We start from the raw sequence: 72089 nt of genomic DNA on the forward strand, positions 1-72089 counted from the left end.
GAGAGGAGTAAGGAAGGATGGAAGCAGGAGAGAAGGAGAAATAGAAACATGTACAGGGAGAGAAAACATGGTGAAATAAGGAGCTTGGAAATGGGCAAAGGATCAAGGGTTGTAGGAATGGTATTTTTTGATCGAGGAAAAATGCAAACCCTAACGTCGCGTATGTTTGGGGTTTCGTAGGGGGAGATAGGTCAAACTGGAGGAGCTTGAGATAGGGAAGTACAATGTAATAATGAGAAGAACTTCCCTTTAAAGACTTTCAAGTAAATGTTAATTACCTAAACTCTACAGTAATATACTGTCCTTAAGAACATCATTTAACTCTGCAAATTAATTTAGAGCCTTTTTCTCTCCCCTCCCAGCAGAGAGAGCCACTGTTGTCAGTTTGTTAATTACCTCCATGCTTCCGCTGCTGCTGCTGCTGCTAAGTCGTTTCAGTCGTGTCCAACTCTGTGCGACCCCATAGACGGCAGCCCACCAGGCTCCCCCGTCCCTGGGATTCTCCACGCAAGAACACTGGAGTGGGTTGCCATTTCCTTCTCCAATGCAGGATAGTGAAAAGTGAAAGTGAAGTCACTCAGTCGTGTCCGATTCTTCGAGACCCCATGGACTGCAGCCTACCAGGCTCCTCCGCCCATAGCCCTTTGCAAATACCTTTGCATGCATATATTCACATAGAAAATGTATAGCTTATTTGTGTTTGCTTTTTTTAAATATGCATAGTACTCTGCAAACTGTATGAAACACTCAACAGCCAGTCTGTTGGTTCACAGTTGTGTTTCTGAGATTTATCCATAGAGATTTATTTAGACTGAGTGTACTCTTTTTCATGACTCTATAATGTTCCATCAAGGGACTATATAATACATTTTATGCATCCACTCGCCTACTGGGGGCCTTATACGTTGGTTCAAATATTTTGCTATCACAACGTAACTGTGGATACATGTGTACCTACTTCCTCGTTCATCTCTGGGTAGTAGAAAGAACATATTGGGTATTTCAACAGAGTCGGTTAATTTGCTTAGGTGACTGTGAGCTGCATGAGAACAGAAATAGGCCACTTTTTAGGAAGAAGTTCCCTATCTCTGCAAGTGTCTGAGTATTGGCCAGATAGCCTCTTGGCACGGCTATAGTGGAGGGGATGCTGTCCCTAAATGACCATCAAGTTCCCTTCCAACTTCACGATCCTATAATCTCTCATCTCCCTGCAGAGGGACCACCGCCCAATACATCTCATGCCAAGAGCCCCAGCTGCAGTGAGGGGAAAAAGTCATCTTTTCTGCAGATTTGGAGGAGCTGGGAGGGACATCTTTTTGCAAAACCCCATGTTTCTTGCTCCTATTGATGTGTTATATTTCATTCTAACTGAAGACATCGTACATAAACCCCTTACGTTTTGTAAGTCTTCATTGGAATGAATAGATCTAGGTTGAAATCCTGGGTCAGTCCCAAGTAGCCATATGATCTAGGGCATGTTTGAATTCTCTGTGCCTCAGTCTCCTTGTCTGTAAAGTGGGTGAATTCATAGGCTTGCTCACGACTGTTGAGATGATTCTCCCAGTTGATGGATGTAATGTGCTCTAATGGCTAGTGAGTTGCATCTCTCTCTAAGGGTGGTGGGTGGGTCGGGGGAGGAGGGCTCACTGTGCAAGCCGGCTGTCCTAGAGATGCAGAAATTGGGAGCAGTGTTTGCCCCAGACAGGAAGGAAGTCCAAGGTTTAACCAATCTGTTGCACTCACTGCCGTGGCCAGCACAACCTTTCGTTTGGTGTTTCATCTTTTTCAAAGCGTGTCCATTATCTCATCTGTTCATCAAAGGCCCCTACAAGGAAGTCAGGCAGAGGATGGGCCCAAGGAGAGATGACTCAGGAATCTGAAAGTCAAGGCCAGCAGCCTCCCTGACAAGCAGCCCACTGGACTGAGTTTCTCCACTGATCTTGGCCGAGGAGGAGGGGGTGAGGCTGTCCAGGTCAGGCCTGAAATACCCACAGGGAAACTTCCTTTCCCCTGACGGTGGACTGGCTCCTCAACCCAGCCAGATGGGCTGCAGATGTGAGCTCCGGGTTGCGGGGGAGGCCAGGGAAATAGACAGGACTCGGCCCCTTGCCTGGAATGTCAGCCCCTAAGCCCGGGTCCCATGATGCCCCTGGAGCATGATGCTGGAGTCGTCCTGAGCTCAAGTTTGTGGCATTTTGGATATAGGAAGGGGGTGACAGAGATACTGCCATGCTTCTGCGATGCTCATGGCTCTCAGTTGGAGAATATTTCAGGCAGCAACCATCCCATCTTGAAGCCTTCAGGTCAGCTTGGACACAAGTCAGTCTCATGTCATTCCTACAGCCCCAGTCAGCCCTGGAAAGCCTGCTAGGTTGCTGAATGGCTTCCTCTTCCAAAAGAACTGCTGGCCCTTCATGGCTTTCTCTTCCTTCAGCCTGTTCCAAAATTCAGAGTCCCTTCCCTCATGCCATACCCTCCGGGTGGCCAGTGTTGACTCTGGTCTCAGGGGACCAATTGCCACTGTCAGTCCATTCAGAGTGGAACTGTTTCTAGAGTTCTGTCGTGGAAATAATAGTTCCCTGACTCCAAGAGGGACCCTGGGGACCTGGCTTCTGGAGACTGGTTGAAGAAAGGGCTCTGGTTCAGCCAGACCTGAGTTCTGCCATCCGCAGCTGTGTGACTTTGGAAAAGTCACATCACCTCTCTGATCTTCTAGGCTTCTCATTTGTAGAAAGTGAGGGATCATCCCTACCTTGCAGTGTCCTTAGGAAGATTCAAGAAAACACGTGCAAATCCCCAGTGTTGTACCCGGCATGGAGTCCATGCTTCCTAATGAACTTTTGCTTTTGTTCTGGTAATTGTTATTATTCTTGTTGTTGCTGGGGCTAAGGGGCTGCCTCCCTTCTTTCCTAAGTTGCTCATTGTCTCTATAATCAGATAAACCTGTATTCTAATCCTAGCATCATCTTATGGCTCTGTGGCCTTGATCAAGTTACTTAGCTTCTCTGAGCCTGCCTCAGTTTCCCCATCAATAAAGAGAGGTTTAGAAAGCTTAAGTGACTTCACCAAAGTTATACCTACCCAGTAAGGAATTTCAGCTCAACCCTGCATATGTCCAACAGCCCTGATGCCAGTAAGCAGCTACATTTTCATCATATTTCTATTTTCCTTGAACAAGGCCCCTTAGTTTCTTCAACCTGGCCTGCAATAAGAACTAACTGACAATGATACCTTCTTCAAACTCTAAAGTTCTCTCCAGAAGTCTGTGTCCATATCCAGGGCTTCCCTGGAGGTCCAGTGGTTAAGAATCCATTTTCCAATGCAGGGGACACATGAGTTCAATCCCTCATCCCTCATGAGTTCAATCTCTCGGGGAACTAAGATCCCACCTCTCAAGGGGCAACTAAGCCTGCCCACCACAATTAGAGAAGCCCGCACTGCAATGAGGAGCCTCCTTGCCGCAACAAAGACTCACTGCAGCCAAAAAAGAGAGAGAGAGAGAGAAAGTCCATGTCCCGCCCACTGGACCAGCAGTTTAGCCAGCCCAAGAAGCCAAAACAAGAAAAGCTACAGAAACAGTGCGAGAGAGGTCTTTGAACTGTTCGGGGGGAATGTTCACGAAGGGAGGGATAACAGTAGGCAGCTGAGATTTGCCCAACTCCAGGAAGGACCTTGGTGGAATCTGCACATCAAAGGGAGCCCAGCGCTTCAAAGGCAGGCGCTCTTTCTGCCCTCCCGGCCACCGGTCACGGCTAACTGGCTCACATGGGGACAAAGCTAGAGGACGCAATGTGGGAAGACGGGGGTTTTGGGATGAGAACCTCGCTGTAGTTGGGTGTGTCTCTGGAGCCTGGCACAACTGGCTGCCCTTTCCCCAAACCTCCCCTCACCAGCTCGGGGGTCCTCACTCTGGGGCCCCAGACCCTCAAGGGCCCCATGCTGGAATTCAAAGCTTCTCTGAACTGGGTCAGCAGGAAAGTATATCACGTCTTTGTTGTTGTCGCTGACCTTGAACTGCAGTTGAGCATCCCTTTCCATCATGATTGCAGGTAACAGACACGTGGCAGGATCAGCAGCCCCTACCACATGGTCCCCAGTAGCAGTCACCCATATTGGCTTGTCACCTTACAGGAGTCACAGTGAATTCAGCATTCCTTAGTGTTACGACACTTCTGCCACAGGGGTTGTTATTAGAACTGCTGCTATGATTTATTTCCAGAATTGATAAAGAAATACAAGTATGACTATATCTCTTTTTCTGTTTGCAGTAAGTGTCCTTTGTAATCTTATGTTTTTCTTTCTTAATTTTTTTTTTTTTTTAGATTTTTATTTTTTGGCCAAGCTATGACATGAGAGATTTTAGTTCCTCAACCAGGGATCAAGCCTGTGCCCCTGCAGGAGAAGCACAGTGTCCTAACCACTGGACCACCAGGGAAGTTCCCTAGACATTTTATTTCAAGGATTTTAAAGCACGATTCTGAGAAGGCATTCCTAGACTTCACCATACCGCTGAAGAGTCATGTACACAAGTAATTTTAAGAACCTTGGTCATAGCCGTTCAACTCTCTCAGGCTCAGTTTTCCAGTCAATGAAATGGTCATTAAAATCCCTTTGTTTTAGTGCCTTCGCGAAGATCACATTTTGCAACGTGTGCGAAAGAAGTGAGCACGAAGGAGATGGTCAGTCAACACTCGCACCCTCTTTCTTCTCAACAGCCAGCTTCTTTTAACCTGGAGCCAAGAGCTGGTGTATTTATCACATGCCTTCCATGGTCTCCCGTGAAGGGCCTCTTGCCCACTGGGCACTGGCTCATGCTGGTCTTCAGGAGTAAAGCGCCCCTCCCGCTCCACCACGACACACGTCCAGTGAGATGGAGGTTGACAAGGCCACAAATATTTGAACTATCCCTGGGATAACACAGGGCATTGACCCCAGAGTATGTGCTACATCGGCCGAAAGTTTATCCTAGCATAACAAACGTGACAGCTAGCAAAGTGAGGGGAAAGGGCTCGATAAGATTAAAGGCACCCGTGGAGTCCAAAGGCACAGCCTGTTCAGGGAGGAAGAAATTCGGGACCAAGAGGGGCCTCAGGGAAGTAAGGCCATTGAGTCAAACGGTCCATTTTCTAGAAAGTTCTGAGCATCTGCACGGGACATGATGCAGATAGTATGTAGAAATCCAGCCTCGTTGTTGGGTGGCCCTGAGTAGCTACGACAGGAAGATGTTAACGTTATCATGTGGCTGAGAAAATTCAGAGAAATTAGCACTTAACAGATGCTTGGAACAGAGTTAGCCTTCTGCAAATGTGTCTATCACTACTCTTCCTATGAACATCATTATACTGATACATGGAGCCTAGCGGGGCTTCCCAGGTGGCTCAGTGGTAAAGAATCCGCCTGCCAATGCAGGAGATGCAGGTTACATCCCTGGATCGGGAATATCCCCTGGAGAAAGAAATGGCAACCCATTCCAGTATTCTTGCCTGGAGAACCCCATGGACAGAGGGGCCTGGTGGGCTACAGTCCATGGGGTCGCAAAGAGTCGGACACAAATTAGCAGCTGAGCATGAGCACCAGCACAAGTCTATCAATCTATTGAACTATCGATCTATCAATCTATCCATCTATCAATATATTGGCCTAATAATAGATTGACAGATGAATCTCCAAGTAAATACTATCTAAATACTTCTCTATATATGTGAAGTCTATCCATCTATCTCATCTATCCACTGGATTTTCATATACAATTATACATAGAGAGAGCATATAAAGAGAAACATAGATGATGTACAGATATAGATACAGATATCCTTGTGGCTCCGATGGTAAAGAATCTTCCTGCAATGCGAGAGACCCAGGTTCAATCCCTGGGTTGGGAAGATCCCCTGGAGAAGGGCATGGCAACCCATTCCAGTATTCTTGCCTGGAGAGTCCCAAGGACAGAGGAGCCTGGCGGGTTACAGCCAATGGGATTGCAGAGTCAGACACGACTGAGTGACTGACACTACTACTATCCTTCCAGCCATCTCACTTTAGGGAAGTCCATCTAGAAATCTCCTAACTGGTCTCCCAACTTCTGCCTCTGCCTCCTACATTCTATTCTCCAAAAAGCGGCCAGAGGGATTCTGTTGAAACCTACATCAGATCATGTCACTCCTCTGGCCAGAACCCTCCTATAACTCTCTGCATCCCTCAGAATGGAAGGTAAAGTCAGCTCCCTGGTCCACAAGGCCCTGCAGACCCTGGCCTACATTATTTCTCCAACTTCTTCTCCCACCGGCCCCTCCCTCATTTCACTCAACTGTTTCAATAGCCTCCTTGCAATTCATCAAATAGCCCACATGTACTCCCACCTCAGGCCCTTTGCACTGGCTGTTCCCTCTGCCTGGAAGGCTCTTCCCACTGATATCTGTGTACACTCTCACTCTTTCAACTCTTTCAGGACTTTTACTCAAATATCACCTTCTCATAGACGTCTTTTCTTATAACCCCATTTAAAACCACATACACTTCCCAACTCCATAACACCTCCTTTTTGTTTATGTCTCTTTATTGCACATTCTAAAATACAATACAGTTTAGTCATTGTTCTTTTAATATCTGTTTCCAGTGCTTTGAAAGCTCCACAAGAGCAAGGATTTGTTGGGGGGGGGGTGGATATTTTTTGTTTGTTTGTTTCCTATACTATCTCCAGCAACTTGAATAACCCATGGCACATAATAAATGCTCAATTAATACTTGGGAAATGAATGAATCCCCTCCTTTATTGCAGTCAGTATACCTTTATTAATGCATCCACCAGATCATTTTGATGCCTTTTTGGCCATGTCACCTCATTAGAGTACAGTGATTTTTCAGCTGTCTCAAACCTTATGGTAGTTGTTTCTCTGGGTGTGTTGCACACCCTAATAATTTGGTAAACGGGAAATTTCTGTGCTCCCACAGGCCAACCGTGCAGACAGGGTTAACCCCAGGTCCTGTCACCCACTGAGCGTCCCAAAGATCCTCCTCTTGTCCTGACCTGTTGACTTTCGGTCTTCCTCTGGCTTTGCTGTAGTTTAACTTGGACAGTGCCTTCTCTGTTTTCTCCCTGTTGTTTGTTGTGCTGGGCCTCTGGTTTGAAGTCAGCCGCCCAACGGCCTCGACACTGTCACCTCAGCTGTGCTCCACACGCCACCAACACTTTGGCTGGGGGAAGAGGACAGATGACTCAATGATCTCATTGCAGGTCAGCACCCAGCCTGGATCAGCCTGCTGGACAGCGGTATTGGCAGTCTGACAGACTCTTGTTCAACAGACACCCCCCATATTTCAGGACCAATGCTGGATGCGTATTAAAGAGACCGTCGGGTCACCAAACGGCTAATTAAGGCAGTAAAGAGACAGGAAAATGAAGCAGCCTCTTTCCCCATGAGGAGCCTGAGACTCCTTGTGGGAACCTGCATGCTTCCTCTTTCTCTCGGAGTAAGTTGAAGAAGGCTTTCCTGGTGGCGCGGTGGCAAAGAATCCACCTGCCAGTGCAGGAGACACAGCTTTTGTCCCTGGTTTGGGAAGATCCCCTGGAGGAGGAAATGACAAGTCGCTCCAGTATCCTTGCCTGGGGAATCCCATGGACAGAGGAGCCTGGTGGCAGTCCATGGGGGTTGCAAAATAGTCGGACACGACTTAGTGACTAAACCACAACAACAACAGTTGAAGATCTTGGAAAAGAGTATTGTTGGGATCAAAAAAAAGACAAGGATGAACTGCAGACCCTGAGTTCATCTCCTGCTTTTGATCCAGCCCACCTCCATCATTACTTCAGGGTTTAGGAGTCCAGCCTGGGTTGTGCAAGGTAGAGTCCCTGAAGCTCGTTCCTCTGGGCAGGAGTGTTTGGATAGAGTCCACCTGGACTCTGACGGCATTGATCCTTCCAGGTCTACGTGACTGGGAGTGAAATAGAAGGTGTCTGGAGGGTCAGCTCGCCCTGCCACCTCGGCAGTAGAAAGAGCGCCAGCTTTGGAGTTGGACACCCCCAGGCAAGCACGGATCCCAGTTCTGTTACATGCTAGCTGTGTGGCCCCGGCTTTGATTCTCAGCCATTCAGAACCTCGGTTCATCGTCTCTAAAATGCAGGTATAAATAGTGTCATCCTTGGAGGGTTGTTGCGAAGAATCAACCAGTTGATTCTTAACTCCAGTCTCATATTAATCATTTGACGTGCTTCTGAAATAGACCTTTGTCGAGGCATGGTCAAGGCCAGAGGATCCAGCATCTCTGCCGCTGGGTCTTGGGCAGGTCTTGGTCCTGAATCTTTTTTTTTTTTCCTTGGAATATAGTTGCTTTACAGTGTTGTGTTAGTTTCTACTGGACAACATTGTGAGTCAGCTATAAGTTTACTTATACCCCCTTCCTCGTGAGCCTCCCTCACACCCCACCCCATCCCATCCATCTAGGTCATCACAGGACTCAGCTCGGTGCTCTGTGATGTCCTGTATCCTTTATAAAACTTCCTTGGATGGTTCTTATGTGCGTGCGTGAGCTCTCAGTCATGTCCAACTCTTTGCAGCCCCATGGATCATAGCCCGCCAGGCTCCTCTGTCCATGGGACTCTCCAGGCAAGAATACTGGAGTGAGTTGCCATTTCCTTCTCCAGGGGATCTTCCTGACCCAGGGATCAAACCCATGTCTCTTGCGTCTCCTGCATTGGTAGATGGATTATTTATCACTGAGGCACCTGGGAAGCCCGTTCTCATGTGCAGGCAGAGCTTTAAAAAATTCACCAGAGTGAATGATGTTAAATGGTTGCTAAGCTCTCCACAGGACTGGCACACAGTAGGGGCTTCATGAAGACTGATCATCTTCCCTTCATCTCCCTGGCATCTGTTATCTCTAAACCTCTCTGGTACCTGCCTTAAGGGAAGTACCTGAGGTGTGACATTGAGCAGCTGTCTCCAAACCATCCAATAAAGAGAGTTCCCAATAATCTTAATCTTGAGGACTGCTATTGGTGAATTTTGCATGGGATCCAGTTTCTCTTTCCTCCACAAAGACCCTTCCTCCCCAGTCCTTTCCATTGTTCTTTGAGGTCCCTTTTCAGCATCATTTTTTGACATAGTCCAAAGAAGTGGCTGACTTCAAACGTCACTTGTGACATCAGGGGTCTCCAGTTTCTACTTACTCTGGGTGCCACATGCCACTGCAGCCCCGCCATAGGAAAGTACATTCCACCCACTAGGTGGGCACCTGGAGAAATGTGCTTAGTGGACCACACTGGGAAAACAGTAGTGGCATATAGCAAATAAGTGTACATGTGCTCCAGACAGCCCAGTACAGCGAAGGCGTGGCTTCCTAGTTTATTTATCTCATCTTGGAGATTCCCATCAGCTAGTCCAACCTGGGTATCAACCTTCCACGAAATGACTGAGCCATCTGTCCCTCCCACTGGCCTAATGTTGGGTACATATTTTTATGTCTGCATACGTTGTGTATGTATATGTGTGTTTGTATCTGTATATAATCTCCTCCAAAGGTGATTGCATGGGTATATATTCGCGTCGTATGCATATATGTAGTTGCACGCATGCTGTTTTTTAAAGAATAGATATTAGAACTTATGGAAGTGATCCCTGGGTTGGGAAGACTCCCCTGGAGAAGGAGCTAGCAACCCACTCCAGTATTCTTGCCTGGGAAATCCCATGAACAGAGGAGCCTGGTGGGCTACAGACCACGGGGTCGCAAAAGAGTCAGACGTGACTTAGTGACTAAACAACAGTGATAGACTTGGGCAGATGACTTTACCTCTCTGGACCTCAGTTTGTTCTTCTGTAAAATGGGTGTACTGATGATACGCTTCACAAAGAACTGTCGTCAAGATTAAATGGTGCACCACACAAAAAGTCCTTACAATGAGGTCTGATACTTAGAGCTCCATGAAGACAGCAACTGTTTCACACAGTTTAATTGGATGTCTCCTGCATGTCAAACATCAGGTACGATGAGAAAGAAGATGGAGGCCTGGCTTTGTTTTCCTTGTGTTAGAGTTAAGGAGACAGATGCATAAAGAACTAATAATGATAAAAGGCAGCTGATACATTTTAAGAGTCCAGTGAGTGCCAGCACATAAGCTCTTGAGATGCACCAGTGAGCACCACAGACCACCTTCTGTGTCTTCCAGGAGCTTATATTTTAGTAGGAAGTGATAGACATTCAATAAGAAAAATAAAGAGATAAAATATACACAGTATGTTGAAAGGTAATATGGGCAATGGGGAAAGGAAGATTGAAAAAGGAAAGAGAATTCTCTGAGAATCCAGTGGGTTGAATGGCAGGCTCTCCAACGATGTGTCTACCCACTTGTGAATGCAACCTTATTTAGAAACAAAGGTCTCTGCAGATGAAATTAAGTTAAGGGTCTTGAGATGAGATCATCGTGGGTCAGTCAGGTGGGCCCGAAATCCAATAGCGAGTATCCTGAGAAGGGGAGGGGGGAAGATGCAGAGGGAAGACACTCATGTGAAGACGGGAGCATGGAGTGGAATGATGCAGCCACAAGTCAAGGGACACCTGGGGCCACCAGAAACTGGAGGAGATGAGGAAGAATTCTCTCCCGGAGTCTTTGGAGGGAACGTGACCCTGCCGATGCCTTAATTTCAGACTTCTGCCCTGCAGAAATGTGGAAGAATAAATTTTGGGTTCTCTTAATTATATATTTTGAAAGATTTATCTATTTCTTTCTTTATTTTTGGCCATTGCTACATGCAGCCTTTCTCTAGATGTGGCAAGCAGGGGCTACTCTCCAGTTGAGGTGCACAGACTTCCCATTGCAGTGGCGTCCCTTGCTGCACAGCACGGGCTCTAGGGCCCAGGCTTCAGTAGTTGAGGCTCCTGGGGTCTACAGCGAGGGCTCAGCATTTGTAGCACATGGGCTTAGTTGCCCTGAAACACGTGAAATCTTCTCAGACCAGAGATCAAACTCATGTCCAATGCATTGTCAGAAAGATTCTTAACCACTGGACCACCAGGGAAGTCCAGTTTTTGTTGTTTTTTTTTAAAGCCACGTAGTTGGTGGCCATTTGTTATCAGACCCCTAGGAAATTAATACTTAGCAAAGGAAAAGGGGACAGCTCTTCGCTGGGGGAGAAATCAGGAGATCGTTCCTGAGTTCCACCTGCTTCCCCCTCAGCTTCCTGATTTAGAGACAAGCAGGAATCCTTCCTCCCATTGAACAGATGGGAAAGCTGAGAAAACAGGCACTTCATGATTTCCTCAAAGACCTCCTGAGACTTTGTAAACTGATTCAGAAATATAACAGATTAAGAACCAGAGTTAAGTCACTCAGTTGTAGCTTTGGGAAAATTCCCTTCCCCTGTGTGACTCTCGGTTTGCTCATCTGTAAAATGGAGCTAGTAATTCCTGCTTATTTAACTTATATGCAGAGTACATCATGAGAAATGCTGGACTGTAAGAAACACAAGCTGGAATCAAGATTGCCGGGAGAAATATCAATAACCTCAGATATGCAGATGACACCACCCTTATGGCAGAAAGTGAAGAGGAACTCAAAAGCCTCTTGATGAAAGTGAAAGTGGAGAGTGAAAAAGTTGGCTTAAAGCTCAACATTCAGAAAACGAAGATCATGGCATCTGGTCCCATCACTTCATGAGAAATAGATGGGGAAACAGTGTCAGACTTTATTTTTGGGGGCTCCAAAATCACTGCAGATGGTGACTGCAGCCATGAAATTAAAAGACGCTTACTCCTTGGAAGGAAAGTTATGACCAACCTAGATAGCATATTCAAAAGCAGAGACATTACTTTGCCAACAAAGGTCCGTTTAGTCAAGGCTATGGTTTTTCCTGTGGTCATGTATGGATGTGAGAGTTGGACTGTGAAGAAGGCTGAGCACCGAAGAATTGATGCTTTTGAACTGTGGTGTTGGAGAAGACTCTTGAGAGTCCCTTGGACCAGTCCATTCTGAAGGAGATCAGCCCTGGGATTTCTTTGGAAGGAATGATGCTAAAGCTGAAACTCCAGTACTTTGGCCACCTCATGTGAAGAGTTGACTCATTGGAAAAGACTCTGATGCTGGGAGGGATTGAGGGCAGGAGGAGAAGGGGACGACAGAGGATGAGATGGCTGGATGGCATCACTGACTCAATGGATGTCAGTCTGAGTGAACTCTGGGAATTGGTGATGGGCAGGGTGGCCTGGCGTGCTGCGATTCATGGGGTCGCAAAGAGTCGGACACGACTGAGCGACTGAACTGAACTGAACTGAACTGAATGCCTTCTATGTAACATACCTGACAAGTTAGTGTGAGGACCGACTGAGCTAAGGTTTGTGTAGCCCCTGACACAGCATCCAGTATGTGACAAGCACTCTGCACATGACACTTGAATTTCTTTTTCAGACTCTGACAGCGTTTACGCGAAGATGTGTGTGTATGTATTAGTCCTACCTGATGTTGCTTACGTTGTATATACACATACACATGTGTACATATTGTATATATGTGTGAGCATGTACATCGTCTCCTCCAAAGATTATTGTATACATGTGTACAGTAGCATGTACATACACGTGTGTATATTCACGTGTGTATGTCTATGTCTGTATGTATGTTTTATGCATAATGGCAACCCACTCCAGTGTTCTTGCCTGGGAAATCCCATGAACAGAGAAGCCTAGCAGGTTACAGTCCATGGGGTCACAGAGTCAGACATGACTGAGTGCAAATTACATGTGTATGTAAATGTGTATATATGTTGAATATGTATATATATGTATATATACACATCGTCTCATCCAAAGGTGATACATATATCTATATGTGTATAGGTATGTTCATGTGTATGTATCCATGTATTTATGTGCCTGTATATACTGTATACATTGAAGAAGGCAATGGCATCCCACTCCAGTACTCTTGCCTGGAAAGTCCCATGGATGGAGGAGCCTGGTAGGCCACAGTCCATGGGGTTGTTAAGAGTCGGACATGACTGAGCGACTTCACTTTCACTTTTCACTTTCATACATTGGAGGAGGAAATGGCAACCCACTCCAGTGTTCTTGCCTGGAGAATCCCAGGGACAGGGGAGCCTGGTGGGCTGCCGTCTATGGGGTCGCACAGAGTCGGACACGACTGAAGTGACTTAGCAGCAGCATACTGTATACATGCAAGTGTGTATGTATGTATACATGTATGCATACTGACCATGTGCCTGTGGGTATGCGTGCATATATATGTTTACCCATATATGTGTGCATGTACACACACACACACATACACACACACAAGTGTTTCTCAAGCTGCCTTTCTGTCCAGGAGCAATGAAGAGAAAAATTCCCAGGGCCACTCTGATTTCCAGCTTACCTGGCACAGCACAGTCCTTGGTGTGCCGGCCCAGCTGTGGCCCCCTGCCCAGCTGAACCCCAGAGCCCAGTCTCACCAAAGGGAAGGCTGACTTAGACGTGTCTGACTCCCACATGAGGCAGCAGAACAGTGAACAACTTTCATGGAGAAGCCTGAGATAAAAATGGGTTAAAATATTTGATTTTTGCAATTCCATAAGGTTACACTCGGCTTTCGGTCCTTTCCCTCCCTCACTCTCTCACCCTCTTTTCCTGCCTCTCGATGAAAAATCTGCTCAGACTTAATAGAATTACTCCCAGAGCCATCAATGCAAACGCTGTTTCAGGGCAATCTCATTCGAACAAATGTATTTTTATTTGAACAGTGTTACTTGAAAAATTAAATCGTGGTGTCTGTTCCCTTTCCCTTCCCCCCGACCATCCACACAGCCCTCACGATGGGAAGGAGAGGAGAGCAGAGCTGAACCTTTTTAAAATGAATTTGATCTGATTTAATGATTCCTCTGTGCATTAATTAACAGTGAAACCAGCCAATATGTTGTGTCAGTCACAGATGTATCCACGGGCGTCCTTTGTTATTTTGGGAACCGACTGAACGTATTGCTGTTCGAGCTTATTGTCTTTGAAAAGTTCAGAACGGGGCTAGACAGGGGGCTGGTGGGGACGTGGGGTCCGGACATGTTACATGTGTGTGCAGGTCTGTGCTCAAGTGAACAAGGGAGTTGCCCAGAGGTCAGAGCTGAAGAGACAAGGGTGCGAATTCTTGAACTCTCAGTTTGAACTCTCAGTCACGGCTTGTGTGGGGGCTCAGTCCTGTCACCTCCTTCTGCCTCCCTGTTCCCGCTCTGTAAATTGGACATAGTAATTGTAACTCACGAGGGGCTTGTGAGAGTTCAAATGACTGTAGGTGTTGGGTGCCAAGTTTTGCCAGAGACTGGAGATAAAGATGGCGTCAGCTCCTGCATCTCAGAAGTCACAGACTGGCTTCCAGGGAAGCAATAGCGCAGGAAAAGGCGTCCCTGCCATCTATTCCAGGGGTTTGTACCTCAGTTGTGTTACAGAGTCGGGGCTGGCTTCATGTGCTACTGTCAACACCTTAAAATCTTAATAACTTGGTGTGTTTCATTAAGGGCAGTCTTATATGACAACGAGCAGAAGAAACGGCGACGATATTCCCATCATTTCTTGTTCTACATTTGTAGCATTTGCAATACCTGGGCTGGGTTTTTTATTGGAGTATATTTGATACATAATATTATAGGTTACAAGTAAAGGATATGGTGATTCATAATCTTTAAAGGTTATACTCCATTTATAGTTATTATAAAATACTTGCTACATTTCTTATGTTGTACAATATGTCCTTGTCGTTTATTTTCTGCCTAATAGTTAGGACCTCTTAAGCTCTTATGCCTATCTTGCCCCTCCCCTTTCCCTCTCCCACCTGGTAACCACTAGTTTGCTCTCTGTCTGTGAGTCTGCTTCCTTTTTTTCTTTATATTCACTGGTTTGTTATATATTTTAGATTCTGCGTATGAGTGATGTCATACAGTATTCGTCTTTCTCTGACTTATTTCACTTAGCATAATTGGGCAGGGTTATTTTTTGAATAAGGGACCCCCCCACCACCATTTTCATTTTGCATGAGGCACGGCAAATTCTGCAGCCACTTCTGTACAGAGAAACCGCTCTTGGGTGCTATTCTATTTAAAGGAGCTGTGCTAATATTTCAAACTTGATTATAAAGAAGGTGGGGTCACTGCTGAGTGCCTGCTGTGTGTTGACCCTCACACTTGGTGTGACATGTAGCATCTCAGTTAAGCTCTGTTGGCAGTTTTCTAAAATAGATATTTTCTTCTCATTTTATACATAAGGGAACTGAGGTTTGGAAGAATTCAGTCAGGTGCTTAGGGTCACATAGCTGGGAAATGGTGGCTCCAGATGAAACCCCTTGTCCAGCCAGAAAACATGTGCCCATCTCTTCTCCTTTCTTCCTTCATCCCTACTCCCCACTTCCCTCCTCTTTCTCTCTCTTCCTTCCTCACACAGGAAGTCTTCAAAGACTTCCCTTGGTAGATCTCAAGGGAAGTAGAACGAAGTGACCATAGGTATAATGATGAGTCAGTTAACATTTGAAACTCCTTTTTGGCAGACATCTACACGTTGGGGGGAGTTGAGATCTGAGCCAAGTGTCGGGTACCATGCACCAACCAAGAATTACGAAAGAACCAGGTTGGTGGATGAGTAGGAAGCTGATGGGGTTAATGCCAAGAGATTCCCTAACTCTTCCAGCCATAAATGAGGGTAGATGATTGCATTAAACAAAATTTTTTATCCTTGTGATTTCAAGTTGAGGCATTGCTTTCACTGAGTGCCTTTTAAATACAGAAACTGAAACAATTTCCTTGAAAATGTACATGGAATTTAAACAGGTCTGTTGTTCGATCTTTTTGATCACTACAACAATGCCACCTCTGTCTGTCAAAGCTCAGAGAGGATAAGTTATCTGTCTGTTGTCACACAGCTAGAAAGGGGAGCCATGGAACTTCCCAGCCAGGTCTTTGATAGTCCGGAGTCAGTGTTCTTAACCACAACTCACTCTGAATTTCCTCTCTGAAGGAAACAAAGAGTAGCTGTTCTCGAGGAAGAAGCAGGTGATAGCATTACCATTCCTCTGGGGAATAGCCCTTCCTAACCAGCTAATTATTTTAATGGCAGAAACAACCGTTGTTCAACAGAATGTCTCCTCTGGTTGATGTATTTCTTTATCTGTTTCCTCTCCCTTCCATGACTCTGGGCAACCTCCCCTGCTGTCTCCTTTATTCAGTAAAGTGGGCAAGTACTCCTCCCCGAAGTTTGTCTTCTGGCGAGTTCTGAGCATAACAAGAACAAAACTGATTGGACATCCAACAGGTTTAGAGTTGAATCCTAGTGCTTCCCCTTACAAATTATGAGATCTTGAGCAGCTTCTGATGCCGCCCTGAGTTAGTAGCAATAGCAATGTCTGTGCTGGATGCCGATATGCGCTGTCCCAGGTCTCATTTCAGGAGGGAAGAACCTGCTCCCTCACTGTTAGAAGCACTGTCATCGGCTCAACCTCAGCTGTCAATCTTTCTAGCAGCTGCCTCAGCTCAGAGAAGAGCTACTTCACCCAAGGATGTCCCATCTTCCCAGGGCAGATGTGTCCTTCTCCCCAGTGGGAGAAGCTCTGGAGGGTTATCCTGGCTTTAGGCTCCCTGTGAGGGTGACTGACAACTTCATTCAGACTGTCAACCCAAGTTCTCCCTCTGCTGACTCCTGGATCCTTCCTGTCACTTCCCCAGGTGTTGATTCTGAGTGTGTGTGCTTAGTCGCTCAGTTGTGCCCTACTCTTTGCAACCCCATGGACTATAGCCCACTAGGATCCTCTGTCCATGGAATTTTCCAGGCAAGAATAGTGGAGTAGGTTGCCTTTTCCTACTCCAGGGGATCTTTCTGACCCAGGGTTCGAACCCACGTCTTCTGCATCTCCTGCATAGGCAGGTGGATTCTTTACCACTGTGCCACCTTGAAAGCCTCTTCTTAAGCTTCTTGTTTGCTTATCTGCATCTCAGAGTCTATTTCCTGAGCAATCTGAGCTGTGACGGAAGCCCCTTTAGAGTAAGTCTTAATGCCTTGTTAGCTTCTAATAGTTATTACTAATAATAATTACTAATAATTATTAGTTATTTTTGAAAATACACAGTCATTAGCCTCCTTCCATGTGCTGGGTACCACACTATGCACAAACGTGTAAAAGGTAAATGTGTGAATGCAAGGAAGTCAGTGTCTTAAAGAAGCAAGAATGTAGTCACAGTCTCTTCAGGGAAACGTGTGCTCACAGACATTATTTACAAGTTCACTGAATCTGAGTTCCCTTCCACCTTGTCTACCCTGTTCAGCTTAGGAAGAAGAAAGTACAGAGTCGGACGAGGGGGCAGAAGTTGATTTGTCCAGGGACATGCAAGAATCAGTGCTGGTTGTGCAAAAGGAGAACCAGGTCCTCTCATTTTCAGGCCTGTTCTCCTAGTGTGTGGTCCCCACGCCCTATCTAGGCTGAGACAACCAATCAAGTTATTCTCATGTCCTACCAGGGATGGCTGTGATGGAAATGATGTTTCAACATAGGTCTTGGTATTCTGGCAATCAATGACAGTGACTGAGGATTAATTTTGCCAAGGTATCACATCACCATCATCACCACCACCATCATCATCACCACCACCATCACTACCATCATCACCACCACCATCACCATCACCACCATCACCATCACTGCCACCATCATCAACACCATCACCATCACTACCACCACCATCACTACCATCATCACCACCATCACTACCATCATCATCACCATCACCATCATCACCACCACCATCATCACCACCACCATCACTACCGCCATCATCACCACCACCACTACCACCATCATCACCATCATCACCACCACCATCACCACCTTCATCACTACCACCATCATCACCACCACCACCACTACTGCCATCATCACCATCACCACCACCATCACCACCATCACCATCACCACCACCATCACCACCATCACCATCACCACCACCATCACCACCATCACCATCATCCCCTCCCTTCATCACTACTGCCATCATCACCACCACCATCACTACCACCATCATCACCATCACCACCACCACCATCACTACCTCCATCATCACCACCATCATCACCATCACTACCACCACCATCACTACCATCATCATCACCACCACCATCATCACCACCTTCATCACTACCACCATCATCACCACCACCACCACTACTGCCATCATCACCATCACCATCACTACCACCATCACCACCATCACCATCACCACCATCACCATCATCCCCCCCTTCATCACTACTGCCATTATCACCACCACCATCACTACCACCATCATCACCATCACCACCACCACCATCACTACCTCCATCATCACCACCATCATCACCATCACTACCACCACCATCACTACCATCATCATCACCACCATCATCACCACCTTCATCACTACCCCCATCATCACCACCACCACCACTACTGCCATCATCACCACCACCATCACTACCGCCACCATCACCACCACCATCACTACTGCCATCATCACCATCATCACCACCATCATCACCACCACCACCATCACTACCATCATCACCACCACCATCACTACTGCCATCATCACCATCATCACCACCACCATCACTACCGCCATCATCACCATTATCACCACCACCATCACTACCATCATCATCACTACCGCCATCATCACCATCATCACCACCACCATCACTACCGCCATCATCACCATTATCACCACCACCATCACTACCATCATCATCACTACCGCCATCATCACCATCGCCATCACTACCACCATCACTACCATCACCATCATCACCACCATCATCATCACCACCATCACCATCACTACCACCATCATCACCATCTTCATCACTACCGCCATCATCACCATCATCATCACCATCACCACCACCACCGTCATCACCATCATCACCACCACCACCATCATCACCACCATCACCATCATCATCACCACCACCACTATCACTACCATCATCACCATCACCATCACTACCACCATCACCACCACCACCATCACTACCATCATCACCACCTTCATCACTACCACCATCACTACCACCATCATCACCATCACTACCACCACCATTACCACCACCACCATCACTACCGCCATCATCACCACCACCACCATCACTACCGCCATCATCACCACCACCATCATCACCATCATCACCACCATCATCGCTACCATTATCATCACCATCACCATCCCTGCCACCATCTTCAGCACAATCATCACCACCACCATCACTACCATCATCACCATCACCACCACCATCATCACCATCACTACCATCACTACCGCCACCATCACCATCACCATCACTACTGCCATCATCACCATCATCACCACCATCATCGCTACCATTATCATCACCATCACTGCCACCATCTTCAGCACAATCATCACCACCACCATCACTACCATCATCACCATCATCACCACCATCATTAGCACCACCATCATCACCATCACCACCACCACCATCATCACCATCACCACCACCACCATCATCACGACCATCACCATCATCATCATCACCATCACCACCATCACTACCATCATCACCACCTTCATCACTACCACCATCACTACCACCACCATCATCACCACCACCATCACTACCGCCATCATCACCACCACCATCACTACCACCATCACTACCATCATCACCACCACCATCACTATCGCCATCATCACCATCACCACCATCACTACCGCCACCATCACCACCACCATCACTACCATCATCACCATCATCACCACCATCATCACCGCCACCATCACTATCGCCATCATCACCATCACCACCATCACTACCACCACCATCACCACCACCATCACTACCATCATCACCATCATCACCACCATCATCACCACCACCATCACTATCGCCATCATCACCATCACCACCATCACTACTGCCACCATCACCACCACCATCACTACTGCCATCATCACCATCATCACCACCATCATCGCTACCATTATCATTACCATCACCATCCCTGCCACCATCTTCAGCACAACAATCTACCACCATCATCACCACCACCATCACTACCGTCATCATCACCTTCATCACTACCGCCATCATCACCACCACATCATCACCACCACCATCACTACCGCCATCATCACTACCATCATCACCACCATCACTGCCACCATTATCACCACCATCACCACCACCATCATCATCACCACCGTCACTACCGCCATCATCACCATCACCATCCCTGCCACCATCTTTAGCACAACCATCACTATCACCATCATCATCATCACCAGAACACCATTATTAGCATCATCATCATCACCATCAACATAGTTATCACTAAGGTCACCATTATCATCTCTACCATTTAAACACTTTAAGACATTATCTGATATAATCCTCCCAGCAATCTGTGGTGTTGTTAATACTGTGGCCTACAGGCCAAACCCCAATGATGCTCTTGTGAGCAGTTTTATTGGAGCTCTGTTGGAGCACACCCATTCTTTTACTTATGGTCTGTGGCTGCTTTAGGTTCATTGGGTCCAAGTTTAGTGATCAATACAATGGCAAAGCATGGACTCATTCTTAAGACTATTGACCCCAGAACACATGCCTGTAAACCCTGGGGTTCATCAGTGTGCAAAGAAATCTTCGAGCAACTGCGCAATTACCTCTACAATGAGAGAGGGCCTGTCAGTCTGCAAGACTGGGTGTTATTAATACAAAATGAACCAAGCCTCTATGCCCCTCCTCGTCCCCCCACCCTGGGTCCAGTGGCCACTTAATATGTAACCCCCCTCCCCTCCCACAGCAGGGTCCCTGATCTCTCTCAGTTGGAGTGCTGTCAAGGAGTGGAAGACCATCCATCTTTATGGGAAGTTATCTCTCCCAGCAGGACACTGCCTCCCCAGCCGCTGAAGCAATAGGACCCTGACAGGCATGATGTATTGTCCACGGGTCACCGTCATGCTCCAGGGCCAGACTCCTGTGTAGGGAGTTCTGAAATCCAGAGGAACCAGGATGAGGGAACACCAGGACGGGGGCCAGTGATGGCTCGTGGACACGGCAGGAAGATGGAGACAGCTCAGGCTAGCAAAGGGCAGTCTTTCCTAATAATATATAGTAATAATAATATCAAACTCAGGGTCCTTACTCTGGGCTCAACTTAGTCCTCAGTGCTGTGCAACTATTAACACTTATGTTGGACTTTCCTGGTGGTCCAGTGGTTAAGAATCCACCTGCCAATGCAGGCAACATGGGTTCCCTGGTTCAGGAAGATTCCACATGCCACAGAGCAACTAAGCCCATGTGCCACAGCTAGACAGTAGCCGCTGCTCACTGCAACTAGAGAAAGCCTGTGTGCAGCACAAGGACCCAGTGCAGCCAAAAACAAACAAATTTTTAAAAATTTTTAAAAAGAAACACGACCATGTTATCAGTCCATTTTACAGATGAGAAATAAAGAGGTAAGTACTTTGTCCAAGGTCACGCAGATAATAAGGAGAAAAGTCAAAACACAAGCCCAGGACGTGTTGCCCTGAACTTCTCCTGAGGGCTGCAGGCTCCTATTGGGATGAAAGTGAGCAAAGGACAGCAGGGGAAAAGCCACATGCCTACTTTACAACTACGTTTTGTTCTGGTCTTTTCTGGAAGGGTTTTGATGCCAACAAAAATCCGAAAGGCAGATCACACACCAGAAAGGGTTATGACTGCTCGTGCATTCATTTATCCACAAATATGGAGTGAGTACTTCTGATTCACTGAGCACTCTGCTGTATTTACTGGGGAGATGAGGGGAAGCCTGAGTAAGTGTCCTGCTCCCAAAGGGCTAAAAACCTAACGGTGCAAACAGACATCAATGCAATGCTCAGTGTGTGACTGTGAACTTGACAAGACGGGAGGCCTGCAGTGCTCTGAGCACGTGCAAGGACAGAGCTGGGGGTGGGGGCGACCTGGGGCCTTCCCAACAGGAATGATACTTGCAGTGAGATCCAAAAGAAGTAGAAGAGTGAACTCATGGAGGGAAAAGCAACCAAAGAAGAAAGAAGGGTATGAACAAAGTGCTGGGTCTGGGGTCACGTGGTATTCAAGGACCTGAAAGGCTGTCAGGATGCCTGGAATCCTTATAGCATGGAGGCTCAAGGCACGAGGTGAGGGCCGGGGGGTTGGTGGGTCCCCCAAGACCTTGTAGGCTCTGAGAGGGTTCCTGAGAGGAATGAGGAGCCCTCAAAGGGTTTTAAGCTGGCTGGTCCCAGGGTCAGAGCAACAGAGTCCATTGGTTCAAAAGTGAAGCATTTGGTTTGGGTTTCACAGTCCTGCACTGAGCAGCCACCATCCTCGGTCACTCTCACCAAGGAAATTCTGGACCAGAATCTGGGGAAGGATCAGAATCAGAGACAGGCAGGGAGAACTGGGTAGGCTGGCTGGACACATGGCGGCAGATGACAAGGAAGAGAGCCAGGCATGGCAGAGAGGGGACACCAGGGATGCTGGTCTCGTCACTCCAGGCAGATAGAAACCTCAAGACCCCCAAGCAGAGGCATGCAAACTCTTCTTGCCCACCTGCCCCAGTCCTCTGCCCCCTGTCCCTGGGGGCTGAGCTGAAGCCAGGGGAGCCTTAAGGGCAAAAGCAAGGCTGGCCATGTTTCTTTGGGTGCTAGCTCAAGCATGGAGGACAAAGGTCCAGTAAAGGAGGCAAACAGAGTTCAGACAAGCCCAGGGAGGAGGAACAGATGAGCTCTCATTCCCCCAAACAAGCAGGCTGGTGGGGACGAAGGGAGGGGGCAAGGTTAGCAGCTGCATCCCCACCCTGACCCCATCATAGAATGTTCCTATGTAAGCTGGGACAGCTGTTGAGTTTCAGCACAGGAGCTAACTCTAGCCTCTTACTGCAACTTTGATTTGGGGGGACCATGGAAGGGAGAGGGCTGGGGCTTCTCCTTCATGAGCCGTCAGTACCAAAGGTCAAGAGAGCAAGTTTTACCCAGAGCATCCTCCTGCCTCTTGTCTCTGTGGTCCTTTCTTTCCTAAGATGGAGTATTGTTCTTCGTTCACATATTAGGATCCAGGGCACAGAGAGGTTGTGTGACATACCTAAGGTAACACAATGAACAAAATAAAATGGGGAAAAGGGGGAAAGATCTTTTAAAACAAAAATCAATGATAACCCTTTCTGCTTTCTTGGGGGGTGTTTTTGTCCCACCACTTCATGGGAAATAGATGGGAAAACAGTGGAAACAGTGTCAGACTTTATTTTTCTGGGCTCCAAAATCACTACAGATGGTGACTGTAGCCATGAAATTAAAAGACGCCTACTCCTTGGAAGGAAAGTTATGACCAACCTAGATAGCATATTCAAAAGCAGAGACATTACTTTGCCAACGAAGGTTCATCTAGTCAAGGCTATGATTTTTCCTGTGGTCATGTATGGATGTGAGAGTTGGACTGTGAAGAAGGCTGAGCACCGAAGAATTGATGCTTTTGAACTGTGGGTGTTGGAGAAGACTCTTGAGAGTCCCTTGGACTGCAAGGAGATCCAACCAGTCCATTCTGAAGGAGATCAGCCCTGGGATTTCTTTGGAAGGAATGATGCTAAAGCTGAAACTCCAGTACTTTGGCCACCTCATGCGAAGAGTTGACTCATTGGAAAAGACTCTGATGCTGGGAGGGATTGGGGGCAAGAGGAGAAGGGGACGACAGAGGATGAGATGGCTGGATGGCATCACTGACTCGATGGACGTGAGTCTGAGTGAACTCCGGGAGTTGGTGATGGACAGGGAGGCATGGCGTGCAGCGATTCATGGGGTCGCAAAGAGTCGGACATGACTGAGCGAGTGATCTGATCTGATCTGATCGTTTGGCAATTTGTCTCTTGGGATATGTAATATATAACAGCAATTAATAATTGTTCCGCTTGCTACTGAGGTGTCACAAACAACACCAAGACTTAAGGACATAAAATGCCATTTTATTTATGTTCACTCATTCTGTGGGTCAGGAATTTGGATAGGGCATCCCTGGATTGGGAAATCCCCTGGAGAAGGAAATGGCAACCCACTCCAGCATTCTTGCTTGGAGAATCCCATGGACAGAGGCGTCTGGCAGGCTACAGTCCATGGGGTCGCAAAGAGTCAGACACAACTGAGCGACTAAACAACAGCAACACAGTGGGACCAGCTTGTCTCTGCCCATCACATCTGGGGCCTCAGCTGGAAGGTTTGACAACTAGGGGGTGATCCAGTGGCTAGCGGCTGGAATCATGGGGTGCTTTTACTCACATGTCTGGCAATTGATACTGGCTGTTGGCTGGGACCACAACTGGGCTATAGGCCAGAACATCAACATGAGGCATCTCCTTGTGGGCTTTTGAGCTTCCTCACAATATGGCAGCTCATTCCAAGAATGAATCATTCAAGAGAATAAGGAGAAATTGCATGATACTCTTATGAGCTGACCTCAGAGGTTCCCAAGCATCACTTCTTCTACGCTATTGGTCAAAGAAGTCGCAAAGGTTCACCAGCTTCAAAAAGATGTAGTCCCCACACTCAGTGGGAGGTGTATCAAGGTAACATTATGAGACAAACACAGGAGATTGGAGGTATTGTTGTGGCCATCTTTGAGAAATACAAAATGCCAAAGCAATCACCGCTAACACCTAAATAATATCAGTCATGGCTCTAACCATTTAAATACATAAAATAAGCCTACCAATTAGATGCCATTATTTATCTGCATTTTATAGATCAATAAACTGAGGATATGCCATATATCTGTGATGGAGTGGATGATCCTTTGAAGAAGAGGAGGCCATACTATAAGGGATGAAGGGGCAGTAAAGAGACAAATTGCTCCGCATCAGTGGTACCCAAATTTGGTCCTGAGACCCACAACATCAGCATCCCCTGGGAACTCATCTGAAATACAAATCCTCAGACCCAACCCCAGACCTACTGATCAAGAGCCCTGGGGAGGATTCCCAGGGATCTGTGTCTTAGCAAGCCCTTCAAGTGATTCTGATTCTAGTCCATGTTCAAGTTTAAAAGCCTCTGCCCCACATAATAAAAGAAAGGGCTTTTGGTTCCTGCAGGTGGACCAGAGACAAGAGGTGAGGTATCAAGATTGAAAAGATGAGAAGAGAGAAGAGGTTGCAAAGAAGAGGCCCTGAGGACATGGTTGGATGTAAGAGATAATGGAGAGAGAGTTAGAAAGAAGTTTCCTGGGGCAGGCATGTTGGTTACTGAGCTTCAGGTGTTGCCTGTTTCAAGCTCTTAGGACTCTCAGTAAAGCCCTCCGACACTGAAAGCCCTCTCCCTTCCAGTCATACTCACCTTCTTTGTTTCTTCGACCCAACTTCTCTTCCTCCTGACTCCAGCCACTAGCATTTGTCACATCCTCTATCTGGAAAACACTCTTCTCAACCCATGACCCTACTCTTGGTCTAACTGAAGATGAATATCTTGCTCATTTCAGCCAAGATTCACTTTCTCAGGGGACCCTTCTTGATCCTTGTGGACATTATCAGTTTTCCCTCTTATGCCCTCTCATAACTCTCTATATATAATTTCCTGCTTGAGTTAGTTCTTACTTTGTGAGTAACAGAGACCCAAGTTAAGCCAGCTCAATCTAAAAAGATGCTATATTAGCTCATGTGACAGCTGAGTCCTAGAGATGGGGCTACCCACAGATCTTTGGGACTTGAAATCACTCTCATTCTCTCTCTGTGCCCAAATCTTGGTTTGGCTGATTTCTTACATGTTGACCCACATTTTTTTTCTCCTGAAAAAATTATTCTTCTCCATGTGGCATATAAACTGGAGAGATTATGTGTGCAGACAGACAGCTCCATCCATATTTACATACTTCCCATTTCCTTTTGGCTACAGCGTTTCCAAGAAAGAGCTCCAGTTGGCTCTGTTTGGGTCATGTGCCCATCCCTTAGCCAATCAGTGCATCCAGATAGGTAAACAACTGTGATTGGCCAGAATGGGTCACATGTCCACCCTTGGGACCAAGGATGTAAGTATGCCAGATATTACCATCAGGCCTAGCAGGAACCACATGGTATGGAGAAGGAGCAGCTCCCCAAAGAAAGTAGGGAGCTTTGGGTGGAAGGGGGAATAAGATATTAAACAACAAAAAAAGAGCAGATATCCATGTCAGCAGCTATCATGTCTGTAATTATCTGCTTGAGTGATTATTTATTTGACCATTTTCTTCCCTACCTATAATCCCACACAGAAGATCCATTTTCAGGAGGAGGAAATGAGGTCATTATACAAGAGAATAGGAGAACCAAGGTGTGATGGAGCAGGGAGAGGGAGAGATATGTCAAGTCTCAGAAGTCCAAAGGCAAGTGCCCCATGCAGGAGAACCAGGAGGAAGCTGCAGTGACTGCCCAGCTTACCTCAAAAGTCAAAGGGCATCACTTTGCCATATTCTGTTCATTAGGAGCAAGTCACCAGCCTGGCTCATATCCAAGTGAAAGGGAATTAGGCTCCATCCTTTGATGAGAGGTGTGCCAAGGAATTTTCGAACGTGTTTTAAAACCAGCACACTGCCTGTTGTCCTTTCCTCTGCCTGGGGCCATGTTCTTACATTCTTTCCAAGGCTGGTGGACTTTTAGAACCAGCCAACAACACAGAATCCAAAGGACCTGCAAGTCATTCTTGAGAAGCTTATGTATAGAAATAGTAGGCTTCCCTGGTGACTCTGCCTGCAATGCAGGAGATCTGGGTTTGATCCCTGGGTGAGGAAGATCCCCTGGAGAAGGCAATGGCCACCCACTCTAGTGTTCTTGCCTGGAGTATCCCATGGACCGAGCTCACTGGTGGGCTACAGTCCATGGGGTCGCAAAGAGTCGGGCACAACTGAGCAACTAACACTAACTATAGAAATACTGCCTCATTCTGACCAGGAGAGAGGGTGAACAGAAACAAGAGAAGAGGTCCCTGTAACTCTATCTGATTCTTTCTGAGAGAGAAAACAAAAGGAAGTGAGTGGCTACCGCTCCCATTTGTAGACGCCATGACAACTGTCATTATCTGTCACTTCCAAACAGTTCTGGGAGTTAGGCAAGGTAATTGTCCCCACCACTCAGAGGAGGGAGGTACTGAGGTAGAGGGGGAGAGAATGAATTTCTGTGATGGTGCGTAATCAATGAAGCCCGAATTCCCAATCCGCAGCATTTTAATTTGGGGGGTGAGGGCTCCATCCTCTTATTTCTAACCTTGTACTTCTCCATCCCCTGAACCGTTCATGTCTCTTAGTTCATAGGGAAGAAGCGGGTCCGACCAGTGAGGTTTACACCCATCTTAACTGCTCAATAAAACCTCATGAGACTTCCTCGAATCCAGAGAAGTTAAGTCCTGACACTTTAACAGCTCGTTGACGATACACAAACCAGATGGACCTGGGCCTTGAATCCATTTCGCACCATCAGGCAGCAATCATGCTATATAGGCTCTGCACGCTGGCCGGGCACAAAACCCTGCTCTTTGTTCTGTCTGCAGACACCCCGGGGCAGGGGTGGAGGGTACCTATTTCCTGTCTGGCATCTGTTCATAAATGTGCCACCAAAGAAGAGGGGCTGTTGATCTCACCCTCTGGACTTAAAGCACACTTTCAGCTCTTCATCAACTAAGACAGGTAAGATTTTAGGTAACTGACACTCTCTGAAGAAATTGACTAGGATGCAAGGTCTCTTCAGTGAAAAAATGTAGCCTTTGGTTTTCTGTTCTTTTTGGAGAGAAATGATCATGGACTCCAGATTCATGAAGACCTTGGTTTGAACCCAAACTCTGTCACTCACTGTCAATTTAACCAGGGACAAATGAATTAATCTCCAAGCCTCCCTTCTTTCATTGGTAAGATAGGGAGTGCACAAAGTTGTTACATCTAGGGTAATCACGAGCATAATGTGGCTGGCACATAATATGTGCACTGTGGTTGTATTTGAAGCTCCAAGGGCTCAGGAATACAGTGGAGGAAACAGCCAATGGCCTTCTTTGGAATTCCATTCAGGAAGTATACAACTCAACACTTCCCTAAATTTTATGCATGGCACCCTGGTTTCAGGAGATATTCTGTGAAGGAAAAATACATGGGAAAGAGGGTCTGTCTTCAGTTCAGTTAGGGAAATATTTGGTTAATGTAAAAGTAAACAGGCTTTGGTTAGTTATATTTTCACTGCACAGCCTGTAATATGCTACTGCACTCTGTGGCCAGGGTGAGGGATATGTGATGGTGTGTGTAGGCTGGGGAAGCAGGAAGGCTCCCGACATATTTGATCACAGAAGACTATAGAAAGATACATGAGAGAAAGTTAGTGAATGGCTGGATTGGTAAGGGTATGTAATACCTGGATGAGGGGCAGGTGGATGGATGGATGGGTAGATAGATTGGTGATAGATAAAGAGGCAGGTGGATGGATACATGGATGGATGGATAGATGGATGGTTGGATAGACAGATAGATGCATGCATGCTCAGTCCTGTCTGACTCTTTGTGACCCCATGGACAAAGCCCACCAGGCTTCTGTGACCATAGGATTTTCCCAGGCAAGAATACCGGAGTGGGTTGCCGTTTCCTTCTTCAGGGGATCTTTCCAACCCAGGGATCAAACCCGCATCACCTGCATCACAGGAATTTTTTTTTTTAACTGCTGAGCCACCAGGGATGCCTAGATAGATAGATAGATACCATTTCCCCCCTCAGAGCCTCCTTTGATACGTTCAGGCCACTAGTAGTTTCCAGAACACAATTTGAGAAAAATCTGGTGTAAATGATGCTGCAAGACTCATATAAAAAGTTAAAAGAGAGTGATACAGATGCTCAAGTAAAGGAAGTCTACTTTGTACCGAAGAAGGGACATCTCTTTTGTTTTGGCAGAAGGAAGAAATTTTAGAATTTTAGTTATGGTTAGTGGTAGGATCAAAGTGAAAAAGGAGGAAATTGACCCAGAAAGTCATGGCTTTCATTTTCTCCCTGAAGCATCATACAAGGTGGCCTCTGAGAGCAGGAGAGGAGGCGAGAGGGACCATGGAGCAGAGGAAGGGAAGGGGGATTGAGGCTCAGCAGAGCCGAGATGAGGGCAAACACGATCCCCTGAGTTTTGAAGGAAAATGATCATCAGTTTTTACAAGGGATAGCCCTGGTTTTTTAGTCCTCGAAGAGCTTATTCTGAAAGAACTTTATAGAATTAAGTGGTCTATGTTTTGCCCACACGCAACAATGAAGACCTAGCGCGACTGAAAGAAAGATCCTTACACACACAGAGGAGCACTAATGATTTACTGAGGACTGACAAAATTTGGGGAGAAAAAAAACCTGAAAGTAAACCAGTTGAGGATTGGTTAAATAAATGATGGCATGTCTATACTGTGAATATGAAGTTACTGTCTAAAAATAAAAATGAAATATACATACTGACATGGAAAGATGCCCATGATGTTAACAGGAAAACAATGCAAATATCAGAACAATGAGTGTAGCGTGTGCCTATTTTGAAAAATAATAGTCATTCAAGGACTGCTGTGGGTGTGTATATGTGTGAATGTACCCTCAAAAAAGACCATCAAGATTTACCCCAAATGTTGATAGAAGTTATCTACAAAAATGGGAGTGAGGCTTGCAGAGAGAAGACAGAAGTTTCCTTTACTACTTCATTCTCATCTCAATCATTTGGATTAAAAAAAAAAATTATAGTGAACATAGAGTCATTCTAGAATACAAAAAAAAAAAAAAGAGCAAAAACATGAAACCTGCTGTCAAAGGTGTGTTTTATCATTGCTGAGCATCTGGGAATGACCTCGGAGACAGACGAAGCTGGTCCCCGTCTCCCCAAAGGGGTCAAGGATCCACGCAGACGAGTTGGCAGGACCGAACTCTCACAGACCAATAACTATCCATCTTGCTCTCCGAGTCAGGAAGTCACTTCCACCACCTCTCTCAATAACTCATTCCAGGGTTTAATAACCTTTCCTTGCAGGAAGTTCTTCCTCTCATCACAGCTGAGTCCTTCCTGCTGCCCTGTCAGTCCTAATGGATGTGTCTCCTTTCCCTCCCCACTCTCTGGAGTCAGGGACAGGGACAGGATCCCGTGGAGCTTCTGCTGTGGCCCCTCTGCATCATGCCCCAACGATGCTCTTAGGACTTTGGCACGGCAGTGACCATAACTGTCTATGATGATGGCCGAGACGGCCAAAGCCTCTCTCTGCAGCCCAAAGGGTCCCCAGGGCCCTTCAGTCTGCCCATTCCCCGCCACTGGATGCTGCGTTCTGCATAAACTCTGCCTCCCTGGCCTCTTTCCTGCCGTATTTCATGCATCTCGATGGTCACTCAGGCCAAGATTTACGGAATTCATATCCTTTCGAGCTGGAGGAAAATGGGAAATGCAAGATTTACTATGCCCCTAGGAAAAGCTAGGAAGACATGGACCCAGGAGCCTGGGGGTGGGGCGGGGGAGTGGGTGCAGGGATACAGAGGTGAGCTAGAGAGACAGCCATTTGTTTGGTCACAGCCTCATCCAGATGGGGCCTGGGGATCTGCCATTGCTGACAGCAAGCATGTTTCTGCTCGAGTCTTCTCTCCTCTCACTGGCTTCTCTAGAGTGAGAGGCACAGGACTAAGCAACTGTAGGTGGCAAAACACCAATAAGACAGGGCTCCTGCGTTCCCCAAACTTGAGATTCCTGAAAAGGGGATACACAGTTACATCCAAAATTCCAATCCAAAGCAAAGATGTTTTAAACTTCTCTTGGGGTAGTAATGAAACATACGTATTTGGAAATTGGTAGAGTCCTCACTTTGTGGCTTATTAGCAGGAATGTTTAAGCAAGTTACTTGAACCTGGCTGATTCCTACTTTCCTTATCTGTAAACCGGGGTTGGCAACTGCACTGGACTAACTGTGTGGGCAGGTAAGGAAATGAAGCCCACAACGGGCTTTAGAACCAGACTGGCCAGGTGTCATTCACAGCACTGTGACTCCCCAGCTGTGTACCCTTAGGTAGGACAGTTGACCTCTCTGTGCCTCGGTGTTCACACGTGGACAGTGGGAATGATACCAACTTCACAGGACGAATGTGAGTTGGTGTAGGAAAGAGGCTTAGAACAGTATCTGGATCATAATAAATATCCTATGGCTTGCAGTCAGGATGAACACAGTGAAGATAAAACGGGTGGAAGATAAATCTGAAAGTGAGACTTTCCTGGTGGCCCAGTGGTTAAGAACCTACCTGCCAATGCAGGGGACACGAGTCCGACCCCTGGTCCCGGAAGATTCCACGTGCCACAGGGCACCTAAGCCTGTGCACCGCCACTACTGAGCTTGTGCTCTAGAGCCTGCGAGCCACGACTACTGAGCCCATGTGCCAAGAGCCCATGCTTTGCAACAAGAGAAGCCACCGCAATGAGAAGCCCACACCCCGCAAGGAAGACTAGCACCTGCTCATGGCAACTAAGACTCAGCACAGCCAAAAAGTAAAAAGAAAAATCTGAAAGTGTGAAACAGCATCAGATCATTCCAACAACATCAAACTGGGAGTTAGCTCGACATGGGTGAGTGGGTTAATAGCTCGAGCTCGTCTACACGTGGTGGTGCATATACAAATGGCATAAATATCCACTTCAGTTCATTAGCACGTGTGCACATTGCTGTGCATCATACATTATGTCTCCATGAAAAACAAAAACCTCTTTAATAAGATATTTTTAATAAAAATAAGAATGTGGTTATCAGGGGGTAAGCGGGGGGGGGGTATAAATTGGGAGATTGGGATTGACATATACACACTACTATAAATAAAATAGATAATTGATAAGGACCTACTGTATAGCACAGGGAACTCTACTCAGTACACTCTAGGGGCCTATATGGGAAAAGAATCTAGGGTGGGTACATGTATAATTTATTCACTTTGCTGTACACCTAAAACTAACACAACATTGTACATCAATGATTTACTGCAATGAAAGTTAAAACTTACAATCAAAAGAATAAAATGGATGGGAGAGGAAAACATAGGAAAAAAATTTTTTTAATTTAAATAAAAATAAGAACAGTGCAGGCTATGGAGTCAGATCATAGATACATGACCGATCAACAATCTGACCATGGCTGAGTTACATGTCACTCAGTCGTGTCCATCACTTTGTGACTCCATGGATTGTAGCCACCAGGCTCCTCTGTCCATGGAATTCTCCCACCAAGAATACTGGAGTGGGTAGCCATTCCCTTCTCCAGGGGATCTTCCTGACCCAGGGACTGAACCCGGGTCTCCAACATTGCAGGCAGATTCTTTACCATATGAGCCACTAAGCTTTGTACTTCTTCATCTGAGCCTGTAAAACAGAAAGGAAGTTAACATCTACCTCACAGGGTAGTGGGGGTTAAGTAAGAATATGTGTAAAGCTCTTCAAAGTGTGTCTGACAAATACTATGCACCCAATATTATAATTTTATCAGTAAACACAAAATATGTAAATAAGGAAGTTGGGTCTCAGAGAGGGCAAGCCACACACCCATGGTTTCACAGCAAGAGAGCAGCCGTGCCAGCCTTCAACCCAGGCTGAGGCTGATTTCCAAACTGGTGCTCTTCCAATTTGCCTCATTACCTCTCAAGTGACTCCTGCCTTGTAAATTCACGTGCTGTGTACCCGCCACCCCCGCCCAGCAACCCAGGACTCACCCAAGTGCCTTGACCTCACCAGACATACAGAGGACTTTCAATAACTGCCTACTGCATGAATGAACAAATGTCACAGACCATCTGCTGAAGTCTCCCTGGGCAAATACATCTTTTTCAACTTTCTAACGACTTGAAGCGTCTTTCCTCCCCGGCTCCCTTGGGCCTCCTAAAACTTCGGGAGGAGGCAGCAGACCTCGGAGCCTCATCTCTGTCTCAGGGCCAACAATCAATGGGAGATTAACATCCATAAGTTACAAGACGCTGTGATGACTTTTCCTATTCCACTTAAAGCCCCAGGATCCATGTTTTCTCGACGTGACCCCGAGACTGAGTCACTTCGTGGTCATGGGCTCCATCTTTGCACCTGGAAAGGAGCAGAGTAACACCTGCCTGGTCTCCCTCCCGGGGCATGGGAGGCCAAAAGGAGAAAGTTAGTGACAAGAGTAAGCCTGGTATCAGAGAGCCACGGTTAAATCCCACCTCTGTCCGTGACCTGCCTCTTGACCCTGAACTAGAGAACCTTCCAGAGGGTCCATTTCTGTATCTTAATAAGGTGAACATTAAGATGTTCATGTATATAATGTTTTTCTTATCGGAAGATAATTGCTTTGCAATGTTGTGTTGGTTTCTGCCGTACAACAATGCGAATCAGCCATAACTATATATACATATACATCTATCCCCTCGCTTTTCAGCCTGCCTCCCACCCACCGGCATCCCACCCGTCTAGGTCATCACATAGTGCAAGGCTGGGTTCCCTGTGGTATACAGCAGCTTCCCACTAGCTAGCTATTTTACCCGTGTGCTAAGCCGCTTCAGTCATGTCCGACTCTTTGCGACCCTCTGGACTGTAACTTGCCAGGCTCCTCTGTCCATAGGATTCTCCAGGCAAGAACACTGGAGTGCCACGCCTTCCTCCAGAGGATCTTCCTGACCCAGGGATGGAACCCGTGTCTCTTGTGTCCCCTGCTCTGGCAGGCGGACTCTTTACCACTAGTGCGTGGCGGTGTATATACGTCAGCACTGCTCTCTCAGTTCGTCCCACCCTCACCTTCCCCGCTGTATCTGCAGGTCTGCAGTCTCCACCTGAATTTCTATTCCTGCCCTGCAATACTGGCTTTATGGGCACTTGCCACAACTTAGGGCACTTGAGAATATATTATGTATTGAATAAATGGAAACTATTCCCAGCCTTTATTCCAAGGCTTCATGGCTTTGAAAACCTCTTTTATTCATTCAGGAAAATAGGAGACTTGTCCTTCTTACCTGTGCACAACTCTAAGGCCCATTTTGGTTTCAGAAACAATATGAGAAGTTGTGTGCCTTGGCATTCAGGAGAGGGAGTAGTGCTATTATCACGATCAACAGGAATGCACTTTGTCAACTACTAAAAAATACTAAGGAGGGCAAAGAAAGTACCCAAAATGGGAAGGTGCACCTCTTCTCACATCCTTTATGAGTCCTGAAATGAAGGCTCAGAGAAGTCAGTCATCTGCCTTATGTCCCACAGCAAGTGACTCTCAAATCAAGTTTTATTATTACTATTATTTATTTTTTGTTTCATTTTGCTTTTCTTTGCTGCACTTTACTTGGTTTGATTTAACTATATTTTAGCTCCAAAGTGTAGCCCCAAAGAACAAAAAAAGGCTGTTGGAGATCTCCTGGCCCATCCCCGTCACTCACATGTGGAGGGGGGCCACCCAGAGAAGGTGAGCCCTTAAAGAAATCCAGAGAGATTGTCCAGAGTCAGCTGAGCGTCCTTTCTGCTATAACGTGATAGATTCACAAAAAGGATTACCCGTCACAGATGCTGGTCTGTCTAGAGCAGCTCCATCAGCAACAGGCCACCCAAAGAGCGGGGGGCCCCATTACGGCCCCTGCTTTCCAATTTGGTCATCTCACCCCCACTAGCCATCATGGCCACACAGGGGTTCTTGCAGGGGTGGTGAAGACATCCCCCCCAAAGGCAGAGGCTCCTGAAAGGGAGTCACCTCTCTTCTCCCCTCTTCCAAGGTTTGGCTGTGTTTACTCTGTTCACAAAGTGGCTTCCTGTTTCGAAGAGGAATGAGCTTTTTAAAGGGTTATAAATGTGACTCAAAAGGCTTTTTGGACATCAAATGGCTCATAAAAAAAGGGAACTTTGAGACAATTTCAGCATAAATGAATGAAAAACATACGGTGTGTGTCTCTAACCCTTCTGTTGCACCAGAGTGTCCTGGCAAGAGAGGAAAGTAGAAGTGGCCATTGGTTTGGGTTTCACTGTATCTGGAACTTGAGTTTCTGAAGTCCAAAAAAGTACTTTGTAATCCCAGACCAGAACATATTTGAGGAGAGAGTTCACCTCGTATTAAACTCGTTAAAAATAAAATTGAAATGAGGGAAAGTATTTCCACAGACATTTTTAAAAGTCTGTTCTGTCTCAGTGATTTAATTTCTATCATAGGTTTCCTTTTCTTTTTTTTTTCTTTTTCTGGTGTTTGGCCATGCCTGTGGGCTTATGGATCTTTAGTTCCCCAACCAGGGATAGAACCCATGCCCCCTGCAGTGAAAGTGTGGAGTCTTAACCACTGGACTGCTTTGGAATTCCCTATCATACATTTCAACTCATTCTCCTAAACCTGGTTGCTCAGTGTCAGCATCATTGACATTTAGGCAGATGATTCTTGGCAGTAGAGGCCGAGGCATTGTAGCATCCTGAGCAGCAACTCTGGTCTCCACTCATTAGAGGCCCGGAGTGCCCTCCCCCAAGCTGTGATGATCAAAAATGCCAAATGTCCCCTGGCAGGCAACTTGTTCCCCATTCATTGAAAAGCCATTGTCTAAAGACATAATTTACTTATCTAGTGTGTTCCAGAGGCAATAATGTCGAAGTAAGGGTGGAAATCAGTGACTAGATGACCTTCAGGGAAAGAAAACAAAATTAAATTATAATGGGACAAGTAAAATAAAATCGTTTGGTTTCTGTATTTCCACGAAAGGCATGTGCAAATTATCATTGGCCATATAATATCTTTTGCAGTAGGGTAATCCTGAAGGGCCACTTAGCCAAGCTGCACAAATGTCTTCCTTCCTTCCCTCCCTCCCTCCTTTCTTTCTCTTTCTTTTCTTCTGAGGGAAGAGTCCAAGTGTGTAAGAAAATTTCTTTCAAAACACTAACTGAACAATCTGACATTAAATCTCTCCCTGCTTCTTTGATAATATCATTGTAGGCCAAAAAGTAACAAACAAACAAACAAAAAACTCACATCATTTGTCCTGGAGTTTTACTGTCTAATGTGGTAGCTGCTAGATACATCTGGCTGTTTAAAATAATTAAATTTTTTAAAAATATAGTTGCACTAGTCACATTTCAAGGGCCCAGGAGTCACACGTGACTAATGTCTACCATATTGGACAGCCCAGCCGTTGAACATTTTCATCATTACAGAGAGTTCTACCATTACCCAGAAATGTTATACTTCCAGGATTCTGATGTTAGATTGACAGTTGTAGAGCCCTTCTCTCCAGGTCACCCTCCCGTGTCTTAGTAAATGTGTGTGCGGCTGTAAGTGTGGTGCATATCATGTCTAAAAGATTTGGGTTAACAAACTTTAGAGCTTCTCCGTAGCAGTTCTGAACAGGCATGGCACCAGTACTCCGGGCCCTGAGTTGATTTATCTTGATGTTTGGTTGAATTCCTCACATTTTGGGTCTCTTTGGTAACCTTTTCACCCCGTTCTTTTTTAAGGTGGCTGGCTGGCTGTTATAATTCATCATGAACGCATTTCACTCTAGGCCTGGCTCCCCTGACAGAACGAACAGCCGGTCTCCAAGAGGTCAAAGACATTTTTCTCTCTTCGTCTTTCTCAGTTTCCAGCATAGATTTGTCACTCTGAGAAAGCATGAATTCTGGATTTGATGTACTTTAATTGATTTCACCCTCGACAAGTCAGACTGTCCATCAGCTTGCTCCTTGGGCTTCCCTGAACTTTGCTTAAGGCTAAGGCTTTCATCTGTCCCTGGACCCAAGCTGTCACCAAGCAATTTACTCCCCTTTCCAGCCCCCAGGAGCCATCTCATTTTCGTTCCTCTAACTCTCCTGGGGGAAGAGAAAGAGTTGAGGGAGAACACAGAGGAGAGATGGTAGATGAAAGAAAATTAGGGCAGGATAAAAGAAAAAAGGATGGATGGGAAAATCCTCATCAACTGTCCCCTCTTCTGGTGAACTGGTCTGATTGCTTTATCTGAATTGTTAACAGAGTCAAATCAGGGGGCGAGTGAGTATCTAGATGAATGGATAGATGAATAGAAAGATGTATGGATGGACAGACAAATGGATGGACAGATGGGTGGATGCATGGATGCACACTTTAACTGATGGGCAGACAGAAAGCCACAAGGATGAGTGTATGAATAAATGAAAAAAATGTCAGGCATAGTCACTAATAACTGGATATATCCAATAGATACATTAGAACTTAAAGTGTTTATGTATTATCTGGCACAAGCTTGAAACCGTGACATGTGTGTTTGAAGGATGAGAAAACATACATAGTCCCTGTCACTGAAGTGCTCTCACTCAAAAAAGGATGAAGAACATATAACCATAAGTCACAGGTTAGTTTGTATTAAGGGAGCTTCCAATACAATAAGAATAAAGGGAGAGGACTGAATTTTAGAGATAGCTCATTGAAGCTCAATAAATAATCAAATTAATAAATGTTGAAGTATTTTCTGGGAGCAGAAACCCAAAGAGCCTCTTCAGGGCTGTTCCTAGGTCTGATTATAAGTTGTGTGGGTTGCTCCTCCCTGAATTCCCTCTGTTTCTTCTTCGTACACCCTCTGTATGGGTGTATGCTGGCCTAGCTCTTCTTAATGAATAAACATTAAGTATAACGAATTGGCTTGTTATATTACTTCTCCCAGGCATTTGTGTATTTTGAAAGAGGACTTAGGTCATCAATGAAATAATTATTTGAGAGACCACAACTGTACACTTAGTTTAGCCTTCAGTGTGATTCTGCTGCTGCTGCTAAGTCACTTCAGTCGTGTCCGACTCTGTGCGACCCCATAGATGGCAGCCCACCAGGCTCCCCCATCCCTGGGATTCTCCTGGCAAGAACACTGGAGTGGGTTGCCATTTCCTTCTCCAATGCATGAAAGTGAAAAGTGAAAGGGAAGTCGCTCAGTCATGTCTGACTCTTCGCGACCCCATGGACTGCAGCCCACCAGGCTTCTCCGTCCATGGGGTTTTCCAGGCAAGAATACTGGAGTGGGTTGCCAGTGCTTTCTCCCAGTGTGGTTCTAGCAAACAAAAAATACGTGGTGACCTGAAAACAGCTGATAATTTGCTAGGTGATGTCTGGTGATGAGGCTGACAAACCAAATGACCATCTGGAACTCCATGGTTAGTAATGTAAAGCAGCTTGCTGCTGCTAAGTCGCTTCAGTCGTGTCCGACTCTGTGCGACCCGAGACGGCAGCCCACCAGGCTCCCCCGTCCCTGGGACTCTCCAGGCAAGAACACTGGAGTGGGTTGCCATTTCCTTCTCCAAAAATCTCCAGATGGACCAACTTGTTTTCTCACCCACAAAGCCTGGTATGTGATTGCTGGTTTGATTTCATGATAGAATGAATCACCACCACCTACTCCGGAAACCTGGGTGCTGTCCATGGTTCTAGATGATTTCAGGTGCGTTGTGGATTTCTACTCCGAAAACTACAAAGAGGGCCAAGCCTGACAGTGATCTCTTGCACAAAGTTCTATTAAAGGGACAATTTTAGATTGGCTGCCAAGAGTTCCATAAAGGATGATGACTTTGGGTATGAAGATAAACTTGTTAAAGAGAAATGTAAGATTTGATTTAGTCCTGAATTCAAATCCCATCTTTTTAATATATTTATCTTTGGCTATGCTGGGTCTTCATTGCTGCTTGCGGGCTATCTCTAGTTTCAGAGAGCAGAGGCTACTCTCTAGTTGCGGTGCACAGGCTTCTCATTTTGGCGGCTTCTCTCATTGCAGAACACAGGCTCTCTGGTTGCGTGGGTTTCAGTAGTTGAGGTACATGGGTTTAGTTGCCCCCGAGGCATGTAGGATCCCAGTTTCCAGACCAAGGATCAAACCCATGTCTGCTACACTGGCAGGCAGATTCTTAAATCCCCTCAAAGCCCATCTTTGTCACCTCCCTGTGCCTTAGCTTTCTGTAGTTATTATTATAATTAACTGAAATAAAGAGAGGGAGCAGAGGATAGTGGATAAGACCAGGGAGTGTGACAATAGTCGTCATGGTTTTAAGCACCAAAGGCCACATTTAACTTTGTGACTTTAAGAAATATACCCCAACCTCTTGTGTCATTTTCTTTAACGATAAAGCCGTAGTGGTGATAACATCCCATATTCATAGGTGTATCAGATGAGGATGGAATAAGTGTATTAGTTGCTCAGTCATGTCTGACTCTTTGTAACCCCACGGTCTGTAGCCTACCAGGGTCCTCTGTCCATGGGATTCTCCAGGCAAGAATACTAGAGTGGGTTGCTATTCCCTCATCCAGAGGATCTTCCTAACCCAGGATTGAACCTGCATCTCCTGTATTGCAGGTAGATTCTTTACTATCTGATGTACAGGGAAGTCCTAAGCACATACTAAGTACTCATTAAATGTTTCTTGTTGTTTGCTGTTATAGGATTATGTCCATATCATGGGTTACCATGTGTCTGGACCCTTTACTAAGAGACTTGGCTTTATCAAAAGTTTTTTCCTTTAGTTATTCCTTCATTTATCCACTCAAGTCAGAAAATATTCACCAAGGATACGGTCCTCCTCCTAAATTCTCCAAACAGCAGAGGCAAATATTGATCTGGTAGGACTCCTTGACAAATATCTACTAGATTAAAGAGTAGACTTTGTTAACTTTTAGGACTATTCCAACTTTATTTCCATAAATTGAATTAAACTGAGCTGAACTGAGTCAAATTGAATGTGCTGAAAACATCAGCACAGAGTCTTTAAACTACCTTTGGTTCTGGTAACTTTTGTTTTTTTCTGCTTTTATCTGTTCTTGAGTTTTTCTTGTGGATTCTACTTCTAATGAGAATCTTGAGAATTTTACAACTGAATACCACATGAAGCATAAATGGAGTTTCCTCCACCTGGGCCTGAAACACAGTAAGTGTGCAGCATAAACATTCAGTGTAGACATGAATGGAGGATTTTAAATGATGTTATAATTTCTATATCTATTTTTGTTTCTCATCAGTTTTCAGTTGCTGGGAGCAGGAGACCAGCAGTGGTGAGTAACTCAATAAAATTCCAAGTTGGCTTTTAGTAGGGGGTGGGGGAGCTAAATAACAATGCACCCCAAACCCTCCTTCGTTGACTTCATTATTTCTTGAGCCTTCAATTCAGCGGCTAATCCATCCAGTTTATTTGCTTTAGCCTCAAAAAGCAGCCCACTTTCCATAGGGACGAAGCTTTAGAATCACAAGAATGAATAGCTCTGACTAATTGATGTAACCAAGGTCTGTCTGTCCATCAGCAGCTCCATCTGTCTGCCTTTGCTTAAAAAAGTGCTTCCTTCAACTCAGGCTTTTTGTACCTTTTCCATGAAATGGTTCAACCTATTGGGAGATAAATTCTGGTTGAATATTTCCACCTTCATTCTTGTTTAAAGAATAGAAAATCATCTCACTCAGACAACTTGAATAGAGATGTACTTTAGCAAGATCCCATGAACCCACCTTCTGTACCACAGCAAGGCACGCACTGTGTAATTTCCTGCATTGCTGAGTCTGCAAGCTGCTGGCATGGAAGTCACAGCCCAGGAGGAACTGGTGGCACTTTTTAATGTGTCTTGATGTTGGGCTGCCTAGCTAGTTTTTTTAAGCAGATTTATGCTGCATTTTAAAAATCCATTATGCTACATTATGGGCTTATTGTCAATCCAGATAATGTTGATCAATTTCAGCCTTCCAAAATCTGCATTTATAATTATGTCATGTAATCAAAATTGTTTCTGTATGTCTCTGTTGAGACATTTATAAAATTATAAATAGGAATTATTGATATGTGTCACAAGATTCTTGATGATTTTGAATGTCTAATTTATACCAGCACACACTGTTTGTGTGTGTGTGTGTGTGTTTTGTCTCTTCATAGACTGTAAGTCCATAAAGGTAACTTTACCTTTCTTGATGGAAAATAATTTTTGGGTAACTATAAATTAATATGTTAATAACTGGTAGTGTTTATTATAAAATTTTGGCAATTGAAAGAACAAACTGAGAAAAAAATTAAAATAAACTTTAACCACATCCCTTAGAGATGGCCACTGTTATTTTGGTGTATTTTATTTTTGTCAGTATGAGGGTGTATGGTGTCTGTGTGTGTATGAGCCATTTGCAACAACTTCGATGGACTCTGAGGACACTATGCTAAGTGAAATAAGTCAGACAGAGAAAGACAAATATCTTTGTTATCTCACGTACATATGGAATCTTAAAAAGTCAGGCTCAGATAAACAGAATAGAATGGTGGTTACCAAGATGATGGGGGGAGTGGGGAGATATTGAACAATGGACTTGTTCATTCTTTATACAACTTCTAGTTGTAAAATTAACAAGTTCTGGGGATCTAATGTACAGCATGGTGATTATAGCTAATAATACTGCTTTATATACTTGAGATTTGCTAAGAGAATAGCTCTTAAAAATGTTCTCACCACAAAAAAATAAATGGTAATAATTCGACAGGATGGATGTGTTAGCTCATGCAATGGTGGCCATCATTCTGCAATATATAAATCCATCAAATTAACATACCATACACCTTCAACTTACACGATGTAATATGTCAATTATATCTCAATAAAGGTTGGGGGGGGGAATATCTTGGGTACAGGCAATGGAAAGCATCACACTGGAGTGGTTTTCAATATTTATTTACTTACTTTATTTTTTATTTGGCTGCATTGGGTCTTAGTTGCAGCCTGCAGGATCCTTCATTGCAGCACACAGATTCTCTAGTTGTGGTGTGCAGGCTCAGAAGTTAGGCAGGATCTCAGTTCTCCAAACAGGGATCGAACCCATATCCTCTGCATTGCAAGGAGGCTTCTAAACCACTGGACCACCAGGAAGTCCCCAACACTAGAATGTTTTAATTCCCATTGGTTACTCTGTAAATTTGTCCATCAGTTGCTTACTGAGTGTTTACAATGAACCAGATCCTGTTATGGATACTGAAGAAACATCAATAAACAGGATAGTCAATGCAGCTGACATACAATTCAGGGAAGCAGATAGAGAACAAGTAAGATGACAAGAAAATATCAGTTACTGGGACTTCCCCGGTGCTCCAGTGGCTAGGACTCTTGTGCTCCTAACACAGGGAGCCTGGGTTCCATTCCTGGTTAGGGAACTAGATCCCACATGCCACAGTGGAATGAAGATTGAAGATCCTACGTGCCGGAAATAAGATCCAGCACAGACAAATAAATATTTTTTAAAAGAAAATATCAGCTACTAGTATTTGTTAAGAAAATAAAAAGGGAGGTGGAATAAGCAGTGATAAGACAATGTGACTGAGCAGCAAGGAAAATGTCTATGTTTCCTTAGAGCTGTGGTTCTCAATGTTTATTGGGTCTCCATCACCTCCTTTGAAAATCCAGTGACCTCTCTATGCTGTCTCTCGCCCCCAAAATTGGTACACTCAAAGCTCACACACATTGCTTAGATTTTCATGCGTTTCAGTATTAAGTATTCATCTAAGCCCTGTCTTTGATGGTCACATTGTGGTAGCCAAAACAAAAATGAGAAATATTCAGTCTGTTGCTTTCATCGGGATCACCAAAGCACATTACCTCTCTGATCTAGAAAAGCAATCGTCTGAACTCCCCATAGTTGGTGCCAGCATCGTTAGACATAGGAGCAGTTTGTCCTGTTGTCTCTGGCAGAGGCTGCTGTGTTCTCCACTAGAATCTCCTTTAGCATAGTAGAAAGTTGTGGTTTCTAAGCCACCCCCTTAACAAACACTACAGTTCCCAGAAGACCTCTTCCCTGGGACCGTCACGTGACTCATTCTCACCAATGAAATATGAGCAGAAATAATGTATCTATATGCCGCTTCAAGACCAAGTCTTTTCAGAGGCGTTCTCCTTGCTGGGGTTTCATGTCTGCCAGCTGAACTTCTGGAGAGGCAACATTACAAGATGGAAGACACCAGAATTCCTGAGCCACTACTTGAAGGAAAACTACCCACCAACCAGGGAACTTCACATCAGTTTTTCGAGCAAAATATAAACTTACATCGTGTTAAGCCTCCGACATTTAGCAATGTTCTCAATCACTGGTGCCCAAAGGGTGGCGCCTGAACCAGCAGAATCAACATCACCTGGGAATTTATAAGATGGACTTATAAGATGGGATTTTATAAGAATTTATAATTTTTCAGATAGACTAAAGCAGAAACTCTAGGGGTGCCATACGGCAATCATTGTTCTAATCAGCCTTCCAACCGATTCTGGGGACTCCCAGCTTTAGAATCTGGTTTCCTGGTTTTAGATTATGGCCCTGGCATTTACAAGCTATGTGACCTTCTACGTCACAACTTCCTAGCATCTCAGTATGATGACAATGTGGATGCCAAGGGGCAGATAACAACAGCAGCTAAGTCCTGGGCTGTGACATGAGTGTAAAGGAGACCATCTACATGGAGAGCTTAGAACAGCCTCAGACACGTGGTGAGCACTCAGAAAACTTTAATTAATATTTATCAAATTGAGAACCCAATCTTGGCCTCAGTCTGCACAGTGAATTTTTTTATTTCTCTCTTCTGTTTAATGTGATTCCCTGACCTGCACAAGTCTCTGTACACAGCTGCCATGCCAAGCACACATTCCATCAGCAAATGATTCCTGGGGTCCACCCTTGAGCTACGTAATCATGAGATAGATCTGGACCTGCAAGATAAAACAAGATAGACCAGGACTTCCCTGGTGGTCCAGTGGCTAAGACTGCACTCCCAGTGCAGGGGACCCTGCGTTCGGTCCCTGGTCAGAGAACTAGATCCCACATGGCGCAACAAGGATTCCACATGCCATAACCAAGACGCTGCACAGCCAAATAAATTTAAACAAACAAACAAAAAAGACAGAACACCTGCCCAGTGACAGGCCACTGACCTACCTGGCAGACATCAGTGTGGCCAGACCATCAAGGACACTGAACAAGCAGGTGGCTGAGCTGAGCTCTGGGAAAGTGGGACCAACCAGTATTTCCACCTTAAGCAAACTTCTGGCTGATCTTTTTTTCCACCCTGGCAGAACGATGCCCTTGCTTTTCAAACAGCCGCCCTGTGTGCGAACTAATTCTTTGAATCTATGTCCTCTAAAATATGAAAGCTCATTCATTAATCCAAAAGCTGTGGAAAGAGCTCTGATGCCAGGTGGAAGCAAATTTTTTGAAAGGAGAGAGTACTTTGAAAACTAATCCGTCAGGGCAGTCAGTAAAATTTCCCAATGAACAATGCTTGGGCAAAAGGAAGGCTGGGTGCCTCTGCTTTGATTCTCGCTCAGTTCAGATTGGTCACAGGACCAGTTTTGTTTCCTTGACCAAGTGGTACCCATCACCCCATTACGAGGACTTGCACTTGCTCTTAAAGGGACCAAAGCAACCGGCTCCCCTCACCCCCTTTTGAAGGCTCTTGATCAGCTTTCATTCTTAAAGCCCCAGCCTTTGTCAGCTTAGATTCTCTACCATTTGGTGGGCAAGAGGGAGTGTGCTCCAAGCAGCTTGCCAGCTTCTCCATCACAGCTGCAGCACTCCACAGATACTTTGCTGAGGAAATGCAAGGAATTTCACAAGAGTCGCCCTAACCTCACAGAATCTGTGAACTCGTGGCCCTTCTCTTCTTTCACAGGAGATCAGATTTCTCTCTGACTATCTTTATCAGGGCACAAGGACAACCGACTGGCTTCTGAGACTCCTAGGCTCTCAGATGTACACAGTAGGCAAGGGAGGACACACACACACACACACAGACACAGAAATCTGTGCCCATGGCAGACATCAATAATCAATCACAGAACATGTGTTCCAAGTCAGAATCCATCCTCCCAGTTTGCCAGTGCGCTCAAGACAACCAGCACTAATAAATCTCAGGGGGCCCCTTAGACCTACTTGTCACTGAAATTTAAAGCAGCCCCTTGGGGGCTTCCCTGGTGACTCAGTGGTAAAGAATCTGCCTGCCAATGCAAGAGACACAGTTTCCATCCCTGATCCAGGCCAATCCCACATGCCATGGAGCAACTAAGCCCATGTGCCACCACCGCCGTGTAGTTGTGGCTCTGTACTCGAGAGCCTGGGAACTGCAACTACTGAAGCCTGAGTGCCCTAGAGCCTGTGCTGCACAACAAGAGAAATCCCTGCAATGAGAAGCCCAGGCATGAGCGCCAAAACTGAAGAGTAGCCCCCACTCACAGCGACTGCAGAAAGCCCACGTGCAGCAACAAAGACCCCAGCACAGCCAAAAATAGATAAAATTATTTCTTTAAAAGCAGCCCCTTTGCATAAAATAAAGCAAAAGCCAGGGGAATAGAAATGACCTACCAAACTTCAAATAGCATGCATGAGTCAGAGCTGAGATCAGAACTCAAGCATGCCCAATTCCTAGTCCTATGCCCTTTTGTGGCAAGAGTTCATCATGCTCCTTGACATCTCTATAGATCCACCCCCACCTCTCCAGATTAAATTGGACTAAATAAATGACCTCTGTAATGTTCCAGTGGCCAACTTTCATCTCTTACCAGTATGCAAGATAAATGGTGTATTGGTCAGCTATTGCTATAGTAATGCTGCCTAACAAATAACTCTACAATCCAGTGGCTTAGAGCAATAGCATTTTTCTTATACTAATGGATGTGCAATCAACTGGGGTTAAGCTGGCATAGGCTTGGCTTGGCTGCATGGTTCCTTGTCTGCTCCACATGTGTTTATACCAGAGTACTGGATACAAGGGCAATGACTACCTGAGTAAATGCTCTTCTCATGGTAGATTAAGAGAGCTCAAGAGTCAGGCCAATACACACAAGCATGTTGAAGGACTCAGCTTACATCATTACCCCCCACCAACACTGGTGACCAACATGTCATGTAACCAAGCCCAAACTCTACAGCATGGGGGAAATATTCTCCAACAATAGTGGGAGAAGGAGAAGAGTTAATTTGCTGCACAATAAGATAAACTACGAAAAATTACTTTCAAAATTATAAAGAAATCCTCCAGTGAAGGTTGGGATAAACAAAAGCCTTGTTTGACAGCAAGATTATACCAGGGTCTCACTAGAAAAAGTTGATAAGCTTCCACCTACCACCCTTAATCCCCACAAAAGCTAAATCATGTATTGTGTTAATATTGGCTCACTATTTTTTTTTTTTCTGATTCCCCTGCTTTAAGAAAAGCCTGATATGGAAATTTTCATCCAACAAAAGACAGATCATGAACATTTTAATGGCCAGACGCTGAATTCCCTAAGGAAAATCTTTGTCTTTCTTAATACTATTTTACTCTTGGAGTTTTAAAAATATATGGTGCTTCTGAAAGGAAGCGTTGAACATTTTTTAAGTGTGGTGAAGAGTGAAAACATTGGAGAGGGAGAGAGAGACAGCCAGCTTCAAAGTTAAATCCATCACTTCCTGGCCAGGTGACTGTGGGCATTTGTATAATCTTTCCAATCTTCAGTTTTCCACTTTGTAAAAACAAGCACAGTCATGTTTGTCTTCCAGAGTGCATATTAAGTAAGATAAAGTAAACAAAATGCCAAGCCAATGTTAGATAATCAACATATTCTGTTTTTTAAAAAAAGATTCTCTTACATTGTTGAATTCCCTTGATGCAACAGCCAATTGTTGTTATTGTTTAGTTGTTAAGTCATGTCCAACTCTTTTGCGATCCCATGGACTGTAGCCCACAAGGCTCCTCCTCCTCTGGAAAACCCATGGGATTTTCCAGGCAAGAATACTGGAGTGCATTGCCATTTCTTCCTCCAGGGATCTTCCCGACCCAGGGGCTGGACCTGTGTCTCCTGCGTTGGCAGCTGAATTCTTTACCACTAAGCCGCTAGGGAGGCTCAGTAGTCAGCTGTGCTCCTCATCAAATGTTTCTAATGCTCTACTTTCTAAGGCACTTGGAAGAATTGTACATCTCTGCCCTTTTTGACTTGCTTCAGCCCATGGTCGTGTGACTTGCTTCAGCCAATGAAATATGAGCAGAGGGATATGTGTCGCTTTGTCACTCAATATGTGTCACTCTGAAGCTCTGAAAGCTGTGATAAGTGAGTCTCCATGCTCATTTCCCACTGCTGTCGTGGCCATGGAAGCATGTGTCAAGGTAAACTCTCTATTAGTCTGGATCTCTGAAAGATTTCAAGGAGTAGAATGCCTGCCCCCACCCCCAGGCCAATATGCATCATTGTACATGAAGCATGAGAGAGAAATAAACTCTTGTACATTAAGCCACTGAGATTTGGAGTTTTGTGATTGCAGCATAGCCTACCCCACACTGTCTCCTACACTTGGGATTATTAAATATGATCTATTTACAGAAATATTATGGGCCATCTTTTCAGCAAGATTTACCCTGCATGTAATTCAGTTATGGGGCTTCCCAGGTGACTCAGTGGTAAAGAATATGCCTGCCAATGGAGGAGATGTAGGTTTAATCCCTAGGTTAGGAAGATCCCCTGGAGAAGAAAATAGCAACCCACTCCAGTATGCTTTCCTAGGTAAATCCCATGGACACAGGAGCCTGGTGGCTTACAAAGAGTCAGACGTGACTTAGTGACTGAACAACAACAACCCAGTTATACCTGCCCATTTACCAGTACATCCCCATATCTGCAGGGTAGTCCAATAACTCAAGAGAGAAAATTAAAAATGACCTGAGTGGCATAGAATGAGGGTTATGAATTTACTGTGGTTTAAAATGGCAACCATGTATTCATTTCTCGTGATTCCACGAGAAGGCTGGATGGTCTTGCTGTTGTGAGCTGAGTTTGAGTGATTTAGGTTGCGCTTGCTTCTGTGAATACAATCAGTTGGGGGTTGGCTGGGGACTGGCTGATCTAGAATGGCCTCAGTTCACCTCCCTGTGTTTCTCACATGCTTCCAGCAGACTGCGCCACGTTAGTTTGCAAGGTGATGGCAGAGCTCCAAGTGTGAGCAAAGCAAGGTGAAATTAGTTAGCGCTTTTCAAAACTTGGCTTGTATCACATCTGCTAAGGTCTCATTAGCCAAAGCAAATTACATGGCCAAGCCCAGGATCAAGGTGTAAAGCAAAAGGGCTTTATTCTAAATGGGAGAAGTGAAGGCACCCAGGCAATAGACCTCCTCTACATCCCCTGATGGGTAAATAAGTGCTGATGTCTATTATCTAGTCCTAAATAACTGCTGACCTTCCTTGGAGAAGCTGAACAATAGAGAAAAGTTATTCCTTAAGCAGCATATTAGACAGCATCACCAACTCAATGCACATGAATTTGAGCAAACTCCAGGAGATAGCAAAGGACAGGGTAGCCTGGCGTGCTGTAGTCTATGCGGTGACAAAGAATTGGACACAAGTTAGTGACTGAAAAGCAACAACAAGCAGCATGTTCGGGAGAAACAAGGGTTGCGACTTAGAGCTTTTTTAATTTTTTTGAGATTTTTTTTTTAAGTATTTATTTGGCTGCACCGAGTCTTAGCTGTGGCATGTGGGATCTTTTTTGTGGCAGCGTGCAAACTCTTAATCGCAGCATGTAGGGGTCTTAGTTCCCTGACCAGGGAGTCTAACCTGGGTCCCCTGCGTTGGGAGCTCGGAGTCTTAGCCACTGGTCCACTAAGCTTTTGAATCCTGATTCTTCATTTTATGTGATCTTGAAAGAATAGACTTCTCCTTTCTGGTTTGCAGGAAACTCCAGTTTTCTTTCCCAGGAAAATGGTTTGGAGACAAAACGCCGGATGTGCAGATCAGACCTGCACAGTGTTTGGCTTTCACAATATTCAAATGTAACATATCTTTACATGTTTTCACTTGGGACATTTCAGATAGAAATCTGGGTTTCTGATTTTGCTCAAAAGAGTTGGAAGACCCAGCAAAGTTGGGGCAACACTCCAATATGTCAACAATGGATGGGATGGCTGTGACCCCTCACTGGGGACAATCGTTCTTTACTATCTGATTTCTACAGTTTGTCTCCCAGACACCAAGACTTGTCTTCCACTTGGTTGGACTCATCATGTATTGACATTCACCGTGGGTGAATGTAGATACTTGGATTGGGGCCCCTGGATCAATTAATATGGTGCTCGGACTCTGTGAGTCCATGGGATTTTTCCCTGGGTCCTACATTGTCCCAAATCACTGTAGAACTTTCCCTTTCAACTCCCCGTGACAATAAGCCAGTGGACTCTGACCCTTAGGGAGACTCAAATCCTTTTGAAATTCTAAGGATATCTGCGAACCCTCTGGCCAGAAAAACGCCTACATGAGCACACGCAAACACAGGGGTAGGCACACACACCATGCACGCACACCCACAGAGAGACACAATATCACATACATCTTGTCTGCGAACTTCAATTACTTTATAGGCAGTGCAGTCCATCTGTCCTGCAGTCTATGGTGAACCCCAAGTTCTCCATCAAAATCCTCCCACACAGCCTTGCCTGAACAGCTTTGACACCTAGGTAGGACTCCAGAAAAGCCTCCTCTTCCATGAATTTCTTATAGTCAGAGGTCACCGTTTGGTCCCAGCTCCCTCCCTGACTCCCACTGACGCTTTCAAAGAACAGAGAGAAAAACAAGTGAGCCGCGGTCACGTGACCCACGCTGAGAAAAGCGCAGGGGCCAGCGGGGCCCTGACCTTCCTGTGTAGGTAACAAATTGGATGCCATGTTTGCACCGGGCCCTGGAGGGAGGGAAGGAAAGGGGGAAGCGGGGAGGAGGAGGGCACCATGGGATGGAATTGGGGTCACAGGGGTCAGCAGCCTTTGCTTTAGGCATCCACACAGCAACCCCAGCCACCCTTCTCAGGAAGCAGCCACCGCTGCGGGCACGGGGAGAGGAGCAGCTGGAGGTCAGCAGAGGCCAAAGCAGGCACACACACAAGCATGTGTTTGTGTCCTTGTGTGTGTGTGTGAGATACCCGGCCATGGGCAGGGGGAGTCACTGAATAGAATTCTTTAAAGAGATCTCCAAGGATCCTCTGATCCAATGCCCACTGCTTAAACACACAAGGTATAACATAGTTTTTTTTTTCCTCCAGCATCACTTGTAGGCAGTGTCATTGACCTTCAGATGCACAATTTCTGGAGTTAAGCTCCCTGGGCTCTAATGCTACCTCTGCTACTTAACACCTGTGAGATTTTGGAAGATAATACAACCTTTTGGTGCCTCGGTTTCTATTTAGAAAGAAAGGAAGATGGTAGTAACGACTTCCTCGTGTATTTTTGAGAACTATATAAATGAATGTATATAAAACAGTTAGAAACATAAGCACAAACTTAATTAATCATTCAACAGACACACATAGAGGACCATATACATGATGTATTAATTTTCTTGAACATCTACTTAAGGGCAAAGCAATGTTCATTCTGCATCAATTATATTATTTAATTCTCCCCCAAAGCCCTGGCAGGACAAACACATTTTATCGAAACTGTGGCATTGGAGCTTGGGTCTCTTGCCAAGGGTTACCCCAGTAACAAATGATGGAATCCACCATATCTGTTCATTCCAAAGCCCTAGCTCCTAATCAATTCATTATGATCTACAATTTGTCCTTGGATTTAAAACATCTAGGTCAATGCTTGATACCTGAATGGAAGAATGGATGAGTGTATGGATGGATGGATGGATGAATGAGTGAATGAATGAATGGGTGGATGAATGACTGAGTGAATGGATGGATGGATGAATGAATGACTCTGCCATTCTCCCTTCAACTTGTCTTTCCACTTTAACCTTCTATCCAGAGATACCCTGGAGTAGGAAATGGCAGCCCACTCCAGTATTCTTGCCTGGAAAATTCCATGGCCAGAGGAGCCTGGCAGGCTGTAGTCCAGGGGGTCACAAAGAGTCAGACATGACTGAGGACACACCAGAGACTCACCCCTTCTCTCCTTCCCGTTGTTGCCTGGTCCTATCCCATCAGCCTCCATCCTCACCACTCAATCACAGTCCATCTCTCCTCCTGGCTTCTCCTCCAAAGCAAGGCCCCAAATATTTCTCTGGTGCTGGAGGAAACTCATTCTTTCTGGTTTAATTCGCCCCGTCTGGCCTTAATTGCTTTGCCCTGTTGTAAGAAGAGACCTCCCATGGCGACAACCCTGAGGATGGGCTGGAGGGTTGGGGGGGCGGCTGGAGGACTGGGGAGGAAGTCGGGGCAAGCTGTTGAGTGGGGAGTGGATTAGTCAGAGGCCAATGGGGCAACGGAAGTCGGGGTTCTCTGAGCGGGCGGCTCCAGACCCGCCCCTGGTTGTGACGTTTACGATTGAATTTGGGCAGGAGCATGTGTCTGGGGGCTGTGTCGACCTCCCTCGCCTCTACCCTGAGTGTTTGGTCCTGCAGCTCATTAAGCAGTGACACTTAACACATCATCAAACTGCTTTACAGGCAAAGCCCACACAGCTCCTGGCCCCTGGAGTCCCCAGGTAGTGGGGACGATGACCTCCCAGCGACTGGAGCTGGGATGTGGCGGACACACAAGGTGATCAAAGCTCTCATGGGAAAACCAGAGCAAAAACTGGATTAGGGCGCCAGGACCCCTGACCTTCCACCCCCAGGACCGATTAAAAACTAAGGTGTGTAGAGAACAGGGGGTCTGGGGCTCGTGTCATGGGACAAACATGGCATCTGATGTCATGTGAACAAGGCTCAAATCCTGGATTTGTCACTTTGCAGCAGCTGTTGAACATCGGCCAGGCTTTTAACTCCTCTGACCCTCTGTTTCCTCTGTGAGGCTAATAAGGTCCACCTCAGGGGGTTGTTGCTAGAAATATTGGGATAAGGTATATAAAGTACTTAACAGAGGGCAGGCCATAAATAATGTTTATTTGAATTGTTTTGTTGTTATTTAGTCACAAAGTCGTCTCCAACTCTTTTGCAACCCCATGAACTGTAGCCCACAGGCTCCTCTGTCCATGGGATTTCCCAGGCAAGAATACTGGAGTGGGTTGCCATTTCCTTCTCCAGGGGATCTTCCCAACCCAAGGATCGAACCTGCATCTCCTGCTTTGGCAGACGTGTTCCTTAACACTGAGCCACCAAGGAGCAAATGGTCCCATTGGATCAGGCTGACAATTCTTGGTTTCCTCTACTCAAGTTGTCTTCCAACATTACCAAACATCACAATAAGAAATGCAACAAAGATCAGAGTAGTAATAGCAAGCGTCCACCGTGAAGCAAGGGCTTTGCCTATGAATGTTATCTTATTATAGTTTTACAACCCTCAGAGATATGTACAATAATGATTTTATGGACATGGAGACTGAAGCTCAGAATGGACAGGTCATTAGTCTCACATGTCCTGGTGGCAGAGTTGAGATGTAAATCCAGATCCATAGACTCTGAGTCCTTGTTCTTTCCAGCACTGGGTAAGTCTTATCAGGACTATAAGGGACAGCCACAAGTGAACGTATCTGGTGCCTCCAGGGCAGGGGCAGGGAGTGGGGGGTGGTGCGGACTGTGGTCCACATATCCTGCCCTGAGCTTTCAGAGAGGCCCATCTGAAGGATCCCTCATTTCCAGCCATTCTTCTGGAGTCTCAAACACTTCCTAAATCTCCTTGAAATAGTCCTGGCCAAGAAGGGGCTGCTTTTACGGGTGATGTGTAGTAATGAGGCAGGGTTAAAACCTCATTAGGTCACGGTCCCCTTTTGCATTTCATGGATATTCAGTAACACAAGCAATACCAAACACATGACTTCCTGGACCCTGCTTTCTGTGCGCGGTTGGACGGAGCACACCTCTAGTCAATTCATGGAAACACATCCCTAAAATTTTACATGGGGACATTGCTGGTGGTCCAGTGGCTAAGACTCTGTGCTCCCTCTATGCAGCGGGCCTGGATTCAATCCCTGGTCAGGGAACTAGATCCTCCATGCCATAACTAAGGACCCTGCATGCAGCAACTAAAAAAGAAAACAAAAACAAAAAACCCCATGTACTGCAACGAAGACTGAAGAGCCTGCATGCTGCAACTGAGACCAGGCATGGCCAAATAAATAAATAATTTTTTAAACAAGATACTCCACTAAAAAGCTAAAATAAAATTTTACATGATATCAGAGGGCTTGTTGGCCTCTGAAACAAAGTCTACATCCACCAGATCAAACCTCTGGCAGATGTCCTGAGGTCCAATGGAGTGAAGTAGGAAATGTGTAATGGTTCAGAAAACAAGACGGTGTGCTCTCTTTGGGAGCTGATGAGTTGACAGTACAGGTTACTATGTTGCATCTCACCAGGACAACATTCAGATCCAAACTACTAGCTTGGGAAGGAATTCGGGACTTCAAATTCAGAGTTCTGTTATTTCTTGCTGTGTTTCTCTTTTCTTTTTTGCCTCTCAAAGATTTCTTGCATGCTTGATAAATGCCAGCTTCTGTGCTGGATGCCAAGGATATCAAGAAGAATAAGAGAATAAGAACACATGTACCCACAGTGGGAAGGCTGGGGAAACCCTATCATGCAACATGTTAAGTAATGTATCAAAGGACACCTGGGCGGTGATAACAAGTCTAGTGATGTGACTATGTGCTAGACGCTGGGTTAGTCATGAACTCGTGTAGCACAAGAGAGAAAATAAACGAACGCTGCAAAAGAGACACGTGAATGACATTCACCTTCCTCTTTCCAGAAGCGGCTCTCCCCTACTTTCAGTCTGTGTGATTCTGATTAAGTCAGTGTTTAAATCAAGAGAGAATATGTGATCCAAGACGGGCCAGTCAGACACTCGGGTTCTTCCAAGGCCCGTGATTACTTCAGGAAGGGTCATGTGACTTGAGTCAGAGCAACCGGAGCAGGTGAGATGTCATTCTGGCACTTCTGTTTGAGCCTTTGTCAAAACAAACTCTTCTCTTTGAATGAGAGTGAGAGAGGTGGGACTGGAGCTACCGGAGGATCTTGTGTTCATGGGGCGAGATGGCGTCTGAGAACAAAGAGAGCCGAAGGAAGGCGAAGTGAATGACGGATGAGTCTACGTAAGACCAGGAATCCAGCCAAGACAGAAACCACAGCTAGCTCCTGTTTTGGTTATACGAACATAGAACTGTGTAAATATATATGTAAATATAAATACACAAACATACATATGGACATATTTATGTAGATATATATGTAAATATTGTTGTTTAACCCCTAAGTCATGTCCTGCTCTTTGTGACCCCATACATTGTAGCCCACCAGGCTGCTCTGTCCATGGGGTTTTTCAGGCAAGAATACTGGATTGGGTTGCCATTTCCTTCTCCAGGGGATCAAACCTGCATCTCCTGCATTCGCAGGTGGATTCTTTACCATGGAGCCACCAGGGAAGCTCATACAAGGAGTGCATGCTAAGTAACTTCAGTCGTGTCCAATTCTTTGAGACCCCATGGACTATAACCCACCAGGCTCCTCTGTCCGTGGGATTTTTCAGGCAAAAATACTGGAGTGGGTAAGGAGGTGCTGAAAACAGGAAAAGATGGGAAGAAATGTGCAGTTTTTTCCTTCCCAGAAACGGACAATAATAATAACTGATTAAATGAGCACAATCCCAAAATGCTCTTCTGCACTCTGTAGAGAGTCAGTAACATATGTATAGGTATATGAACACAAACACAGTTTTAATTAGATCTTCTGTTACTCGCTATCCCACCATCCTGGTATAATAGCTTCACAAGGTCAATTTGTTTGTTTGTTTTAATCTGACTGCACCAGGTCTTAGTTGGAGCATGTGAACTCAATTGCAGCATGTGGGATCTAGTTTCCTGACCAGGGATCGAACTCGGTGCCCCCTGCATTGGCAGGGAGGCGTCTCAGCCATTGGACCACCAGGGAAGTCCCCACAAAGTCAATTTGGAAGGCCATCTACTCAGAAGGAGACACTCAGCAAAGAAGAGGAAGAGTTATTCCAGAGGAACATAGAAGAGGGCTAACACTTGAAATCATGCTTGCACAAACATGCCGTGAGAATAAAAAGGATTCGTTGATGTGGCGGAATGGGGGTCACTTACAGCCAAATGATTCTAGCTGAAGACAGTATTGCAGCATCTTTGTGCAGGTGGAGACTCTGCTTGGGTGGAGGGGTGGGGTTCCAGGTAGATTAAATTAATTGTTAAAATACTTTATAACTAACTAACCAAGCTGAGCCAATATGCACACATTCTAGAGTTGTTTCTGAAATTGTCTGAGGGGAAAAAAATGTTTTGTTTTTCCACTGAGGTGGCTAAATTATATATATTAAAAAGGCATATAGCTACCGGCAGGCATCATACCATGACATGGGAAATCTCACCTAAGAATGGAGCTGATGTTGAGAAAACAAAAACCAGTAATGAAATGTTACCAAGTCCAAATGATGTTTCTTTGGCCCCTGGATCTAACTATGCCTGAAGCTAGTGCAAGCTTGAATTTTTCAATCAACAAAGTCAGTTTAGTATTTACCCCTCCTTGACTGATGCTGTGGCCAGTGCACCTACATCTCTTTGGCAGTCACCTTTACATGTTGACAATTCTTTACAGAAAACAGCCTGCAACCCTCTGCCCAAAGGTCCCTCCCCCAGCCCCTGGCCACAGGAGCACCCTTGGCATCACGCAGAAAAAGCCAAGAATGCCAGGGAGTTAAAACTCCAACAGCAGCTCTCAACTAAGGACTGCAAGGATTGAATAAATAATTTCCCCAGCCCCCTTGCCCCTCAGTTTGAAAGTATGTTGTATCATATCATCCAGAGTGTGGATCAAATGAGTTAAGCTCCACCTGCCCACATTACAACTAGCTTGATAATAAACACCTTTAATCAGTGGATGCATGGATTTATATGGCTGAGTCCCTTTGCTGTCCACCTGAAGTTGTTACATTGTTCATTGGCTATATTGCAATATAAAATAAAAAAGTGTAAAAAAAAAAAAACACCTTATCATCTTCCTTCTCATCCCTCATTTTCCCACTATCTAACCACAGTTCCCCGGAATCATTTCCTAAATAAACTATTTGTAATTATCTCAAGATCTGCTTCAAAATAAGACCAATATACTTTGGACCGAATCCAAAATAAGACCCATACTCCATTTTTTTTCAGTCTTAGGCCAGGGTGAACTCTGTGTCTTTATCTCACATCCAGCAAAGCCCTGGCTAATAGACCAGATTTTGAAAAGAATACCCTAAGCACTCGAATCATGCTCTGAGGATATTTACTTCAACATCCTTATCATAAACAGAAACTTCTCCATCCCTGGGAGAATCACAGCAGTCACCCTTGATCCACAGAACTCAGTTAGCAGAGATGCCACACTCTTCCTTGGGAAGAAGAGCAGAAGGGTTTGCAGGGAAAGGGGCGGAGCCTGCATCTGACCAATGGGTGTCGCCGGAGCCTATGGAGAGTGGAAATCTAGGATCTTGTGAAAGGTCCCATTTTCTTTCCTCATAAATGTTGCAGGCTCCCTGCTCCATATATTGCTGTTAATAAATTATACCCCACCCCTCTTTTAAGGCCCTTTTGTTATAACCCTGGCTCCCAGTTCCATTAACTCTCCATTACTCGAACACTTCATTATGACATTTTTTTGCAAGCTGAGAGCATGGCTCCTGACACCCTCAGCCAGGCAGGAGGCAGAGATCAAAATGGCCCATTAAGTTCCTGTGGCCAAGGCACATTTTTTTTTTCTTTTCCTAGAGTCTATTTTCTGCTGCTTTTAAAATAATGGACTCAAATGTTTCCCTTCTCTAGCAAATTCCCCAATAGCGTGCCAAGGACAGAGCCCAAGATGGAGAGGTTGGAGTGGCCTGAAATGCAAGTGTTTCTTCCTTCACATCCTTCCCCCACCCCTCAAACAGTGGAAGGTTTAATCCTTCTCAGAGTGAGACCATACTTTTGGGTCATTGACTGAAATGTGCAAACCAGGCAGTGATGATGAGTCATGCTTTAAAGCTCCAAGGAACTGTTTTAAATGTCTGATTACAAAATGTCCAGGAGAAGGCTGGAGGCATTGTAAGGTCAAAAGGTAATTCCTCCAGGATCTTCCAAAGCCCAGGCTGTCCGGGGCTATGCTCCCCAAACACCGCCTTCTACTTCTTGTTCCTGGTAGTTTACTGGGGGAACGCAAGCCAAACCACAGGGAACAAAACAGTCTGCAAGACATAGAAGGAAAGATGGCACATGGCATTTGCACATGCACACAAAATACACATGTGATAGACAGGCACATACCAGCTGGGGTATATAGCTGTGTTTCATGTGCCTTACCTCATTTAATCTTCCTATCAACCCTAGGAAGTGAAAATTATTGTACCCATTTTTCAGAAGGAGAAATCAAGTCACAGAAGTGAGTCAGCCAAGACCACAGAGACGTCAAACGTTACAGTCCGGTGGCAGCTTTGAGCAGCTTCTCAAGATCACATGTTTAGAAACATATTGCTCGATTGTTTCTTGAATTTCCACTTAGGCAGAAACTGAAACACACATGTACTACACTCGTCGTGCATTTTCACAAATATCATACACCCACGACCTTGTTGCCCACACATGATATCAGATGCACTCTGCCTTTAGCCCAGCTGTAATGCTCTCAACTTCAATAGCATAAAAGTAAGTCCTTTTATTGGGGCCTTGCCATTTACAAAGCACTTTCATATACATTAACTCATCGGCACTGAATTCGCTGACAGGGCCAAGACGAGAAATGGATGAGGGAAGTGTAATACATCATGGACCAAAATAATAATTTGACCCCTTAGATAGAGGTTTCCATCCCAGGATAAATTACATCTTTTAGCCACATACGGGCAAGATCAATAGTCATATAATCTCCATCCTGGAAGGGATCTTAGAGAGGACTGTCTTAGTCTGCTAAGGCTGCCATAACAAAACATCATCGATGAGTGCCTTAAACAACAGAAAAGTGTGTCTTACCGTTGTCCTGGAGGCCAGAGGGCTGGGATCACGGTGGCAACTTGGTAGGGTTCTGAAGAGAATTTCCTTTCCGGTTTGTCCACAGCCACCTTCTGGTTATGTCCTACCATGGCAGAGAGAGAGAGACAAAGAGAGGGCTCCAACCTCTTCCTCTTCTTATAAGGAAACTAATCCTATCACGGAGACTCCGCCCTCATGGCCTCCTTTGAACCTAACTACCTTCCAAGGCCCCATCTCCAAACACCATGACCTTGGAGGAGTTCTCAGTGTCCTTTATTTGGAGGAAGGGAGGATACAATTCATCCCTGTAATGTAGTTTTTTAATTGAGATGTTAATTGCTTTGCAAAGTTGTGTTAGTTTCTGCTGTGTAAGGAAATGAATCAATTATGTGTGTGGTGTGTGCTCAGTCACGTCCGACTTTGTGACCCCACGGACTGTAGCCCACGAGGCTCCTCTGTCCATGGAATTCTCCAGGCAAGAACACTGAAGTGGGTTGCCATTCCCTTCTCCATGGGATCTTCTCAACCCAGGGATCAAACCCGCTTCCCCTACATTGGCAGACGGATTCTTTCCCACTGCACCACCATCAGCTATATGTATCCGTATGTCCCCTCCCTCTTAAGCCTCCCTCCCCACATCCCAGCCCTCTTCTAGGTCATCACAGACTACCGAGCTGAGCTCCCTGTGCCATACGGCAGCTTCCCGCTAGCTCTCTTACATGTGGTAGTGTATGTGTGCCAACCCTAATCTTCCAATTCTCCCCACCCTCCCTCTGCACCACCGTCCCTGCATCGTATCCACACACCCATCCCCTGGAGTTGCCATGGAGGCTGAAGTCAAAAAGAGAAAGCTATCATATGTTAATGCATCTGTGTGGAACCTAGAAAAATGAGACAGATGAACCCATAACATATTTAACCCATATTCAACCCCTACCCCACCAGAGATATGAAGGGAGAGAGGCAGTTGATTTCCCAACTCCAAAGAAATGAGGGTTTGAAAAAAATACGTCGTAATACCAGAATCACTTTGCTGCACACCTGAAAAAAAAAAGACACTGTTGATCAACTATACATCAATCTAAAATAATTTTTAAATTAGTACATAATACAATAAAAGAAGAAACGGAAGGAAAAATCGTACAACTGATTGGACTGGCCACTGTGTAATCAATTGACTAACAAGTCACCGGATTCCTGCTTGCCCTACTTGACTGATAGTCAATGTCAACAGTCATAATTGTATTATACGACCAGCAATTCCCTCCTCCCAAGGTCCCCCTTTGCCTGCAGACGCATCCATGCCATTTTCTGCAAGCTTTCTTGAGAACTGGATTGGACAAGCTAAACTCCCAGACTGAATGATCAGGGCTCAGCTATTTAGATGGTCAGAAGTACAATTCATCTGGATACTTCTCTGTACCATCACTGAACTTCAAGGCAGGCCACATTTATATACAGACCAAACTGACATGTCTTTGTCTGGCTATTGTGGGGTGATTTATTTTTTTTTTCTTGATCAAATTAGCGGTTGCTTTTGGTGCCTTTGATCAGCTTGCTTCTGATCTCATTATTACCCAAGCAACTGACCAGTTTGGTTCATTCACACAAACACAGAGTTAAAAATAAGTCAACCACACCATCTGTGTGGTATTGTGTAGGCAAAAGAAAATAACAAAACCCTGAATTTTATATGTGGCTTCTTTTTTCTCTTCCCCTTCCCTGTCTCATCCAGTGGAGTAGATACACCACAGAAGAACTGCCATTCTAGGTGGGGGAAGAAAAAGAAGAAACATATACATGCCAAGTTCATCATGTGATTTTTTTAAATTGATATGTAGTTGCTGTACAATGTGGTGTTAGTTTCTGCTGTACAGCAAAGTGAATCAGCCATTCGTATACATGTAGCCCCTCGTTTTTGGATTTCCTTCCCATTTAGGTCACCACGGGGCACTGAGTAGAGTTCCCTGGGCTGTACAGTATGACCTCATAATTTATCTGTTTTACACCTAGTAGCGTAGCACATGTCAATCTCAATCTCTCAGTTCATCCCAACCTCACTTTCCCCCCACCCCATGTCCTCACTCTCTTTCTCTACGTCTGTGTCTGCATTTCTGCTTTGCAAATAGGTACATCTGTCCCATTTTTCTAGATTCCACATACATGTGCTGCTATACGGTATTTGTTTGTCTCTTTCTGACTTAACTTCACTCTGTACGACGGTCTCTAGGTCCATCCACATCTCTGTGAATGGCACGATTTCATTTCTTGTTTTTGCCCCCAGTAAGCAAAAGCCTGACACCTTAACAGCTCCCAACACAGTTCATGCCAGTGAGAACGTGCCCTGAACCGGTTGTTCTACAGCCTGGGTCTGGGTGGAGGTGGGGGGATTAGATGCTATTGAAATCAGTTTCTCTCCCAGGCTGGGCCCAGCTTCTGAATTCTAGGATCCCTCAAACCTCAGAAATGGAACCACTCTCCTCTCAAGTCCCAGGGTGGCTGGGTTCCAAGCCCCTTGCAGCCAAATCCTAAAACGTGGCTTCACTTTGGAGAATTCAGATGTGGCTTTGCTTTCAAGAGTCCAGCCCCCACGTAACGGGGATCTGGTGAATCACTTGGAAAATTGAAAAATGAAAGGTCTAAGAAGCCTGTGCATGGCAAACTGGCCCGAGCGGCTGGCCTGTCTATCCTGAGGGTGTCTGCCTGGCCTTCCAGATGCCTCATTTTAGGAAAAGAGGCAATTGACCATTTGGGGGAGCACTCAGAGGTCCTTTGTACTCCTTCCCTTTTGCGGCTGCAACCTTGAGACGAGGCCACAGCTGCTTATGTGCTTAACTTGACTTGGGATTTTTTTTTTTTCCCTGAGGCCCCAAGCCTTGCTTGGCCCAACAAGGTGTGGGAACCACTTCAAACATCCCAGTTTCTCTCTGCCCACATGCGAGGTACCCACTGTGATCGTCCAGAACACCCAGGAAATTAGAAGACTGGCTGAGAAACCAGGGGCACCAAGGTTTACTAAAGATAAAATTAAATTGAAAATTCCGGCGATGACTTTGAAAAACAGCTGCGGGCTTCCTGATCAAAATGTAGCCTTCTGCGGTTATTTGCAGGCCAGGCTGCCTGCCAAAGGCTGTGATGAATTCTAGGTTCCATATGGTGTGTCCCATATAACAGAGATCTGGCACCAATGAATCCCAAGGTCTAACCTGTAGTTCCAAGGCCCGCCCTCCCGGAAGTGTGGGTTTGTAAGGGTTGAATTCCAAGATCATCTTAGACTAAGGTTCTTTCCTCCATTTAGAAGGAAGACCCACATGCAGACCTGTCCCTTCTACTGGGGCCTATTGAAAGGACCTGGGCTTTGGAGACACGAGTTACTGAGTTCAAATTCTCACTCACTTACCAGCAAAACATATTCGAATATGAAATTGAACTTCTCTGGAACTTGTGGTCACCAGAGAGGACAGATGAGGCAAAGGGATAGTTAGGGAGTTTGGGGTGGACATGTACACACTGCTATATTTAAAATGGATAGCCAACAAGGACTTACTGTATAGCACAGGGAACTCTGCTCAGTGTCAAGTGGCAGCCTGGCTGAGAGGGGAGTTTGGGGGAGAATGGATACATGTATATACATGGCTGAGTCCCTTTAAAGTCCACCTGAAACCATCACACACATTGTTAATCAGCTATGCTGCTGCTGCTAAGTCGCTTCAGTCGTATCCAACTCTGTGCGACCCCACAGATGGCATCCCACCAGGCTCCCCCGTCCCTGGGATTCTCCAGGCAAGAACACCGGAGTGGGTTGCCATTTCCTTCTCCAATGGATGAAAGTGAAAAGTGAAAGTGAAGTTGCTCAGTCGTGTCCAACTCTTAGCGACCCCATGGACTGCAGCCCACCAGCTCTTCCATCCATGGGGTTTTCCAGGCGAGAGTACTGGAGTGGGGTGCCATTGCCTTCTCCGTAATCAGCTATACTCCAATATAAAATTAAAAGTTAAAAAGTGATCCATGTAAAAAAAAATCTTTAAAACAAACAAACCAAAAGGAACCTTTCCAGATGAAACCTAGTCATCACAGAACAGTGACAAAACAATCCTACTGTACTCTACCCATTTCCTGACCCACAGAATTCATGAGTATAAAAAAGCAGTTCTTATTTGGGGACTGTTACGTTCAGGGTGGTTTATTAAATGGAATACCAACCACCACTGTCATTATCATCATGGCTTTTTGTTCGGGGCACCATTCAGTACAGAGGTCCATTTGGTGTATTCTTGCATCTCAAGGGCTTCCCTGGTGGCTCAGCGGTAAAGAATCTGCCTGCAGTGCAGGAGACCTCAGTTCAATTCCTGGGTTGGAAAGACCCCCTGGAGGAGGGCATGGCAACCCACTCTGGTACTCTTGCCTGGAGGACCCCATGAACAGAGGAGCCTGGCGAGTAGTTGCACCACAATGCGGTATCCAGTCTGAAAATAAGAACTCTCAGGCAAACATCAAGTATTTCTTTACCCATACGCACACATCCACAGAGCCTGCAAACAATTGATAAAAATGGTAAGCAACGGCGTTGCAGCTGCCAACAAGTTCTTGCAGGATTTTGTAAAATAAACTATTAGTATAATAACAGATTTTATAGTTATCTGTGGCATATAATTACGACCCATATATGTGTCAGCAGCTTATTGCTGGAACTTACTTCTCCATTAACATGAATGCTGTGGATTTTGTACTCGTTTTAGTGGGGATGAATGGCTACTTCTAAGGACTTTCCATCTACAAAAGGGTATGTGAGACCCGATTTTGTTTGTATGTCAAAGAACAACAGTATCAAGTCATGAAGGTGATGCAGGTTCTCGTACAGTCCGAGTGCATAGCAGGTACTCAGTGGTGTGGTTGTCACCCGGACGTGATGCTCGGATCTCCCTTTGAGAAAGAATTTATCACTCGGCTTCAGGTGGTGCCATTAGCGAACAGATTCCAGCAGCAGGGCCCTTGGGTCCAGGTTACCGTTCAAGTCAAAGCCACGTTCTTACTTATGGTGCATCCTTGCATATCAAGTAGTTGTCAGCGAGGAGAGATGGGAGGAAGGGCTAGTTAAGAAGCTTGAGAAGGTCATGTACACTCTGTTAGATTTAAAATGGATAACCAACAAGGTCTTACTGTGCAACACAGGGAAATTTGCTCAATGTTATGTGGCAGCCCAGATGGGAGGGGAGCTTGGGGGAGAATGGATACATGTGTACGTATCGCTGAGTCCCTTCGCTGGTCACCTGAAACTATCACAACATTGTTAATCGGCTATACTCCAGTATAAAATAAGTTTAAAAAAATAAATCTACAGAAAATACCACACCCTTTCTGGAAAGCCCTCATCCAAACCAGGCAGGGCCTGGCCATTTCCACCCAGCACAGGACCCCCCTAATAGACGATCTTTGCTCTGGACCTCCCCATCCAGTGAGCTGAGGCTCGCTCTGACCTTCCCTGTGGTCTGAAGCCCTTCCTACCTAATCCTGCTTCTCTCCCCCTTCATCGTTCACAGGCATTACCCTCCAGTAAATCTCTCATGTTTCTCTCCCCATCTTAACATCTGCTTTCCATAACTCCGCTGACACAAGCAGGGTGCTCATCAAGTTGAAATTGATTACACAGGATAAATAGCTATTGCGGAAGACAAAGCTTTGGTGGAGAAAAGAATCAAATGACATGGTTTTGTCCAGATTTGTGGGGTATATACTGGGAGCTTCCCCGGTGCCCCACTCGTAAAGAACCCGCCTGCCAATGCATGAGACACAGGAGATGCAGGTTCGATCCCTGGGTCGGGAAGATCTCCTGGAGGAGGAACTGGCCACCACTCCAGTATTCTTGCCTGGAAAACCCCATGGACAGAGGAACCTGGTGGGCTACAGTCTGAAGGGTCACAAAGAGTTGGATATGACTGAGCAAAAGCATGCTATGTATGATACAGGTATATACTGATGGTGAGTAGAGTTAGATGTCCCATGTCTTCTAAAATAACCATCTGTGTTACATTTGGGATGTTGACATGCCCCTCAGCATCTATTAACATCTATAAAATGATACTGTAAGAGAAGACTCCTGGGAAAAGAGGGAGCAACACTCTGTAACAGTCACTGTTGGTGGCCCGCCCAGCATTCATTTCTCCCATCCTTCTTCCTAATAGGATCTCAGTTTGTCCATGTGTCCATCACTCCTCCACGCAGCTCATATTCCTCAAGGGATGTCAACACCATCCCCAGCTCCGGGACTCAGTCCTAAGGGTAACTTGGTTCTGCTCTGACTGATTGCATCAGGAATAGTTATTTGATCCATTCTAGACAATGAAATGCAAGAAGAGGTGGCCTTGGTGGCTTCTAGGGATGTTCACTTTTCTAGACTTTTCAGAAGAGCCCACTCTTACTCCTCTGAGTAAGGACCAGTGAGGACCGTGTGTAGACATGAGACATGGGGCAACCACCTTCCTGACAGCTGAGAATAATGCAGGTTCGTGGAGAAGAACAAAACTGAAGCCACTCGGAAAAGTAAAACCAGAGATGTTGCCCCAGAACTTTGGGAGTGGATGCCTTTCACTACATGTGCACAGAAGGAAAGCAAACCCTTTCCTCTCTCCCTAAAAAACTCGGTCCTCCATATCAGGCTCCATCATGAGAAGCCAGAATATAGGAAGAGGAGCAGGAAAAGGAAGACAGAGAGGAGGAAAAAGGAGGGGAAGAAGGGGGAAAGAGAGAAAAAAAAGAAGAGATGCTGGTATGTTTGTTTGTTTGTTCTCACAAAATAATCTTCATTGAAGAAATCAGAATCGAATTAGGGACACAGTACGATTATGACTGGGCTTCCCAGTTGTGACTCAGACGGTAAAGAATCTGCCTGCAATGCAGGAGACCTGGGTTCACGTGATAACTACATCTATGTATACACACAGAGACGGCTCAGAACATAGCGGGAGAAATGCCATTTCCTTTTTTAATTTTATTTTTTATTGAAGTATAATGTAAAAAAAAAAAACATGAGGTATCACCTCACTCCAATCAGAATGGCCATCATCAAAAAGTCTACAAGTATAAAGCCTTGCCATATGATCCAGCAATCCCATTCCTGGGCATACACCCAAGCAAAACTATAATTCAAAAAGATTCAAGCAGCCTTATGTTCAGAGCAGCACTACTCACAACAGCCAAGACACAAAAACAACCTAAATGCCCATCGCCAGGTGAATGGGTAAAGAAGGTGTGGTGCACACATACAATAGAACGCTCAGTTCAGCTCAGTCATGTCCAGCTCTTTGCGACCCCATGGACTGCAGCACGCCAGGCCTCCCTGTCCATCAACAACTCCCAGAGCTTACTCAAACTCACGGCCATTGAGTCGGTGATGCCATCCAGCCATCTCATCCTCCGTCGTCCCCTTCTCCTCCTGCCTTCAATCTTTCCCAGCATCAGGGTCTTTTCAAATGAGTCAGTTTTTCGCATTGGGGGTCAAAGTATTGGAGCTTCAGCTTCAGCATCAGTCCTTCCAATGAATATTCAGGACTGATTTCCTTTAGGATTGACTGCTTTGATCTCCTTGCAGTCCAAGGGACTCTCAAGAGTGTTCTCCAACACCCAGTTCAAAAGCATCAGTTCTTCGGTGCTCAGCTTTCTTTATGGTCCAACTCTCATACCTATACATGACTACTGGAAAAATACCATATGATAACACATATGTAAAAGTTGATGTGGTTTTGAGCCAGACAACAAATCAGAGATTCAGACTGGAGAACTGGACCCCTTTTGTGCTAAAAAAGTCCTGCTTTCATTCCTCTTGGACTAGTGTTTCTTTACTGAATGCCCCACGTTCCTTTTTTTTTTTTTTTTCCCTGAGAGTAATCATGCTGACCTCTCTGTTGGTGCAGCTCTGAGAATGCTGTGTAAATACCATCTACTTCTTAAGGCCTAGGAGGGTCTTGATGCCCATTTTCACTGCTGAAGTCTTTTTTTTTTTCTTAATATTTATTTATTTGGCTGCATCAGGCCTTAGTTGCTGTATGCAGGATATTTCATTCTGAGGTGCCGGCTTCTCTCTAATTATGGCACTCCGGCTTGGTTGCCCCAAGCATGTGGGATCTTAGTTCACCAACCAGGGACTGAACCCACATCCCCTGCATTGGAAGGTGGATTCTTAACCATTGGGCCACCAGGAAAGTTCCACTATCATGAAGTCTTAAAGTGGGTCTTTAGTAATCATTTGGTAAATGAATGAATGAATGAATGAGCATGTAAAGCTTTCTGCCAGCCATGAAAGAGTCTTTAGCTGTTCAACAGCAGCCTAGCAATTAGGGATCTTTGTAAGGCCTGCTTGTTGCAAAATCCACATCTTAGCCACAAAGAAAGAGGCCTGGGAGTTATTAGAGAGTGACTTGTTTGTTTGTTTTGTGAATGAAAATCGGAGTGTAGGAAGCTCTCTGCAGTCAGCTGCAGGGTTCAGAGTTAACCCCTTCAGCATCAGGGGATCCAGCATCTGCTCTTCAGAATCACAACTGTAAGGGGGATGCACCCCAAGCCCTGGGCGAATAGAGAGATAGAAGTTTCCAGAGACCTGGCTTTGCCTCTAAGTAGTCCCCAGATTTTCAGAAAAAAAAAATCCCTTAATTTCTCTGCAAGTTAGTTTCTCTGCCTAAAGATCAGAGAATCAGGTCCTTTATGCCCCAAGTACCTCTCATTCTCCCCATCCCAATGCCAAAATCAATTTGTGCCTCTGGTAGAAGTTCTTCTGGCTCAGAGTTAGGGTGGGCATGACACCTGTTTAGGGTGTCTGTCCCCCACAAGAGGTTTTCCCCCTACATCTAATCCGAATTCTAATATTGATGCTAACAGTAATAACTGTTCATTGAACGTGTACTGTGAGCCAGGCACTACTTCAAAACTTGACCTAGATTCTGTTGTAATCCTCCCTAGAGCCCTGGCTCAGATGGAGCAATGCAGGAGACTTGGATTCGATCCCTGTGTCAGGAAGATCCCCTTGGAGAAAGAAATAGCAACCCACTCCAGTACTCTTGCCTGGAGAATCCCATGGACAGAGGAGCCTGGTGGGCTACAGTCCATAGGGCTGCAAAGAGTCAGACACGACTGAGTGACTAACATATGTTACATATGGCCCTATGAAGTAGGTGCTAATATTTGTCCCATTTTACTGATGAGAAAACTGAGGTACGGAGAAGTTCAGTAACTTACCCAGGGCTTCCTGACCCATAAGTGGCGGAGCTGTGATTCGAACCTAGGATTTCACTGCAGGCTGCCTTAGCCCCTTGGGTTCCCAGGGAGCTGTTCTCCAAGGGCTGCCCTAACTCTTCAGGAGTGCCTCTGGCTTTCAGGGAGTGGGAGAGATAGTGAAAAGGGTGAGTCTGAGGAGGCACAGCATCCAAACCCCAGCTCTGGTCCTAGCCATCCCCATGATGTCTGAGTCCTTCCCCTGTTGGGTCTTGGATCTCAGTTTCCCCACCGGTAAGTTAAGGGAATGGCCCACAGGGATATCCAGACATGTTCCTATTGTGATTAGTGGATGGAGAAACTCTTAAACTAAGTTTAGAAAAGAACTTCAGAGAGTATGGAAACTCCAAGAAACTGTATGAAAAATGTGGCATGTGGTCATTTAGTTCACGGGATAAGTGGTTCATAGTTCCCATTGATTTTTTTTAATGCTTATTTAAATATTTACTTGCATTTTCTGCCCCCCTTTTTTCCATGGCATTTTTGTTGCTGTTGTTGTTGTTTTATTTTTACTTATTTTTTTTTAGGTTGTGTCATGTGGCATGCACAGTTGTAGTTCCCCAGCCGGGGATCGATCCAGTGCCCCCTGCAATGGTAACATGGAGTCTCAACCGCTAAACTGCCAGGAAAATCCCCTATCTGTTTTTTGGGGGGACTCTCTGGGGATCTAGAATACGACAGTGCCTTCCATGAAGACACTTAAGAGCAGATGAACCTGAGGCAGGTCACACCTGTGGTGTTGGTGTCAGGGTCATCGATGGTGCCTAATTGTTTTTTAAAAAAAAACAAATGATGGGCTTCCTACCATTGTTTTCCAATGCCTAGGAACTTCCAAAATAGACAGAAATCATCTGACATCCTTAGGCTCAAAATCTCTGTCTGTACACAGCCTCTCCTTTCCCCGGGGAGGAATGTCTCCTTTGCACTCACTCTCTTCGGAAGAAGCCAGAAACATGTTGTCACCTGCAAGCATTTCCAAGGTGACCCAGCAGAGAAATGTCAGTTGGAGGAGGTGTGTGAATGTGGAGGCTGCAGAGATGGCCAAGATTCGAAATGTCCTCATCTAAATAAACATGCTCCGTGTGTGTGTGTGTGTGTGGTGCTGGTGGTGGTGGGCAAGGGCATGCAGACCTTTGTAAGTAGGGGAAAACAACAGGCTGCTACAGGAAAAATGCTAGATGGGGACTTCCCTGGCAGTCCAGTGTTTAAGACTCCATGCTCCCAAGGCAGGGGGCAGGTTCGATCCCTGGCTGGGGAGCTAAAATCCTGCATGCTGCACAACACGGCCAAAAAGAAAGAAAACCAAAGCAAAACAAAAACGCTACCTGAAGAGCCAGCCAGGTGTGGGTGAGCATCCCAGTTCCTCTCCTTCTCAGCTCTGTCATTTTGCACAAGTTTCTAACTTCTCTGAGCCTCCGTTTTCTCCTCTGTCAAATTTCAGCAGTTTTCCTGTGCTACTGTAAGGGACTCGATACAATAGCTCATGTACCGAAGAATTCATGCATTGCAGCTGCCCCATAAATAGTAGGAACTCAATGTATGGATTATCTGGATGCCTGGGTGACCTTGGCCAATTCCTTTTGTTGTTATTCCTGTCTAAGTCTTGATTTTTTTCATCTGTAACATACAACTGGAGTGGCAAACGAGGCTGATTGGTTGATTGATTCTTGAAGCTTTCATTTTGTTATGAAGTGGTTTTTCTTCCCTCAAACAAAATCTCATGGGGAAACCCAATGCGTACAACTGTTAGAGTCTCAGGTTCAAGGAGAAACAACATACTCCAGCACCCTTTCTTAGCCACCCTCTTCCCGGTACATCTCACAGGTGCTGGGCTCCTGTGAACAGTGGGAAAGCCAGTACACCACACAGTGATCCCCAGTCTTCCTTTGTCCGCACGACAGCCTCACCACATTTGCCACGTCTGTGTACCACTTGGATTATTTATTTACCTAATATGTTTCTCAACTCAGCCACCTGCTATTGGCTTAAATTTTAATTCAATCCAAAAGGAAGCTCTACGTCATGACCATAAATGAAAGACCGGTGTCTGTTTTCATCAGTAGGTGGTTACACGGGTCAGACATGTGATAAACCCGTGAGCTTCCTGCTGTGGATTCAGAGCCTGGAAGCTGCCCTCACTCAGTCTGTATTCATTTATTTTTGATTGATTTCTCACTGCAGTGGCTTCTCTCGTTGCAGGGCATAGGCTCTAGCTGTGCAGGTTCCAGCAGTTGTGGCGCACAGGCTTAGTTGCCCCGAGGCGTGTGGGATCTTCCCGGACCAGGGTTCAAACCTGTATCCCCTGCATTGCAAAGTGGATTCTTAACCACTGGACCAACAGGGAAGACCTGCCCTCATTCTCCCTTAAAAAGGAGGATGAGCAAGTGGCAAGAAGGGGTTTTAAGACACAGCAGCACCAGCTGGGCCTTTCTCCTTGCAACAGTCAGGACTGAGTGGGAAATGAAAGGAAAGCACAGCACAGCATCTCTTTGTGCCCTTTCTGTCTTTCTTTTTTTGGCTGCGCAGCATGTGGGATCTCAGTTCCCTGACCAGGGATCAAACCTGCACCCCCTGCATTGGCGTCTTAACTACTGGACTGCCAGGGAAGTCCCTAGCTGTGCCATTTTAGGTTGGCTTCCCTGCATGACATTGTTCAGAAACACTCTATGATCACTCTAACGGGTTTGTAATGATCCCTCCCTCCCCATAAAAGATAGATTCAAGTCCTAACACCCCATTACCTGTGAATGTGACCTTATTTGGAAATAGGATCTTTCCAGATATGAGAATCTCAGGAAGAGATGCTCCTGGATTTAGGAGGACCTTAAATCCAATAACAAGTGTCCTTAGAAGAGAAAGAAGGAGAGTTGACACACACAGGACCACGTGAAGATGGAGGCAGTTGACACACACAGGGACCATGTGAAGATGAAGATGTGGCTAAAAGGGAGTGATGCAGCCACAAGCCAGTGGACGGACGCCTGGAACCATCAGAAGCTGAAGGGCCAGGAAGGGGCCATGGTCCTGCTGACCCCTTGATTTCAGATTCCTGGTGTCCAGGACTGTGCAAGAATACAGATCAGTCGTTTTGAGCCTCCGAGTTTGTGGTGGCTGGTTGTGACAGCCTTGAGAAGCTAAAGCAATCACTAAACCCATTCCCTATATCAGGGGTCCCCAACCTCTGGGGACCATGAGATCTGAGGTGGAGCTGATGCAATAATATCAGAAATTAAGTGCACAATAAGTGGAGTGCGCTTGAATCATCTCAAAACCATCCCTCCCCCTCGCCCCCTGTCTGTGGAAAAACTCCTCCACGAAACTGTTCTCTGGTGCCAAAAATGTTGGGGACTGCTGTCATATACACTAACATTTACCAGTGTAACCAACTGTGTGTTTTCTCCTCTTTTCTTTATGAGGGGCTATGAGCTGCCTTTTTAGAACAGGCGCTTTTTCCTCTAAGCGATCTCCTCTCCCCAAGAGTGTGCTTGGTTTTCCCTAAGAGGGATGGTAAAGACATTGGATAGACCTGGCTGGAAGATTCTCCTGTGTTCTCCGCACTCCCTGCTTGGGGAATCCTTTGTCTCCATTTCCCTTTTCTCTCAGTCCTACCTGAAAGATCAAAGGAAAGGGAAAGTTGGATCTCCATCTTGGTACCAAAGACCCAAAGTGCAACTTTTGGTTGCTATTAAAAAGAAAAGAAAAAAAAAAAAAAACCTCATGAATAAACCATGTTTTGTGATTAAAAAAAAAAAAGGCTATAATTCCAGAGCAAATCAATGGTTGGAACTTTCCAGCTTAATGTGAGCCAGATTCCTGCCTCCCTGTTCTCTCTCCCTCTCTCCTGCCCCTCTTTTCTTTCTTTCGTACCAAAAGCTGTCTGCTAAACTTCTCAAACACCCTTTGCCTTTTTGACCCTTCAACTTGTCTTGAACTTCAGAAAAAATTGGGGAAATGGCACTGAGTGAACTATATATAAGTCCTGGGCGTGGAGGGGGTAGGGAGGAGGGGGGCCACGTGGGGGGGTGGGGGGACAAGTCTCACCATGAACTTGGGGCCTCGGATATTCGCTTGGAAAAAAATAAAAAGCCCTCTTCTGTTAATGGAATTAGTAAATATTTGTTGCTCTGTTCTAGGCCGGTGCCCCAGGGGGCTCTCTGGAGGAAAGGGGGGAAAAGAGAGCAAATAAAAATAAAAGACTAGCTACTTTTCTGCTCCTTTCCCCTCTCTCCAAAGACACTAAACAGACAAGTCGGAGGATTAGAATGAGGCCTTGTGTGGCTGCTGCGAGCAGGAAGTTGTGAGGGGGCTTTGTGGCGGGGAGGGGGGGCCTGGTGGGGACGAAGCAGACCCGCTATCTGGTAATGGGAACGCCATTCCTGCTTAATGAAATGATTGCTGGCCGAGTTCCTGAGTTATGGCGCGGCCTGCACAGTCTCTGGCTTGCTTCCTGGAGCCCGGGACCCCCGGCTGGGGCTCCCGCCTGATGTGCAAAGCGTGTTTGGTGAGAGGCAGGGGGAGTCGGGATGGAGGTGGGGAGGTGGGCAAGAGGGAGAGAGAGGGGAGCAGAGGTCCAGCCCTCCGTAGGGAGCGGAGACCTGGGCCAGGACGAGGACGATGCCAGAGAGAGAAGCCGGGGGCGGAGAAAATGGTCGAAACAGAGTGAGGCGGAAGGGAAAACGGAGGGAGGCCGGCAGAGGAAGAGGCAGGACAGAGTGTGCCTCGGGTTCACAGACGTGGACAGAGGAGAGAGGCCAAGATGAGGGGAGAGGTGTGGACGGGCCGGGATGAGGCTCGGAGCTGATGCAGGTGAGACCTGGACACGGACAGAGAGATGGAGAGAAGGGCCGGGAACAGAGACCGAGCAAAGCAAAGACATGGAGACACAGGGAGAAAGGTGGAGCCAGGGCGGAAAGCCTAATGCTAGGGAGACGGGAGGAGGAGGAAGGAACCAGGCGATGGGAGAGACACTCCTGGACACAGGGCCTGAGACAGAGATCCAGGAGGAGGGAAAGAGGCAGAGGAAAGAGAAC

The 72089-nt window shown here is 45.7% G+C and overlaps 1 long non-coding RNA gene across 4 annotated transcripts; it reads right to left on the reverse strand.

The window, feature by feature from the left end:
* Nucleotides 1–32014: 32014 nt before the first annotated feature.
* LOC147355516 (uncharacterized) lies at nucleotides 32015–58443 on the reverse strand. 4 transcript variants are annotated; one of them, XR_015143985.1, is made up of 4 exons: nucleotides 57796–58442; nucleotides 42958–43042; nucleotides 41604–41799; nucleotides 32015–35578 (listed from the first exon to the last, which is right to left on the reverse strand). It is a non-coding gene; the product is annotated as an uncharacterized LOC147355516 (long non-coding RNA). The 4 variants fall into 4 exon arrangements; XR_015143984.1 differs by having other exon boundaries at nucleotides 41604–41891; XR_015143986.1 differs by lacking the exon at nucleotides 32015–35578 and adding an exon at nucleotides 39596–40275 and having other exon boundaries at nucleotides 41604–41891; nucleotides 57796–58443.
* Nucleotides 58444–72089: the final 13646 nt, after the last annotated feature.

The sequence above is a fragment of the Bos grunniens genome, chromosome 17 (assembly GCF_055505025.1).
Source record: "Bos grunniens cultivar Pamir isolate PY7600 chromosome 17, Bosgru_T2T1.0, whole genome shotgun sequence".
NCBI classification, from domain to species: Eukaryota; Metazoa; Chordata; class Mammalia; order Artiodactyla; family Bovidae; genus Bos; species Bos grunniens.